Source organism: Dermacentor silvarum, chromosome 11 (assembly GCF_013339745.2).
Source record: "Dermacentor silvarum isolate Dsil-2018 chromosome 11, BIME_Dsil_1.4, whole genome shotgun sequence".
NCBI lineage: Eukaryota > Metazoa > Arthropoda > Arachnida > Ixodida > Ixodidae > Dermacentor > Dermacentor silvarum.
This window is the reverse complement of record NC_051164.1, coordinates 30,599,517-30,657,598: the sequence shown is the minus strand read 5'-3', so window position 1 is coordinate 30,657,598 and position 58,082 is coordinate 30,599,517. Positions and strand designations below refer to the sequence as shown.

Genomic DNA, 58,082 nt, shown 5'->3' with positions numbered 1-58,082 from the left:
TCCACTGCCTTTCAGATTCTTGTGGACCTACGTAGCTCGGGTACAGGGATTTCGGAAAGGTTGCCGGCCTCGTATTTCGGTGCCTTTCCGGTCATACAAGGTGATTCTTCTGCGGTCGGTACTTCTCTGCTCAATATGTGTTCAGTGAACGTTTGTGCATTAGGTTGACAGGACGTCGAACGACGCCATCCTCCGTTTCGAGAGTGACGAGACGGGCTCCACTCGTCGATTTCACCTCGCCGGGTTTCAATTTGTCTCCTACGCCGTAGTTGCGCACGTAGACGGCCTCTCCAGGGGCGAAGTACCAACTGGCGCAATCAACAGCTGGATTCATCTCGTGGATCCCGGAAGGAAAACGCATGTCCAGTCTAGTGCGCAGCCGGTAGCCTAGAAGCAGTTCGTACGGTGAAAACCCGGAAGCCTGTGGTGAATTTCTGTAGTTACAAAGAATTCTGGCCGGAGCAGTTGCTAGCTCTACTCTAGGCATTCTCTTCAATCCATCCTTGATAGTTCTCACGCCGCGTTCGGCTAGTTCATTGCTTTGAGGGTGGTAAGGCGGGGTATGAGCATGCTCGATTCCATTTTTCTGCACAAAGTGAGCAAAATCTGACCCGGTAAACGGCGTCCCATTGTCCGTAACTATGTTGCGGCGTTATCCAAACCGACTGAACAAAGTTCGCATAGAATCTACAGTAGCATTAGCTGTCGTGCGAGATACTGGAATGGCTTCTATCCAGTTGCTGAGTGCATTGACAATTACTAACACCATCTTGTTTTCGATACGCTCTGCGTAATCTGCATGCAACCGGGACCACTTGTCCCGAGAAATCGGCCAACTGACAGGGTTCCGTGCAGGGGGCATAGTCAAAGCTTGCACACAGTCTCGACAATCTAAAGCGATTCTATGAAGTGATCTAGACCGGGCCACCAAAAAGTAGACCTCGCCCTTGTCTTCATTGTAGACACACCCTGATGATACTCATGCAACATCTTCAACAGTTTCTCACGCGCGCACCCTTGGTATCACTACACGATAGCCCCAGAACAACAACCCCTTCTCCGCGGACAGCTCGTGTCGCCTTTTCCAATATTCCGCCGTTTCTCTGCTGTCCCCTTCAACGACGGAGGGCCATCCTTCAGTCACGTACCTGCATATCGCTCGCAAAACACCGTCGGTTGCTGTGAGTGCTTGAAGTTCTTTGCAGGATACCACTGGCTGGTCCCATTGGTCGATGACAAGCACCATTTCCGTCACATCTTCTGTTTCTTCTTCCGGCTGTTGCAACGATTGAGGCAAGCGGCTTAGAGCATCCGAGATCAACATCTGTTTGCCAGGCTTACAGATCAGCTTGTATTTGTACGCCCCGAGCAAAAGCGCCCATCGCTGAATTCGGGTGGCTGCCATGACAGAAGTTTGACGGTCCGGTCTTGGAAGACACAACAACGGACGGTGATCTGTCACGGGTGTGAACTCACGTCCCAAAAGGTAGTCACGGAACCTTGTCACTCCGAACACTAGCGCTAACACTTCTCGCTCAATTTGCGAGCACTTTCTTTCAGCTTGGGTGAGCGTTCTTCCAACTTTCTACGCTAGAGACTAGCATAGAAAGCTGGAATTAAATTTAAGTGCTGAGACGCTATTGTGCTATGAGTATTCGGGCAAAACAATTCTAGGCGCATGGTTGGAAACAAATTTTAGGGTTTATTTTAAATTAAATTGGCGTGGGTACAATGTACCCACATATATATCCAAGTTTGTCAAGCGAGTTGTTAATACGCGACTAAGTTTACTGACGATGGGACCATGAAGAGGTTACGGCAAAGGTAACGAACAGCTTTCTTCGCAGAATTGATTATATTGGTTACGGGATTCGACGAAGACAACTTTTGAAACTTTTGCAACTAACTTTTGCAAGGTGGACCCGCTTTTCAGGCACTTACATCGACAATTAGTAGTCGCCACGCCGATCGGCCATTGCCTCCGCCGCTACCGAGGCGGGCGGGAGTGCTAGGCCTAACGCGCCGATGACTACGACCGGAGGTTCCCCGGAACGCCTCGATGGCGCGTCTAGCGCCACGATGGATGTCATATACGCGTGGAAGGAGAAGATATGCAACAGGAGGACTTTACCAAAGACGCGGGATGGTGTGAAGTCCGCAGAAAAAACGTCAGAAAAACATCCGAAGGGAGTTCAGGCCCGACGAGAACCATGCCAAGAGAAGCAGCTGCGCTGACTCACGCGCCTGGGGACAGCAAGTGGAAAGGCGAGCGAACCACACGCAGAATTATCAAGGCAAGCAGACTACCTCATCTGCCGACAGAAGACTACAAGGTGATCGTGCGACCACGAGGAGGCCTCGATGTTTCGGAGCACAGGCAGGCACGCATATACTGATGCCTGAGAAACGCCGCTGGCGTCGGACGTGAAGCAGCAGAAGAAGACAGCATATGCATAAACTACAAGCAAACGCCGTCCGAAGAGCGAGCCAGGCGGTACGGAGCTATCAGGAAGATCCACGTGGGAGAGCAAGAACACGAAGCCAGCGAGCAAGAACACGAAGCCAGAGCCGCACCGGAAAACACGTCTAAAGTACTCATAAAAGGGATATCCGAAGAAGAAAGCTCAGAAGATATTATGGAGAGCCTAGTGACAGCAAGAAACTCAAGCATATTACACGCAAAGAGGATGGGCAACACAGACAATGTAATCGTGCTCTTCGACGGACTTCATGTGCCAAGATACGTGAATTACGGAGCACTCATCATCCGGTGCTCGCTCTACCGGAAGCAAATTGACATTTGCTACAAATGCGGGAGGCTGGAACAAAGAGCGGTCGTTTGCCCCAACCCAGACGAAAAAATATGCAGAGGATGTGGCGTGGCCAACCCAACGCAAGAACATCAGTGTGAAGCAAAATGTCAGCTATGCGGGGAAGGTCACATCACGGGAGACAGATGCTGGAAGGCAAAATAAAAGATACTGTTTTTGGTCCGGCGAAGGCGCTAGGCGCGACGAAGAAGAGAAGAAGCAGAGGCGGAAATACTCGACAGCATCAATGACTACAACAAGCGAGCTGGCGAAGCAACGGGCAAGAACACGTACGGATCGGAAGGACAACGAACCGAAGGCTCAACCCCAGGACTATGCGGAGGGAACAGTCGCGAACGGCCCGGTTCCAGAACCAGGTCGAGGACTCGGTCCAGAACCCGTTCGAGAAATCGATCGAGATCCAGGACAAGATCAAGATCGCGACCCACCCAAGGAGAGGCAGAAACCCGGGCACAGGTGAGCTGGGCACGCGCGGTCTCTGGCACTGCTGCTCGACCTACACGGGCGGAGTCCGCCTTAGAACCGGAAATAACGCAGATCAGACAGATGCTACAACAAATAACGCGGGAAAACGCGACGTTAAGGGAGGATATAAAAACGCTGAAAGAGGAAAACGCAAAACTTAAGCATCCAAAAAAGACAGAGATAACCCGTAACACGCCTACAGCTAGTACGGCGTCAACACCAAATCAAGCTCCGCTGACGCTCGTACCCACGCCGATGAGTGGAGAGACGCCGCCGCATAAGCGAATGGCACTGGAAAAAGGAGACGAGCACAGCGACTCTGCAGTCGGAGAAGTAAAAGGCATGTTCCAGGAAATGTTCGCAGGTCTTCAACACCAATTCATCCAGATGCACGCGGATCTACAACAGCAGATAACGCAGATACGAGTGGAAACGTCGCAGCGGTTCGACGTCATCGAGGGTAGAGTAGCGCAGCTGGAAAATGTGTCGAAAGACGCCCGACCCGCAGGAGCCAGGCCGGTGAAAGGCAAGCCGTACAGCAGACCACCTGCGGCTGAGTACAGCTGCACGGACTCGAGTAACCAACATGGCGCTGCATAACGAGTGCACGGTTTGGCAGTGGAATTGTCCTGGGTTTCGCCGTAAGAGGGGCAACCTGCAGCAATTCGTAAAAACCAAGCAAGCACCGGACGTAATCGCTCTCCAGGAAACTGGGGGGGACCGAAAAATTATCAGGATACAAATCATATAGCACTTCAGATGAAAAAGCAACAGTAACCACACTGATACACCGAAACATAGTGGCTGTAGAACACGACACCGGCGCACGAAACATAGACCACGTCCTACTCGAAATCATACCTTCCCGAAAAAAGGAGGAAAGCCTATTCGTGCTGAATGTATACAGCCCACCACGACAAAAAGTAAAGTTTGGCTCGCTTTTCCGCAAAGCGTTAAATGTGGCGGGCAGACAAGTGCTGATCATCGTGGGCGACTTTAATGCACCACACGCTGCCTGGGGTTATACCATCGAGAACGTTAACCCATACCCCAGCAATTGAAAACCGCCCAGATAAAATTAATACCCAAACCTGGCAAAAAGCCACACATAGAAAATTTGAGGCCAATCTCATTGACGTCCTGCATCGGAAAGCTAATGGAAAAAGTGGTTCTAACGTGTCTCGGCAAATACATGGACGATAATGGGCTATACCCACTCTCCATGATCGGCTTTAGACCAAAACTCTCGACGCAAGACGTCATGCTGCAATTAAAGAACCAAATCATAGACGCTGAAACACACACCCTGGATACAAAAGCCATCCTGGGTCTCGACTTACAGAAAGCGTTTGATAGCGTCACCCACGAGGCCATATTGAGCAACTTGCAAAACCTCGACATAGGCCAAAGAGCATACGACTACGTGAAAGATTTCCTTGCTAACCGTAAAGCCATAATCACAGTCGGGGACACGAAATCTGAAGAAATAGAATTAGGCAATAAGGGAACACCACAAGGCTCGGTGCTTTGCCCGTTCCTATTTAACGTGGCGATGCTCGGCCTGCCCACAGAACTGGAACGCATCGAAGGACTTCAGCACCCTATGGGTGACGGGCGGAAGCGATAGCCATATAGAAGAGATTTTACAGCAAGCAGTCAATACGGTAGAGCGATACGTAGAGAACAAGGGCCTAAAATGTTGTCCCCGAAAATCGGAGCTACTACTCTACAGACCTACAAGCAGAGGACGTAAGCGCAATCAAGAGCGGCCCAGCATCACAATATCGGTGGGGGGTCACCGAATTCCCCAGGTACAACACCTTAGAATACTGGGACTCCGAATATCTGAAAACGGTCATAACGGAGAAGTAATAAGAATACTGGATACCAGCACCCAGCAAACCATCAGGTTGATTCGAAGAATCGCCAACAAGAACTACGGTGTGAAGGAACACAACCTAGTGCGGCTCATCCAAGCGTTTGTCGTCAGCCGCATAGTGTATGTGACCCCATACCTCAAGTTACACGTGGCGGAAAAACAAAAGATAGAGTGCATCATCAAAAAGGCATATAAACAAGCCCTCGGCCTACCGATCACCACATCTAGCGAGAAGTTCGAAGCGTTAGGAATGCACAACACGCTAGACGAGCTCATTGAGGCTCATACAATCGCACAATACGAAAGACTGGCGCAAAGAAACACGGGAAGACAAATCCTACACAAGCTCGGTATCACGTACGCTGGACAAAGCGCGGATAAATACGAAATCCCGAGAGAAATCAGAGAGTGCATGATCATACCCCCATTACCCAGAAACATGCACCCCGATCATCACCTAGGTCGGAGGAATACAAGAGCGAAAGCACCGCATAAGAAGTTTCAAAACGATGCGAAGGTGGTCTATGTAGACGTGGCGGAATATGTAGACGGTCGACACATGGCAGTGGTGGCCTCAAATTAAGCGGGCCACTCGCTTGCCAGCGGCACCATTAAAACAGGAAAATCGGAAATCGCGGAAGAAGCGGCCATAGCGCTGGCCAGCGTCATACAACGGCCAGCGTCATAATCACTGATTCGAAAAGTGCGCCTCATAACTTCGCTAAGGGAAGTGTCTCGAAAGAGGCACTAAGGATCATGAGTACCTTTCGCGGGGAGCGTGACGTTCATGTCACATGGACGCCCGCCCACTCCTCCCGCCCGGGCAACGAAACCGCACACAGCCTAGCTCGAGAGTTAGCGAGCCGAGCAGTAACAACGCGGGGCCCGAGTGCGGAGAGAGACCGCATGGTCACTTACAATGAAATCACCAAACACTACAGATTAGGGAGGCCGCACTACCCTCCACCACACTCCTCATTAAATAAACAGCAGGCGACAGCATGGCGCCTACTACAAACAAGCACCTTCCCAAACTCGATCGCTTTTAATCATTTTTATCCAGAGCTCTACTCAGATAAATGCAAAGACTGCAATCAGCGGGCGGACCTCAGACACATAATCTGGGCTTGCCCCAACATAGTGGAGGGGCCAAACAACACATATACGAACGCGGAGCAGTGTGAGACCGCGCTGCTCAGCACAGACAGCGAGCACCAGCTGAAAGTCATCAGGCAAGCCGAAGATGCCACAAGGACCCAAGGGCTCCTGGCCGCCATCTAAGGGAGGCGAGATAAACTCTTCTTACACTTGCCGTTTTCAATAAAAGTTGTTTCTCTCTCTCGACGAAGACAGGTTTTTGGGGAGGGGCATGCCTAAGTAGTTGTATGATGGAGAAGTAGCTGTGAAGCCGGAGCGATGAGCAAGCACGTCCGCACGCGTGAAGGAGTCGGGCGCGGCCGGCGAGGTGAGGTTGCCGAAGCGAAGAGCTGCGTGGCCTCTCTCTTCGACAGTCAGCTCAATTCCTTAACGAAGTCCCGTCACAGTTGCAAGAATGCACCAGGACGTAGTGTAAAAAGGAAGCGCTGCATGGGACGCCAAGGCGTCTCCAGCAGACGCGAATGCTCCGAAACACACGTCCGATAACTTCAAACGCTCAAGCAGAACTCGCAGAAGTCGATGAGCATTCGCACCATCGGCGACTCTGCCGCCCTTCCTCTTTGTCGTGTATAATTCATCGAAGAAACGTTACAAACTTTTCACCGTCAATAGGAAGCCTTACAGCTACTTTCGCTTTTCCTATGAAAGGGTTGGAAATACATTTTGGTGCTTCATGTGAAAATCTGTCTAAATTCTTTTTCAAATAAAGGAATTATCGTATTGTACATTAGCAATTCAGTAAATATTGCAGAAGAAACATGTTCCAGGGTTGTTGCCGAAACGAAAGAAGTCTACATTGTTGCAGTTTCTTGTTGGCTCCATTGAAGCGCACAGTGTAGCTGGTTCTTTTTATTGAGCAGCATGCGGCTTCATGCTGAACTGAACACCTGACATCCTAATTTGTAGACTGTGTCTGGAATCTGGTAGGACTACCTTTTTTATTATATGGTATTTATCAGATGTTGACGCCTTTAATTGGCGCCGACTACTCCTTTTCATACAGAGATATCAAAGAAAGAAAATTAATTTACACGCATTAAAATTAAATGTCGACTCCAAATCACAATAACACAAAGCCTAGTCACATAAGTACACTAATACCGCACTAATACTGAAATTCAACTCCGAAACACAACACACAAAGTTCAGTCACAAAGGCGCACAAGTTAAACACAAAATCCAGTCACATAAGTACACTAATGCCACACTAAAACGGAGTCAACTCAGAAAAACGGCACACAAAGTTCAGTCACATAGGTGCACTAAAGTAAACACAAAGTCCGGTCACGTAACTGTACTAAAATCACGGCACATAAGATAGCATGGATTCAATTCAAATGAAGGTACATGAACCCAGGTGTTGAATTGACCAAATTCAGATAAAATACATACAGTGTGTTTGTCCCAGATAAACACTATTTTCAATAGTTTCCGAGAATATTGTTCGCTTCTAGAAATCTTTCGAGTGCCATTAACGCTCGTCTTTGCAACGAATATGTTGGCGAAGGACCTAAGATCTTCCTGAGGCTGAAGGGCCTGCGGTCTAACGTCCCTTAATCACGTGCTAAACGTTGTCTGTGTGTGTCGTGTCGCCGACATTCTAACAGAAGATGCTGCACATCCTTATCCGCGTGACCACAAGCACATTCCGGACTATCAGCTCTTGAAATTTTTTGTAGAATATGTTTTTGTACGCGGTACCGAGCCGTAGACGGTGAATGAGTGTTTCAAAGGCTGTGGTTGTATTCAATGTGGACGGGATTTTGAATTGAAGCGCAGGGTCAATGTGAAATGAATCTGAAGATTTAGAATTCTGATCGAACCATGTCGCTTTGCAACCACGGACTGAGATCTGTCTTAGTATGTGCCTCAATTGTCCTTGCGTTAGAGGGAGACCGTTTGTGGCGTTATTATTATGCGCTTGTCCAGCAGCCTTGTCTGCTGCAACATTCCCAGGGATACTGCAGTGGCCAGGTATTCATTGGAACACTATTGTGCGAGTTTTTTCACTTGCCTTTGTGAGTTCCTTTAGTGTCTCATAAACTAACACCATGTTTTTGGAATTGCTGACGCCACCACGAAGTGACGACAAAGCTGCTTGTAAGTCACAAAGGATGACCGATTGGTTCCCTTTTTGCGTTGAATTTATGTATCGCAACAAAGACATTATTGCAAAAAGCTCTGCTGTAGTTGATGATGTCGTGTGAGACAGTTTAAACATAGAGAAAGGAATTCAACAAGAGGGGACACCCCCATAGGGCCCAGCGGCCGAATTTACTGCAGCGTGCCAAGCGGTCGGCATCAATCACTTCCTGTTTCGGTTTTGGGCGCGCGTATTTTGAACGCAAGCTAGCATGCCGGCTGCGCCCCCCCCCCTCCTTTTTTTTCTCTCTTCGCGCAGAATCGGTTTATTATTTAGTAAAAATGATTGCGAACGATCTCGTAAATTCCCATCAAATCTGTGCCACGTGCAATTTCGTCTTCTTCTTCTTTCTGGGGTTTTACGTGCCCAAACCAGTTCTGATTATGAGGCAGGCCGTAGTGGAGGGCTCCGGTTTAATTTTGACCACCTGGGGTTCTTTAACGTGCACTACAACGCAAGCACACGGGCGTTTTTGCATTTCGCCTCCATCGAAATGCGGCCGCCAGGGCCGGGATTCGATCCCGCGACCTCGTGCTCAGCAGCGCAACGCCTTAGTTGACTGAGCCACCCCGGCGGGTCCGTGCAATTTCCCAAAGTAGACGCAACACCTTTTGTGGAAGGAGGAAATATTTATTTTGCTCTATATAAAAGCTCGTTCAGCGCTTTTTGTGCGTTCATCCAACGTTGTGACCCCAGCAGGTAAGCAGTAGTTTCTGTATGAAGCTCAACCGGACGGCACCAGCTGAAAAAAGGTAAATTACAAGTATGTTACATTTACAAGCACGTAACAGCATGTTACAAGCATGTGTCATTTTGGTATTTAGACATAGGAATACTGCGTGTAGAGGCGAAACGTGCGAAAGCGATGAATGGGCAGAATTACAAACAAAAAGAATTCGCTTTTACATACATGGCATAGAAAATGCCCGACTCATCCCAAACAATACCATTAAATATGAAAACATCTGATTTCCAAGCGTTCCCCCATTTCCGGGTATTATTTCCTGCACTTTGGCACCACAAGTACACGGGCGACTTCGCGTTTCCAAAACTTGGCCTCGGGCGACGCGACGGTACGCTACATGCATAGAGACGGACGCAACAGGCACTCAAGACAAATGCGTGGGTACAATGCCTATTTCAATACTTTAGAAGACGAAATTTTCGAATTACAAGTTTCTGATATGTTCGTCTTCGTTATCTTTCGCGCGTTCTGCCGGCGCCAGCAGCACACCCGATGTTATCACTCTTGGCAATCACCCATCGCGTTTTCAACAGGCGTGAGTACCGAATGAAGGTATATGTTGTTGCGGAGCCACAAAAAACGGCACAAACTTGTCCCTCTAATGGTATCTTCGACTGGTTGCATCCATCCCCCGAAGCAGAGTCGTGCAGATCCGGCGTTCCCCGAACTCAGAGCTAGAGGACAAGCGCGCAAGCCGAACGTGTGACTCGCTCTCGGAGGAGGAAATGGCAGATGCGAAACCACGTGACTACTGCTAACGTGCGACGTTTCGCCTATCCAAAGCTAAACCGGCGGATGCGCCGGTGGGGCGACCGTTCGTTGAGACGCCAGCATACTGTGGCCTAGGTTGCCTAGGCTACGGTGGACCGTCGCCAAGAACGGCGACGCTGTGCTGTGATGACATTGCTGGAAACGCTCGTCTCGACGACTGCTCCGACGACAGGGCGCGGAGCGCCTCAGAGCGCTCGAAGATCGAGGAGAGCGATCGAAAAAAACCAGCCGAACGCAAGGCGCGCACCCTCTTCCAACCAGCCGAAGACAAAGCCGCTCGCGAGAGCGGTCTAGAGCGCTCCGAAACAGCCAGCCGAAGATGCCATAAGATTCATTACACGCTAAACTAACTTATCACCACGGCCGAGCTGCTTATCGCTAACTGCGTCACAGCGCGCTGTGTGGCCAGCGTGCCTCAAAAGTACCCCAGAAAGTAACGAAATTACTTTTCAGTAATGTCTGGCGTCAGAGAAAGCGGCACGAACTTCTCCTAGCAAGATGCACTAGACTACGCACCACGGCCGAGTTAGTTCTCCCTAAGAGCGACATGGCGCCCTGTGCGGCCAGTGTGGCTCAAAAACCGAAATAAGTTACCATAATCCCCTAGGAAGCCTCGGAAACATGTCTCAGCACGATTCATTAACTCATATTAACTGCGCCAGGATGGCCGAGCTGTTTTTCGCTAACTGTGTCTTTAGTCTCGGTCCCGTGCCGTAAGCCTAATTGCGTCGTAGACTGTGAAACAAGATTTCTCACCTTGCCGTAGTCCAATAGTGCAGTGGTGTCTTGTCCCAGTGCAGAAGGAACGCAAGAATGCGCCGAGAGCCCAATAAACCAGGTTTCATGTATATATATATATATATATATATATATATATATATATATATATATATATATATAAAGGAGACAGACGGGTCGCCGCGCGCAAGCGCTCAAACGCGCGGCAGCCGTCCTCGCTGGCTTCGGTGGAGTGTCTGGCGGATGACGAATGTATCTGGCAGGTCATTGACCTGTGGCTAGGTAAGGCAAGGAAAATAAGTCGCAAAGCTTAAGTTCATTTACACGCAGAAACGTTTTAGTTTTCGCGGCAAAGAATTTAACAAATAATTAAGGAGGAACGCCACCGTTCCATTAAGGGTTGGTGGAACTGTAACGGTAACTCGTTACGCTTACGAAGGAACGGCAGAGGGAACGGCGTTCCTTCTGTAAACGTTCCACGGCATTGAATAGACGCACGCACGTACGCAGCACATCATGCAGGGCGGATGAGCGACCACATGAGGCGCAAATAACTATACCGCTTGCCGGTCACGTGGCTATGGTGCATTCTTTCGTGAACTCTCCGCTATATATTTTATGACTAGGCTTCAAGATTGTCACGTGACACTCCCTCCTGTAGACCATAAACATAAAGCCAGAGTTGGCTGCGGTGACCAAACCAGCGAGCGCAGATGTTTTCACGTCGTCCGCGCCCGAAGATTTCGTTCGGGCGCCAAACCCTTCCAGCCGAGGTACAGGATGAGCTGTCGCGGCACCTGCTGGTACCAATTGACTACCCGCTGTCACAGATGAAGAACTTCGAGGAACTGAAATAACTTTTCCTCAAGTACAGCGTGGAAGTACCCTCAAGCGCTTCGGTGGAACAGGCCTTCAGCATTGCCAACGAAGTGCTGACGAAGAAACGGGTTCGTCTGTCGGACACCAACATTGATATGCAACTCTTGCTGAGTTCAAACATGGGGCTCTCCTAAGTGGCGAATATGTATAGCGGACATTTTTCTTCCGCTCATACTGCAAATTGAATCAGAATTCATAAAATGCCTATGTATTGTTCATTTAGATGCGGTTTCTTGTGCAATAGAGTAAATATTTTGATGCATGTGAGCAACTTTCTAGAGAGAGAGAGAGAAAAAGGTAAAGGAAAGACAGGGAGGAGCAACTTTCTATTTGCACATCTGAAACGCAGTGTCCTGACTGCGCATTTGAAGACCGAAGTGGAAGGTGCCAAATGTGTTGCACTTCTAATAGACGAGCGCCAAAGTTGCAGTTAGACATGTCTGGAGTATATGCGGTGCTCCCTGAACAATTTCCTCGAGGAGCGTTTCTTTTGGATTCTTTTTATCTCCAGATAATCTGTTGTCAGCGATGTTCAAATTCGTATAATATACGTAGTTCAATGTGAGTTTTAAATTGCTTACTTTATTTCGCCTCAGGATGATCTGACACTATACTTTAATTTAAAAATCAAATGTAACCTTAATGTAACGACGCGTTCCAATGTTCGAAGTGTAACTGCAACGCGTTCTTTTCGCATGAAAGTAACTTGTTACGGAAACTCATTTCAATATTAGAAAGGAAGAGGAACGAGCCTTCGTTCCTGTTGTTGAGGAACGTGTACAACACTGCTTTTAACATTAGAAAACGGATAATGTCTTATCTTTGTGCCATGCCTTCACAGGTAGCGTCTAGATAAGAAATTTAAGGAATAAAGTCGTTGGTCCCCTATACGAACGCATTTTCTTAACGTGATTCAATACATCAGACGGGCTTCAATCTTTGTTATTCTTCATGCAGCTAAACAATAAGTTTCAGTTCTGGTTATCCACCAACCTCAAGCTTGGACGGTCCCGTCTAGGGCAACAATAAATGCCCAAAAGCATGACCACTGGATGAGTAGCATCGTTCCGCCGTGTACACTCTCCTATGGCCAAGTGTGTCACGTCCACAGAATGAAAGAAAAAAAGATAACATACTCTGCACGTGGAGAAAATAAGGTTGCACCTCGGTCACTGAACGCTCAACATTGGACAAAAGCTTGGCAAGCTTAGTCCAAAGCTTCGCGAGCGGTAAGCGAGCCTTTAACGAGATCACCTTGAACCTGTGACACCCAAAGTTAAGGAATCCTCAATTGAGCAAGCTTGTTTCAGAATGTTTACAGAGTAATGATCATCTGAGCGATAATTAGATGTAAACTTTATTCAACAACTCTGCCTTGTGAGTGTGATTCCACGGGGAACGACCTTCATTCTTCGCGGCCGGTGAAGGGTCCGTCTTCCTCATCCAAGAGAAGCCCGCCGTTGTCGACGTGGGTGGGGAGTGGCGTGGACGGCGGCGCCACCACGAGCGCCGCAATGCGCCCTCGTTCACCACTGGCGTGTGACTCGGCGCTCCTCCTTACGGCGCCAAGCCGGATCAAGTAATTCCACAGGGTCCACGACGCGTTCACGAAGGCGAAGCACTCGTCATCGGCCGATTGCAGTCCGTACCCGCTGAGGAAGTGCTCCAGGCGGTCTGGCTGCTCCTGCGGCATCGGTCGCAGTAAGGCCTCCTGGTGGAGAGAGGTAAAAAAAAAGGAAAACAAGCAGTGGAGATTTAGCGGTAAATGCGAGAGGAATCCGTTAGCATAATGTCGCAGCTCCTTGAGGTCCCGGATGGATGAATGAAACCACGTTCACTACATTGCAAAGTGTTGTTCGGGAGCGCATTCAATACACGTCGTTCTTCTCGGAGGAGCGATCGGCAATTGACGGTGGTCCGGCGCTGGCCGCCGCCAGTTGCAATATATATATATATATATATATATATATATATATATATATATATATATATATATAGTGCAAAAGAACGTCACCGGGGCTCGGCTGCTTGCGCGAGGAGCGAGGTGGAGGAAGCGGAGGTGGGCTGATCATAGAACAGCTGGCCCAGGAATGGGTGCTGTCTCTGCGTCTCCTTTCTTCCTTTACAATGGCGCCGTCGACAGCACGTTATCTGCACGTTATCTCATTAAAAGTTATGTCTGTATGCTTGTCTTGCTTTAACGCAACTCAGTTTGAGTATGAAGGCAAAAAAAGGTACAGGTGACAGGGTGAGCGCTAACTTGCAACTGGTTTTATTTCATGACCCTATCGCGCATTATATAGCCCGCACAAAGCGCACGTGACATAACAAGAAAAAAATAAGAAGCACGTCATTTCGTTCACTGAACCTGTGTTAACAATCTAAGAAATTCACGTTTCTTGCTTGATAAAGCTAAGGAGGGTGTGCTTACGCACATCTTCTCACATTTCAAAATGGCATCAGCCTCAATTTGTGTATAATCTTTTTTAAGCAGTCTGGGACATGGATAATTTAGTAACATGGGACATTTGTAATGCTTGCTGGCCATAAAGTATTTGGCACGATCGTACTTTCTAGGGAACATGTTTCACGTGGCTATGCTTTCTGCACGAGTACCCATAGGTTCCGCAAGAAGAACGTGCCATCTAGTCCTTGTTTACAATTTCTGCAAGCTTTATCGTCACGAGTCTAGCTATTCGCAATTTGGCCTACTTGTTTCACGTCTCCAAAGTTTTCCAATTGGTTTCTTCACTCCCAGCATGCATCTTTCTCGCACGTAGTTGGGCGAATGCGACCGACTCAAGCGTCCCCACACAAATCGCTACTCTAAATAAATGCTCGCGCCCTAGCGGCCGCACCGAGAACCAGCCGATCTAGGCAGGTTATCACATTACAGCGTGTGCTGCAACGTTGCCTCGTAGTTCTGAAATCGTCGTGATGCCGTCGCGCACGCACAAGCCCGAAAAAAATAATATAGTCGATAGAATTTGGCTATGTAGCCATTATGCTTGTGATCGCGACGTAAAGACAGCAGTTCGTCATTCCATCGTTTCCGAAAGCAGCAGACGACGCACAAGTCCTTTCACTTTTGCGAGGCACGCTACGCACAAAGACTTCTCGCTTACAGCGAAGCTGTTTATGGCTAGGATCCGGGATTTATGGCGTCCTTGCGGAAAAACTGTCCCCTAAAAAGTGAGGGTGAAAGAGTCAACAACACAAGCAAACGCCAATCGCCGCGAGCGTCGGAGCTCAGTTTAACCAATGTGTTAAAAGATGTGTCTCTGTGAATGTATGACGTAGTGCGTGACGTAGTGTGCCACTGGTAAGGCGAAGAAGAGGAAAGGGTAGGCGCCCCTCGGCACAATCGCGCTCGTGCCACTGCTCATCATTCCAGTGCAGAATTTCACTTCTCTTCGGTTGTTGTAATGGGGAGGCCGCGTTTACGGGGCTATGAGCCATTGCTTAGGGGGTATGTTCGTCTTACGTGACGGACAGATTTAAAAACAGAGGGGATGCGCGAATGTGTGTGCGTGCTTATTATCGTCACGATAAGCACCGATCAGGACAATAAATATGTTCGTGCCTTTGTTCGACATTACGTGTCACCTCTGTGTCGTCCGCTAAACAGCTTCACTGGTCGTCCACCTTCACAGAGTGGAATGGCTCATGATTTTTCTTAACCTCCGGCTGGCTTGAAAAACTCTATGCGGCTCACTTGGCAGGCTGGACGTTTGCATGGTCAGCGGAACGATTTCCGCGGTTTTGTTGATGAAATTCTTGAGACTGATCAGTCGGCAGCAATGTCACTAATACATCTCGATCCTATGCCGCAAACGAGAAACGTGAGCCCAGCACCACGCCAAAGAATCACCGTGAAACTAGATGTCGTGTACAATCTTTGTACATTTGGACCGTGTTGCCAGCACAAGTAACGAATTCTGGAGTGGCCAACAGCTTCTGACAGTTGTATACAATCAATGTACGGTTTTTTTTAAGCAAGTTATGGAGAATTACTGCGGCTAGTACATCTGCCGGCTCGATATACGTATATAGAGCATAGTTTATTGTTATCGGGTTTGACGGCACTACATTCTTGGTAACCAAATGTACATTGAAACCGCGCCCTCTGTTCGGCAGTTCGTCAGAAAGATAGCTCCATGGACTGCTGGCAAAACTTAGAATTTTGTTTGAAATGTTATCGAGGCTTATATACATTTTCGTTGTACTTCTTATATGTGGCGTAGAAGAGACTTTAAAACACCTTCCATGGGACTGTTCATAATGCGATCCTCAGAGGGTTGCTCTTGGGACTTCAGGGAAGTAAAGGGCATGCGTTTCACGGAAGAAGAATTCTTGGGAGATTTACTCCCAAGCCCCGCTTTCGAGATATGCAGCGTGAAACTCGCGGTAAAAATGCGCTGTTTTTCCACTCACTTTATAAAGACAACGCTATTTTATGCATCGACGCATGAATGCAACTAGAACAGGAATTCATTTTGTCATAAACCTTGAAAATTATCTCGACACTGGCTTAGTCCTGAGTAATTTACTGAGTAGCGTTATTTAGTGCTATTATGTAAATATTCAATAAAGAATTCTGATTTCTCGTACAAGCAACGGCTGCCTCATCGAATAATTCAGATCAAGTGTTGGAATACGGCCGTGTTGCAACAGGCAATTTTAAAAATTTGGTGATGCTAAAAACAAGAATCGTGGACATGCCACACTACTTCATTATCGCATGGGTGTTGGACAATCTGTACTGCGAATAGCATTCAGGCAGACCAAGGGGCGCAAGCGTAGTACTTGAGCTGCGTAAAGGTCGCGCATTAGTCCTCGCCATGTCGACATGCGACCATGTGCGTCTTGCAGAATTTAGCTAGCCTTTCGGAATCGCCAAGAAGTAGGTTTTCAGGCCAGGGATAATGTGGAACAAGTGCCTTTGCGTGCTTGAAAAATCGCATTGCTTGATTTGTTGTAATCGCGCTGCATTTCGAACCTCACAATCTGAGGGTAAACAAATATCAGTTGTAATCGGCTGTTGTTAAGCAAGCATAATAGTGAAGTAAAAGCCCACTACACAGTGCTGTAAAGTTCACTGTTCAGTCAACTGTTCTAAGGACACTACCGACAAACGTGAGGCGTTTCGGTAAGGCGTTTAGGTTTGCAGCAATACCTAGCGGAAATTCTCCGTCTTTTTCGTCTTACTTTAGCGATACGCTTGGAAAAAATATGGCAACACTGTTTGTACAGACTGAAATAACGGTCAGTATTGTTATTACGTGCGCGTTTCTATAGATGGCAGTGTACGGTAGCGGTATACCGCCAAAGCTTGTGACAAATCTTTTTAAAGTGTCGGGTACTCCGGTAAACGCAATTTCATTTGCGTGATACCAGGTTGCCGGATGCTGCTAGTGGCATCTAGCGATGCTTTGTCCAATCGCATCGTGTTCCTAGAGTGTTACTGCCGAAAAGAGAGGACATTTAAAATAACCACGTGTTCACGATTACGCCACTGCCGAAAATTTACACCTGCAGCGAAGTGAAATACTCTTGCTGACTGCAATAATAGCTCTGTGTTTATCTGTTAAAACCTTGCGTCACCAGATGGCAGCAGCCCGGTCGCTCACGCTTACTCCTCTGGTATTGAGGTAATCCGGAAACGTAATTTTATTTACGGGAATACCGGACACGTTGGAACTCTTCATTACCTCAGGCGTCTGTGATGGTCCGGGAATCGCCGGTGGCTGCTGGGATGGGGTCTGCACTCGGGTTGAAGCCGCGGTGGGAAGCGTTGTCTGGCTCGGAGATGTCATAGTCACGTACGACGGTGCCAGCGGTTCGTCGTGGCCGAACCCCACCAATCCGGGGACGTTATTGACGTACGCCCAGTACATGTCCTCTAGGTCCGCTCTGACGTCATCGAAGAGGTCGTTAAGGCCTGCGAAAAGGGCGCCACCAAATGACAAGACGGTTTTGCTGACCGCGCTTTTGCGTCGTGCACGCTGGTGATTTCGATATGCTCTGCCCCCTTCTGGCGAAGGACAAGAGTTGAGCGGTCGTTACTTTAAAGAGACAATAAAGCGGACTGTTAGGTTGTGTTAGTAAACTGCACTTGTGCAATAGAAATACGACCACTTTTATCACGAGAGAATGCTTGATAAGCAAAAAACGAAGAAAATGCATATCCCACGCTCTGTTGAAATCTATGTTAGGCGAAGCAGTTTGCAGGCAGCCATCTACACAGCATCGTTCACTATTTTGCAAAGCGTTACCAAATGAACCAACGTGTTCGTGTAAGGTGAAGAATTGTGCATGATACGACAGATGCAACGTGATAGTACACCAGGTGTCCCAACTATAATGCGATAAGATTTTAAATTATGAAAATGCCATGTAGGAGGACAGAACCAAGGTAATGTTGTTTGTTATTGCTTTGAGATATTCAAATAACTTTTTGCAGCTCGCCTAATTGCATAACTAGTCTAAAAAATTTACTTTTCAAACTTTTTAAAAAGTGTTCTTCTGAGCGTGAAAGAAGCCCGCGAATACACACAACATTGCCGGGCAACTGGGCCCCCGAGGCACTTTGCGTGTATTCGTGGCCTTATTTCACACTCGGAAAAAGGACACTTTTATGTCGCACGTATTGAGCAACATGGGAAGTTTTTCATGTGGCTCTACAATTTTGTCATTCACAGTTTTCATCAAATTATATTTGAGAAGTTGAATATTTAATTATTACTAATTATGTAATTAGGCGGAATGCAAAAATAATCTGAGTATCCCCAAGCGAAATCAAACAGCTTTACCTCGGTTCTGTCCAGCTGCGTGTGATTTTCATAACCTTGGTGCATGATAGTTGGGACACCCTGTATATCGTCTACGATAGACTGACGGTCACAGCAGGACGACTCATTTATCGTATACTCCGGCGGAAGAAACATTAGAGCCTGTTCCGTCAAGCCTTGACTGATCACAGAGGCGAAACACTGTCGCACAGCGTCTCGTAGCACTGCCTGCAATTTGCGGAGGATTGGGATGGTGGTCCGCTGTTGGCTGCTATGCCAGTGGTGGTTGTGGTGCGATGTGGCGCATGTAAATTACAGTGATAACGTAGACAAGGTTGACAATTATTCTGGCATTAGGTTCCCGCCTTTGCGGCTTAATTAAAACTGGCACGTGGTGCTGGTGCTCCCGTCTTTAAAGAAAACTGTCGTCTGCGAAGTGACGTTTGCGCCAACTGTCTCATAGACCTAGTTAGCGTTGGCAAGGACAAACCACGTATGTTGCCCATTGTGTAGATCATCTCGGGGTATTGCGACGGGGGCAATGATTCGAGGCTCACCCATTCGTCAACGAGCGTTTCGTTTCTTTTAATGAGGTGTCGAGAAAATGAGGCAGGACAGGATCCTATGTATTACCGTAAAGTGCCTTGCACGAGAAAAAAAATGCTTCGCTTTGAAGAGACGCAGTAACCAAACAGTGCTGATGACGCTCCCCTGAACTTCCCGCACCAACTCACCGTGACATTACGCATATACCCAACGAATACGCGGGTAAGGTAATTCGGAAAGGAAAGGAGCACCTCATTTTATAATAAATGATGAACTCGAACCAGCAGGTTTCGAAAGCTTCACCGAAATGGCTTGTCCGACAACCAAATGCTTTGAATTTCGCGACGTCCCCTTGACGTACTGGCTTAACACGGCGAGGCCTTTAAACATCGTTTTCTGAGTTAAACCGACTTTGCGACTGAACGAATCGATCGTTTTCAACGGATTATTGCTCTATAAATGACCACTTCGCCGTTGTTCTGTTTGTGCACCGATACCTATTGACTTTTGCGTTTACAAGAACGGGCTTTCTTTGAAATTTACGCCCAATTAAGGCAGGCGGCGAGTGGTAAATGAATACACAAGAACCTCTGAACCGACAAACGTGTTCCACGCACAATTTACCACTATCGCCTGATGAGGTTTTTGGCAAATATGGAACTCTAAGCACGCAGATCAAACAAATGTCATGTAATCACCGTTATTCGCGCTGTAGCTTAACAATTGTATCGTCGCTGTTGGCCTCTAATAAATTTAGTAAGAAACTGCAAGCGAGGATTCTCATCGGCAACTTACCTCCGGCATCCAGTGATATAAGCCAGTCCAGCAGCTCCTCCTCCTGTTGTTGTTGTTGTTGTTGCTGCTGCTGCTGCTGCTGTTGCCGTTGCAGCTCCTGCTGCTGCTCCTGGGACTCTTCAAGTGGTGCCTGCAGCATGTGGAGCAGCTGCTGCTGCTGCTCCTCTTCTTGCTGGCGTTGCACGAACGGCTCGCCCGACAGCGACTGCCGCGGCTTCTGGAAGCAATCCACAACGGCCTCCACCATCACTGCCGCTGTCGGCTGCGACGCCGTCGTCGCAGTCAGGGACGTGGTCGTGGTCGTTGAGCAAGGTGGTGCCGACGGCTGCGCATATTACGGCGGCTGCTGTTTCAATCATACAAAGACCTTGCAGTATCCGCCACTGCTCGAGCTCACATTGAGCCAAGAAAGAAGCAAGCATTCGGGCCGAGGGCACGTGCAGAGTTATTAGTCCTGCACCCTACGTACCGGTTGCTCTTTTCTTTCGCTCCTACGTGCCGTGGCCTAGCATATCCTGTTGACACGGGAGTGACATCTACCCTTACGACAATTACGACGCGCTGGTCATAGCCCTTCTGGTAGCCGCAACTACGACCGCACACAAGTACATCTTCGAAGTCGTTTTCCGGCCGAGAATCAACTAAGGACTAGAATTCTCTCTTCCTCATCTAGTCGCGACCATCGCCTGCTCGTCACAGTTTGTCCGTGATTCAATGTTTTTTTTTCTACACCTGAAAACTGTTGTGATACCTTTATGCCTATGTTGTATACCAACCCCTATCATCGTCTACAATCATGCAGGTTTTAAGCACACAGTGCTGAGGCATTGGTGGTGGTGTCGCCCACCGTGACACACCACCGAAAGCACGTACCGGTTGGAAGTACATGCCGTCCCTCACTCTAGGTGGCACAGCACAGGCGGTGTCACTTGGCGGCTGCAAGGCGTGCTTCTCCCTTTTCCCCGGCGCCGGCCAGCCGACCGGATTCATGCTCTCGGACGGAGGGCTGCCCACGGAGGCCAGGTCGTCCTCCGACTGCGCAGCCGACGTCACCGGCGCGGACTCGCTGCACGGGACGGTGGACAGTTTGCGCTTGTCGCTCGGTGACTGGGGTTCCGGTGGCGCGAAAAGGTCGTGCTCCAGTTGGAGGCGGAATGCCGACGGCATCAGCGCTGTGTTCGTCTTGCTCGGTGACTCGGTGTTTAGGTGTAGGCCCGAGCACAGCGTGGACGCGTCGCCGTCCCGCTGCTCACCTTCGTCGTCGGTCGGCAGAAACAGACGCGGCAGTCGTTGGGGCATCTGCCATTCGAGTGGCCTGCGATCAGACCCGATGAAACAGTACAGAGTTTCCCACTAAATTTTCCATCCTCCGAAGACCGAACACAATCAATCACATTTAGAGAGAACCTTTGAAAGTAAGTTTAACTTCAGAATCCTGAATGTGTGCTTGCTTGATCAGATTTCTCGGGCACATGCTCGCATCAGCGCCTCGGTATCTGTGGACGAAGAGTCCATTCGTCTAGTTCGACCAGGTAAAAGCGTCCTTTGTTTGTATGAAAGAAAAGGGGAACTCAGAGGCTCGATTTTAGTAATCATAACGCATTACCTCGAGCGCTAATCAACCGAGCGGGGCAAAACCAATCGTCTCATCAATCCCCACCCTTTTCCTTCGTGCCCCTGCCATCAAATTACAGCGACCGACTCGAGATCCAGCGACTGAACCGCAGGATTCATCCTCCCCATTACAAAAAGCTCAGCACTGAAGACGCAATAGCCCTCAGACTTTTTCAAACAAACACATTCACAAACCTACTCAGATACAGCAAAATGTACCCACAAACATATCGCAGCATCTGCCCCTGGAGCGGCGACACACGCCCTACAATCTTTCACTCCTCGTGGGGGTGCGGGGGAAACCTGAACATTTAAAGACGTCGAGCACGTCATTTGAGCGGTGGGAGATACAGCTGACCGGCGATACCATGGCGGGACAAGAAGCTCTCGTCCAGCGAATACGTCGAGCAGCCATAGCCAGTGGAGTCCTGGAATGAGGACACCACCCACTCGTCCTCATGATGAAGGACCTCGATGGCCTAAATAAACGTTTTCACTCTCTCTCAGTCTCTCTTAATAATAACCACATAAAGCCAACAGACAATGAAGCCAAGGAAAGCATCGGGAAATTAGGTGTGGTTGAAATTGGAATGTAGAAAGTAATGAAAAAAAAATGGAAATGCAAGTGGACGAAAAGATAATTTGTCGCCGGCGGGAGCCGAACCCGCAACCTCCGCATTACGCGTGCGTTGCACTACGAATTGTGTGTTGCGGGTTCGGCTCCCGCCAGCGACAAGTTATCTTTTCGTCCACTTTCACTTCCATTTTTTTTTCATTACTTTCTACATTCCAATTTCAACCACACTTAATTTCCCCGGTGCTTTCCCTGGCTTCATTGTCTGTTGGCTTTATATGTCTGGTTTGTTCTAACATATGTACTACTAACATATTTGTACATGTAACATGTTTGTAGAATATATTTCCACTAACATGTTCAGCAGCACGTGACGGTTGCTAGCCTTTATTTATTTTTATTCTCGCTTGCCAAATCATCTGGTGGCATGTTGTTTTAAACGTGCAGCGAGACTGTTGGTAAATCTTTGAAAAAAAGTCAATGTCGTTTTTATCTCCGCATAGTGGGGACACGAGGGAGAAACAGGCAGATAAAAAGGGCCACATGGTATTTGTGCCAATGGAAGGCAAGCACAAAAGCAAATGCGTAAAAATACTAGGAAGCGCTATCATGTACAACGACCTCAGCTAAGGGTTTTTACTAAGTAAACGTAACACTCGGCTTTGATACGTGTAGGGCTATTCTGTCCTATTAATGCTTTGGTCTTCCATGGCAATACAACGGTCCATAGCGAAACCGTTCAATCCCCCGAGGCGCATCGTAATACTTCATCGAGGATGGAGCCTCGGCCTGCGGCCAACGTGTCGACTGGAGGTCTTTAGCTCGTCGAGGCCCGAACGAACAGGCGTCCTCCTGTCGAAGTGCTGGCTCCGCCGGCTGAGGACTGCCCTCGTATTCAACTGCGTTTTCGCGAGCTCCCATCACCCTCGCAGCAAACGTCTCGTAGCCCGCATTGTCGCAGCCCAGGCCGCCCTCCGAACCACCGCTATTATTTTATGATCACGTATAGCACAGCTGGTATATTTCGCTTGCAGGAATTCGACACAGCCACGCAGGGACCGGGCAAATCAGGCGTGATCCGGGCGCCTTCTTCTTCTTCTTTTGTAGCGGTAGCTACATTACGCCAGGTTTTTGACCTCTTCGCCGTCGCCACACTTTGAGCCGTGGCCGCACTGTGACGTCACACCACGGGCCTCGATTCTCCGGCGACTCGCCTCGTAGCGGTCGTCGCGCAGCCACCGCTCCTGCCGTTGGGCGCTTGCTGCGCCCTTTTATGACGTCACACCCTGCGCTACGCAGCTGTGATAACCGGGAGTATAGAAGGGGAGAGCTCGCGTCGCTGCAGCCATAGTTGAGGCCGCAGTATGGACGGTGAGAAGTCGGCCAGCCTGAAGGAAGCCAGGGATCGCCATAGAAATGAAGTGAATAGACAGCGCGCTGAAGAGACTCAAGAGGAGCGTGGCGAACGATTGGCCAAACGCCGTGAAAGCAATGCCGCTAGACGGACTCGCTTAGTCTCTCCCCTTCTCCCCTCAGCAAAGTGCCTCAACCGCCTTGGACGTGGTGGCCATTGGATTGCCATGCCGCCCAGAACGAGGATTAACCATTATGACGGGCGATTTAAACAGGGACACGAAACGAGAGCCAGCGTTCATTCAAGGTCTGGAAGAACGATATCAACTTGAGGTGAATCAGTTGCAGCCCAGTACCACCACGCTGTGCGGAAGTAGTTTCGACCTGGTTTTTCAGCGGAACTTTGATGAGCCTCACTACGCCATTGACGATGTTGCCAAAAAAGCCCATTACCTTACGGATGATAAAAGCGTATTCATTGATGTGAAAAATTGCTTTACCCGTTGGTTGACCTCAACGTCTCTCCCTTCGTGGTCTAGTGGGAAACCACTAAGTTTAATAACCACAAGTCTAACTACAAGCGAAGGTTGGTGTTTTCCCTGCCACTGGCACGCTGTTCTTGTGGACCGCTTTGGCGGTCATAATCACTACTGGCGCCTATTTACAAAGCTCGTCGGCATCTACACCCTCCTGCTGCGGCGTCCAGCCTGAGTTCTAGTGCGGCCGTGCGCGTGCGAGTGCCCCCGCGGCACTCGCCGCCTCGGTACCGAGCATCGAAGCTGTCGTCCGCTGTGTCAAAGGTCCGGAACGTTACCGATGCAACTGCCATTCTTGCCAGGAGCGTCTCCATCTTGGGGACGAGTGAAAAGTGCGAAGAAAGTAACCTGAGGATGGATACCACCAGCACGGAGCACAGCAGCCCTGCAGTCACGGCGCACACTTCGGCCAAAAGGATGACGGAACCTAGTAGCCTTCCAGCGGATGGAAATGCAGCTCCAGCGGCGCCAAAAAGACTTCGCTCATCGCAAGGCCTACCCCCTCCACCGACACATACGCCTCCGGTGTCACCAACGACCTCGTGGTACAAAGTGGTTATCAAGCCTCGTGCGAGATACGACATGTCCACTCTGCCCAACCGTACCATTCAAGCGGCTCTGGATGCATGCCTCGAGAAGCCCAGATTTCAAGGTTTCGCCCTACACAAACCTACCAATACCGTCTCAGTGTGGGTGACTGCTATGGCACTAGTTTATAAGCTTCAAGAACTGCAACAGATCCAAGTCTCAGAAGAATTTGTCCTTCCAGTCCAGGCGTACCTCGCCAGTGGTACTGATTTAAGGCGCTATGTGGTTAATGGTGTTGACCATGACGAAGCACCTGAAAAGCTCCTGCAGGAACTATCATGTCCTACGCACAGGGTCGTCGCAGCTCGCTACCTAGGTAGCGGTCGTACGTGCCTAATCACGCTTCAGGGTCCTAATTCCCCACCTGAACGTATCCTGTACTACGGCTGCGTATTGCGCCCGCGCCCATTCAAACCCTCCGTTGTATACTGCTACTCCTGCTTTAAACAGGGACACATGAAGTCATCGTGCTCCTTTCCACCTAAGGACGACAACATGGAGCCTGACCCATCAGCATCCTTTCGTTGCGGCCTATGCCAAACAAATGATCATGACATCACTTCCCCGACATGCCCTACGAAGTTGAAAGCTACTAAGAAAGCTCGACAACGCCGCTCTCGGCAGCAACCAAGCACCCCTCAAGGTCCATCGATGAAACAAGTCCCTGTGTACAACCGTTACGCCGTTCTAGCATCGCTGGAAGAAGACGCTAGCCAGGTGACAACAGCAAGTACAGCGACAAGTGATGCGGCCAAACGTACATATAGCGCAGCCGTTAGAGCGTCCATTTCGCAACCACAACGGGAACGGGCGTCACAATCGATAGAAGAGACGCCGCCTCCCTTGGAGAATGAAGAATTCCAGATCGACGCTCGCCTCGCCACTCTCGAAATGGAAATCCAGCGTCTCAAGGAATGCCGTACACTGCTCCAGCTTCGTCATGACGGAGCGCGGGCATCACAATCGACGTCGATGCCCATTCCTGCTAACGTGGTTAACCCAGCATCTATGTCACAGTCTCTTTCACCCCAAGAACTCTTGCGCTTCGTTGCGCAGCAGCTCCAGCATCTCACCTCGGTTCTAGTGGCCAACCTCAACCTGTGATGGCTGCTACGTCTTCCAGTGCGCCAGAAGGCATTTTACAGTGGAACTGCCGCGGCATCGCCGGGAAGGTCGGAGAGCTGCGCCAGCGTCTCAGATATGGGAAACTGCGTGTTTGGGCTCTACTGCTTCAGGAAACTAACGCCCTGCCACCCATTTCAGGATATGTGGCATACTCATCGCCTTCAATGCTGGACCGTAGGAGTGCTACGCCTGATGTCCCTCCAGGAAAGGCTGCCGTTTATGTACGATCCACACTTTATCAGACCCGTGTTGATCTTTCACGGTGGTGCACTTTATGGCAAGAAGTCGTGGCCGTATTGGTTCGTCTCCAACGCACAGACGTTATCATCGTTTCATACTATGCACGCCCCTACAGTGGTCGTGCGACTCGGTTGTGCCTCGGCTGGTTGACGCACCTACGACAGAAACATCCTGGTTGCCCCATTATGGTAGCAGGGGATTTTAACGCGCCCCATACCACATGGGGTTACGCCATTTCCAGTGCGCGTGGTACGTGTGTGCTGGACACATTTGAGGACGCCCAATTCACACTGCTTAACAATGTGTCAGTGCCTACTCGTCGGCGGGACCACCCTCGCGCGCCGCCACACTCACCGGACCTGTCCTGGTGGCTAGGAAGGACGACCGTCTCGTGGTCATGTGAACCCGACTGCTGGGGAAGTGACCATCATCCGATTCACCTTGGTTTACCTTCGGGCGGAACAGGCCGCCTTCGCCGGATGTGCCGCGTCGTGGACTGGGATAGATATAGGGCGGTATCGGAAAGCACTGTATCCAGCTTCATGCAGGACCCGTCCCATTGTCTTAGTGCGGCACTAGTTCAAGCAACCCGTACTTCGTGGGTGGATGAATCGCGAACCACTCCAGATTTGCAACTTCTGCGTATCTGGGCGTCGCGCCGCCAAGCAGAACTTGCATCAGAACGTGACCCTTCATCAAATTCCCTCCGGTTGGAGGCCCAACGTCTTACTGCAGTAGCTCGGCGCCATGAACACCGCTTAGAACGTGGCCGCTGGATAGACTGATGCTCTTCCCTCGGCCCTTCGTCGTCCAATGCCTCTATTTGGCGCACCTTCCGTGTAATGGAACGCGGCCGGCGGCCTCCAGAACCTGCAGCCTGCGCGCTGTTAGCATCTGGCCAGACACCAGCAGTATTCGCCGAAACGGTCGCCCACACCTTTTTTCCTGCTTTGGACACAGCACCGCCTCCTTTCGTTGTTTAAAACAGCCTTCCCACGGACGCAGGCACGCCCCCTACGCTCGCCGACATCGAGGGTATACAAGCTGACTTCAATATGGCGGAATTTTTAGCGGCAATAGACCTTTAGAAGCCAGGCAAGGCACCAGGGCCGGATGGCATACCATATGAACTGTATAAAAACACGGAAGGCAAGGTTCTCGATGTGCTGTTGCGTGCCATAAACGAAGCTTGGGCTACAGGAGCCATTCCTGATTCTTGGCGTCATGCAGAAATGGTCCCTATTCCCAAACCCGGAAAGCCCCCGGACAATATCGCGTATATGTGCCCAATAGCGCTAACCTCAACGTTAGGCAAGCTGATGGAGCGTATGCTTGCGACACGTATTACATGGTGGCTCGAGCGATACTCTTGGTACCATCCTGGCCAAATTGGGTTCCGTCCTCATCTGGGCACCGAGGATGGCCTTGAGTACCCTTCTTCTATGGTTCTCATCGGAGGTCGCTCCCGAAGAATTTGCACTATTTTGGCAATGGACATCCGCAAAGCGTATGACCATGTGAGTCACGAAGCAATTGTTCGAATTCTCCATTGGCTTCATTTCCCCAGCCGTGTCTGCTCATTCGTCCAAGCCTTCCTGCATGCTCGCACTTTCTCCATTCGCCTGGCTGGCCACGCAGCAGGTCATTTTGTCGCACATCGGGGTGTCCCACAGGGATCTGTGCTCGCACCAGTCCTTTTCAACATCTCCCTCCTTCCTCTAGCTTGGAAGCTAGCGACGATACGTAACGCACAATACGTAATGTATGCAGACGACATCACCGTTTGGTCAGTTCATCCTGAAATCTGCCGCCAAGAACAAGCGCTTCAAGAGGCCCTGAACGTAACACACAACTGGTGTGCTCAGATAGGGCTTGAAATTTCCAAGGACAAGACAACGTACATGTCAGTAGCGAACAAGTATGGGCGCCGTCTACTGGCACTCCGGCCTCTTCTGTTAAATCTGGATCAGCAGCCGCTACACGAGGCTTCAACTCTCCGTGTACTCGGCCTTGAATGGATGCCTCCGGATCTGCGGGACCATGGGTCAAGAAGGCAAAGCAACAAACCGCAGAAACGATACAGTTGATACGTCGGATTGCGAAGAAATCTGGCGGAGCGCGCACTGACATGGCCCGCCTTCTTGTCCGTTCCGTACTGCAACCACGACTCGTCTACGGAGCCCAGTTTCAACACTTCACGAAAACAGAATGGGCTCGCCTTGAGGCCGTTAATCATGAAGCAATGCGTGCCATAACGGGACTGCCACGTCTAACTCCGCTGCCAACCTTACAGGCCGAGTCCCAACTCAACACTCTTGACGAACTGGTGCACCAGCGTCGATGTGCGCGTGCCCTTAAGCCATCGAAGCTATGCTCGGCTGCTGCACTTGCCCGGTACATGGGACATGAAATAGACAACCCAGCTTCTACGACACCCGATGTAGCTCCTTGGAACAGGGTACAATTAAGTGACAATAAGCCTCTTGGTCGTCTGCATAGCCCGGTTCCTCGCCAGGCGAACGCTCAAGTTTCCCGACTTCGTCGCACCGATGATAATCAAGGCGATTCGGCTCTCGTAGCATACACTGACGCCAGTGTTAATGGTACCACGATTCACACAGCTCTCGTGTGCCCATTGATACCAGAGGCAGGCCAGACGTGCTCGTATGTTGCCGATCCTGCACCGCCGGCTTATCTTGGCGAGCTTGCCGCCATACGGGATGTCTTGGCCGCGTTGCTCCCCTTTGTTCAAGCTGCTCGATACTCTCAGCTCATCATTCGCACGGACTCGACTCAAGCCATCCACGACATACGTAGGGTATCTCGGTCCTCTCTTCTCTCGGGTAGCATTCACCGTATTGCTGCCACTACGAATTTAGTGATACGCGTTCAGTGGGTGCCTCGAGCAGCCCTGCCGGGTCTACTTGAAGCAGATTTGGCAACCCACCCTGAGAACATAACGTACCCACTTCCACATTTTCCTGAAGACGCTTGCGGACAACTGCTCCGGGAAAAAGAAAACCTCCGACGTACCACACGAGCTCTTATACCTCCGTGTGGGTCAGACCTCCCTGGCGGGTTAACCCGCCGAGAGGAGGTTACGTTAAGGAGGCTGCGTGTCGGGGTCGCACTCACCCCGTCTGTGACCGCTCTCTGGGCACAACAGTACCACGGTCCCTATGATACATCGTGCCCATTTTGTGACACTACGATTCAAAATGTGACAGTGACACACCTATTATGGACGTGCTCAGGACTTCACCTAAGCCGTCTCCGCCACCTACGGGCAACAGGCCTTCGGCCTGGCCGCCCACCCGACCTTGAACGTTGGATTCATGGACCGTATCATCGTTCACTTCTGGATTTTTTACATGAATCAAGTCTGTTCGTGTATTTTTGATATGCTTTGTATTATGCCTAAGGGCAAGCTTTCGAATTAAAAAAAAAAAACTACAAGCGAAGCCTAAGCGCAGCCGAAGGTCTCCAGCTATCGCTACTCGACTAGGTTTAGCCACAGCTAAAGCACAGCCAATTTTTCATCTTCGTTTTTCTGGGGTTTCACGTGCCAAAACCAGTTCTTATTATGACGCACGCCGTAGTGGAGGGCCCGGATTATTTATAACCACCTGGGGTACTTTAACGTGCACTACAACGCAAGCACACGGGCGTTTTGCTTTTCGAGAGATAGACTATGACACCATGATCTGTAGGGCGTTCTGTCGCTGTTATTTGGCGACGTTAAGTTATTATTGACCTCACCGTTGCCCTCCATGTTCGTCTACCTGCAAATCTGGCTCAACCGATGCATACACTGTTCACAGAACTACGCATCATGTCAGAGCCAGAAAAAAGCAGCAAGAAATAAAATATTTTTCTTTCTCAATATCCGTCACTAATCCTTCTGAGTATGACACCGGTCGAACCGAAGGACCACAAAGGAATTAGTTGAGGACAGCGGAGAAGTCCTCCACCGGTCGGCAGTCGTTGCTGCCTGACTGTGTAAACCACACGTGGTTTTCGCTTTACTGAACGAAATTGCCAACACAGGGTCCAGACCACTGGTTACGTATACCCACAAAGACGCACACACATTCACACCCACCTGTTGCTGTAGTTGAGACCCCAGAAGAAACTCCTGGGCCGAAACGTCTCGTACAATCCGGACGTGGGGCGGAACTTCATGAACCATTTTTGGAACAGAGCGTGACGCACCGAGCTCTGCGAGAATATCGAGGTGCCGGTGAGCGAGAAAGACATAATGTCACACCGTTGCATTCACCTCGCTAGCGTCCCGGGCGATTTGCTCGCTCTGGGAGAGAGGTCAGACGCATTGCTACAGATCTCGCGTCACTCGGCGTCAGCTCCTTGCGCCTCTCTCGGCGAGGAGATCGAACGTCATCCTTGGAAAGTGCGTACTCGTGATTATGGGTTCGTCAGGATTTGCACCATCAGCGTTGCTGCCTAACCTCGTGAAATATAGCTCACACTTGGCATACGCACGTGAGGTACGCAGAAACGGGCCATATATATATATATATATATATATATATATATATCTGTACGCTCTACTTAGAATTTGGACCATTGATGGATAACCGGATAACCTGTTGTGTGTAATTGGCTCACGTAGCCTGGACGCTGAAAGTCAACGATGATAGATGAGAAATGACAGGCAAGGACAGGCATGAAGGGAACGCAAAGTTTAACGATCACCTACCTTGGATTCGCAAAACAGTACCCAAACTTCTTACATCATTCTTGACCATTTTTTTTCTTTTCACACTTCAAACATATAGCCTTTACGTCAACAATCTCCATCCTGGTAAATGTAATAATAAAATGTGCACCACCAGTCAAGACGTCAATTATCACATAGTCATAAGCCTTCTTTCCGCCATTCACTTATATTTCCACTTGCTCGCCAGCTTATTTGTACACATCAGTGCTCGTTGGCTTATCTGGCTCTAGGCCTTTCGTATTAACGTACCGACCCGTTTACAGCAGCGTACATCGCGGACGTGGCGGGCTGCAGAAAAGCGAAGGTGACGATCAAGCGATGCCTTTCGCAAAAAAAAAAAAAAAACGTGTGCAGCGTTCAGTGTGGCCGCGCATGCACCAGGAAGTGCTATGCGCCTGTGGAAACTTCTGTTATCGGCGACTAACACAGCTTTCCACGCATGGCGTATAGCACCGTGCAACTCTAATTACAATCTTTCAGAAGTTACTCCTATCTGCTGTAAGTGGCTCCCCACAACAGTGACTACAATGAAGTCGATTGTTGGTTACTTTACTAAGCACGATATCCATAATTGGAATGGAAATATGCGTTATTGGTTTCCGCACACTGCCGTGACTCGAGACCCATGCGGTGTATGGAATGAAGACAAGGGATACTGGAATACCACGAAACTGTTTTTTATGACATCGATGGCTTTAAGCTTTATCCATCATACATTAGGTCCAACGCAGGCTTTAGGTTTATGATAGGTTCCAAGTTGCGGAGGATTGCTTTACTGGAAACTATAGCAACCGAGTCGCTTACCTTCCAGCTGCTGATGCCATTCTTGTCCTGGATCCTGTAGTAAGGGTATCTGTTCCTGCAAGTGAGGCGTGTCACGTGATGCAATAACAAGAGAATGTAGAATAGGCTCGGCTTGCTTATTTGCTGCACAAATAATGAAGCTTACCAAGTTCGTGGGATTGGCCAAGAAGTGGGGTTTACTTGGGAGGTAATTGTTTTAAATATAAAAAAGACGCAACATTTGGAAATAGCGCAAACATTAAGTGACTAGTTACAGCAAGAGTGATGGTAGAGCATAAAACGTATTGCTTATAAAAAGACGAACCGCTAATTTATCACAACCAATTTTGGATAGAATGAGCGATTTCGACAAGGATGTGATTATTATTTCAGGAAACTAACATGGTTTGCTAGTCAGATAATCAGGATGAGACATAGTGATCTTTAGTTAGGGGATTTTGTTATTCTTACTTGGTCAGTCGGTGGTTACATAGAAAATGCGCTCTGGCCAAGTGTCCCTGCTGATGATATTTGTCGGCACGGCATCCCAATAGTACTAGAGCACTACTTGCTCGTACGTCAATATATTCGATGTAGTACACTGTATACACATAAGCTCGAGCGGTTAAGTTTTCCTATGTACCAGCACACACACACAAAAGAAAGTGAACCCCGTACAAAAAAGGATGGCTTGCTGGGCCAGTTCGCGTTCTATTCTTGAGGCAAGCAATGCAAACAGGATACTAATGTATAAAGGAAAGCAGACAGAGCTCTACGGAAGACAGACAGGCACTGGGTCCATTTTCTTTTCGGTGGGGTTATTTCGTCGCAATGCTTTACTCAAGCACATATCCCAGGACATGGTATCCAGGCGAAAACGTAGCCCTTTTTTCTCGGTAAACTCTATTCCTAAGTGCATACAATCAGAAGATTCTTAGTTTTGCGTTTTTGTCTTATTCGTCTGCAAATCAGATGACGGAGAAACAGAGCGAGAATGGGAAGATTGTTCGTTGGATGGCTTCTCCTGCAAGGCGGCTGACTCGGCTAGTGGTTAATTCACATCGAGCGCGAACAGCTCAACTCGAGTGTGAACAGCGTGCCCCTGTTGACCCCCGCGCTGTTAACGATCGATTATCCTGCAACTGCGCACAAGATGAGGCATTTGAGAAAAGGCAAGCGTTCAACTGGGAACGCAGCGACTCACTGCAGTGCGGCGTAGACGTGCGAGACTCGCAGCACCCGGTGTGGGCTCTCGTGTATGGCCTGCGCGACGAGCTGGACCAGCTTGACCGAGGGTCTGCGCACCACCGTGCCCACGGGCAGACGCGAGGACCAACGACCCGATTGAGCCTTGCACACGACGCGCTCCTCACCGTCTACGGCCACGCGCCGCCGGCGCCGGCGCACTGGGGTCGGTCGTGGAACGCGACCTCCTGCACACAAACAGACACACACACAGCGCGAGAGCGTTCCACACACTGGCGGAGAAAACCAAGTTGTGCGGCATCGTGTGACGCGGAATGTACATGGCCCGCAGATTGCTTGTGGCCTTCGCTTGCAGCCGCCATTTTCATTCCCATAATTGTGTTCATATTTATGTATACTTGAAGCAGTGATTATGTAGCGTTTATGAGACGGACGCCAGATAGGTTACTAAACGAACCGTACACTCACGTAGAGTTAATTTTGGTATGTGAGACAGCGATATAAGTGCACCGACAAAGGGTCGAGCGCCTTGTCACCTTTCTTGTGTCCGTACCGTACACGCTACCGTTATTGCTTTAGGTATGAACCGGCTGTCCCCAAAAACCAGCTCGGCTATAGACATTGTGCAGTGTACTTGGCAGTTGGTCGCTGCTCTGCCATCGAGGCCTGCTTACGGACTCACCACGGCGTCGATTCCGCGGTGAGGTGGGCGGCTTCTCGCAGCTGTCATACGCGTGGTCGCTGCACGAGGCTGCCGGCACGCTGCCCCGCTCCACGTAAACGGTGGTCGCCGGGTCCGGCAGAATTTTCGAGACATACATGTCGGCCTGCTGGTCGATGGTCCACTCGCTCTCCTGCGGTACAACATGGGGGGCAAGAAATCAACGCGTGGTCCATCACACTAAAAGGTGAGTGAGCAAATTTTGCACGCAATCACGCACAGACATGAATAACTGATAGCGGCATAGTACATCCTGATAGCTGATTCTGGTAGTAGAGTAGTTTAATGACGTTTTTGCATCTGTTCATACGTACAGTGCTGTCCAGTGTAAAATGACCAGCTCCATTGCAGTGAGTGCTAGCTCTAGCTGCAAATCACGGCTGTAGCTATGTCGATGAAAACGACAAGCTTGCAAGCCCAGAAGTATACCAGCGCTAGAAACCACATGTGATCAGCTGCAGAGCTGCGCGATTGTGCATTTGCTATAAAAAACGCAAAAAATCACGCGCTGTATAAATGTTCTCTTTAGGAGTGGACTACTTAGTGGCTTAGTAAGCACTCCGATGGCTTTTGCTTAGCATATATGCAACAAGCTACAATTTTTTATCGTAGTAACAGAGTATGAACTGCAGCATTCTAGAATCTCAAGGGTCGCTATCATGCCGAGGTGTAAAAGGGGAGCTAAGGAACTTTCACACCATGTTTTATTGCGATAGCAATTATATGGACACTCAAAGCGGATTTCTGCCGTCACTGTCGCCGTCGCCGTGAGGTTCCGTATGACGGCAACGGCGATGAAATCGTCGCCGCGCGCCGTAGGCTGCATGTGCGAGAGAAAGCGAGCGAGGGACGCGCGCTTTCACGGGCAGTGAACGCACGGCGGAGAGCAAGCGCGCGTTCTGCGCCGTGTTCCCTGAAGGGCTGCAGAATTAAGCGTCTCTTTCCTCTTTTACAATCACCATATATATATAGAGAGAGCAAACGCGACTTCTCCCGTCGCGCGAAAGGCCGTGGGGGGACGGGAGGGAGGGGAGGCGTTTAGCTGCGGCGCCAAGTACGTATTTATATTAAAAAAAGTTGTCGCAGTTTCACCTGAAAGGTGAAGCATCAATTGCGATAGCAAATTTGTAGAGAGCTATACGGAGTAATGATATTAGCTTTATCAGCTGTATAAACTTGGACATGCAGCAGCACCGGCAACGCGCAGAACTGTTGTCGACGCCGTCGGCGTTTTGCCCGCGTTCGCTCAAAATGCGTGCGGCGTTGGTGACTGTTGCCGGAGCCTGTGATATAAATAGGCACTTGGTGCCGCAGCTAAACGTCGCCTCCCTTCCCTCCCCCTTCCCCCCCTCCCCCACGGCGTCTCGCGCATCGGAAGAAGGCGCGTTTGCTCTACATATATGGTGATTGTAAAGGAGGAAAGAGACGCCTACTTCTGCAGCCCTTAAGGAAGCACGGCGCAGAACGCGCGTTTGTTCTCCGCCGTGCGTTCACTCCCCGTGAAAGAGCGCGTCCTTCGCGCCCTTTCACTCGCACATACAGCGTTCGGCAGCGCGCGGTCCAGCTGCCGTCATTGTGGGAGGTCTCACGAGCAGGGTGACAGCTGCCCCAACGCGGCCCACTGCCGCAACTGCGGTGGCCACCACCCCGCAAATACTCCTGCCTGCCCCAGGTGGCAGGAGGAACGCAGGGTGGCCACCATCTTGGCAACAGCGCCTGCTCCCCTCTCCCGCCGGGCAGTCCGCGCTGGTGTCCGGGAGGAGAACCTGCAGGCCAAGGCCACCTCAACGCCTGTGCAGGGCCTGTCTTATGCACAGGCACTGGCCGGCCTCCCACAGGCGCCCCAGCAGAAGGCAGCCCCCCCCGGACGGCCACCCACACCGGCCCCACGGAAGCAGCGACGCCAGCCGCCAGCCACCCCTGGGAGCGAGCCCACCACAGCCCCAGCATCACTGGCAATGCCTGGCCCGGACCCTCGGGACCAGATCATTGCCAGCCTGCAGCTCGCCCTGAAGGCCATCGGGGAGATGCTGCCTGCCGAGAGCCCCCTCCGAGCCATCTGCCTGCAGGCAGTGGCAGTCCCGACCACAGTCAACCAGCATGGCTGATCCCTCACCAGCCACAGCTGGGAAATGCCGTCGCCGCCCGAGTGTTCTCCAATGGAACACTAACTCACTGCGGCGGCGGCATGCAGAGCTGTGCGCGCACCTCCTGCGGTGTGATTTCGACGTCCTCGCACTGCAGGAGGTGTACACTGTGGCCGACGACCTGCGGCTGCCGGGATACACGGGCTACTCTGGCGCCACCACCTGCTCGACGCAGAGCTGCACGGACGCTCCCTGCCTGCAGGGTGCCCACAAGAAGGGGAAGCCGAGGACTGCCATCTACGTCCGCAGCAGTCTGGCCCACTCGGTGACCCCAGTCTCGGACGTCGTAGGCGGCGCCATGGAGTGCTGTGCTGTCACGGTACGCCTTGACAGACAGGACACGACTGTGGCGAGCGTCTACGTTCGTCCTGGACAACAGTGGGACCCCTCCAGCCTGGTGCGGCTTGCAGCACGCCTCGGCGGACATGCAGTCCTGTGCGGTGACTTCAACGCCCACCACACCGACTGGGGCAGCCGCAGGTGCACCCGCCGAGGCAGGGACCTCTGCAACGCCATCAGCCGAGCAGGCCTGGTGGTACTCAACAAAGGAGGACCCACGTACGTCCGCCGTGGGGTGAGCACAGCCATCGACCTCTCCCTCACCACCGAGCAGCGCTCCTATGACTGGGCTACAACTCCCGACACTTGGGGATCTGATCACTTCCCCATCTTGATCACCCCCGGGTGTGGGAGAAGGCCGAGGTCACGAACATACCACGTCACAGACTGGTCCCTGTTCAGGAAGCGCTGCAGTGAGTTGGAAGATGGCTGTGACCTCCTGAGTGCCATCATGGAGTGCGCCCAGGCAGCCACAGTCCAGTGCTCTGCTCTGCCCGATACTCCTGCCCCGGATCTGCTCCTGCTCAACCTCCGTGCGTCCAGGCGACGCGTGGAGCGCCGAGCAATCCGGACGGGCAATGCAGAGCACTGGACCGAATACAGGAGAGCGGATGCCCGCTGCAGACGACAGGCCAGGCGCAGAAGGAGCCAGAGCTGGGGGAGCCTCTGCGCCACCATCGAGAACCGCTCCAAGGGCCCCCTGGCCTGGCGCCTCCTAAAGTCCCTGACCGGCAGGAAGGTCAACCGCCATCCCCGTCCTCGCGGTGGCTATCTCGCTGGGCATCAGCGAGGCGGCCCTGGCGGAGTTGCTAGCGGACCACTTCGCCCCCCCGGCTGCCCTCGCTGCGGCCATCCTGCCGGTCGGACTTCCCCCTGCCAACCCGCCTACCTGCCTGCTGGAGCTGCATCCGGAGTGGGCGACCAGCCAGATCGCGGCCATCTGCCAGGACCCACTGACTCTCCACGAGCTGCAGATGGCCCTGAGGAGGGGCAAGCGTCGCAGTGCACCGGGAGCAGACGGAGTGACACTCCAGATGCTCCGCAACCTGGCCACCAGTGAGCAACGACGCCTGCTCGACTGCTACAACAACATCTGGTGGTCAGGACAGGTGCCGGAGGCCTGGCGCACAGCCATCGTGGCCCCCATTCTGAAGAGCAATAAGCCGGCTAACGAGCTGTCCTCATACCGACCGGTCTCTCTCACCTCCGCTGCCTGCAAGGTGATGGAGGCCATTGCTCTGGCACGGCTCGAATGGGTGGCCCGCGCCTGCGGGTTCCTCGCGGACCAGCAGACAGGCTTCCGGCGCCGAAGGTGCACTGCGGACTCCATCGCAGACGTCGTCTCCACCCTGGAGGACGCCAGGGCCAGCGGAGACCTCGCCATGCTCCTCCTCATCGACGTCAAGGGGGCGTTCGATGGCCTCCCACATGCGGTCGTCCAGCAGGCTCTGGACCTCCTGGGCATTGGCGGCAACCTGCGGCGGTTCCTGTCATCGTTCCTGAACGACCGCACCCTCAGGGTCCGCGTGGGCCATGCAAGGAGCACTCCCCGTCCGGTCGCAGCAGGCGTACCACAAGGGTCAGTGGTGAGCCCGTTTCTCTTCAACCTCGCCCTGGCCCGGTTGCCTGCTGCACTGCCGACCGACCCTCACTACAAGGTGGAGTGCTCCATCTACGCGGATGACATCGCCCTGTGGGTGCGGGGACCGCCACAGTCAAGCCGCCACGTGTGCCTGGCCCTCCAGAGAGCCCTGGACACAACGGCCGCCTACCTGGGAAGCATCGGACTCTCGGTTTCGACGGGGAAGACGGTGGCCCTCCTCGTCCACCCGAGAGCAGCGGCACGGCGCTCAGCTCCCCGGCTGCAGCTGGAAGGCGTGCGCATCCCATGGAGTACGACTGTGTCGTACCTTGGGCTGCGCATCGACCACCGGCTAACCTGGCTACCGGCAGTCGGGGCCATGCAGACCCAGACCATCAGGGTCCGCAAGGCCGTGTCGCAGCTCCTTGCCCATGGAGAGGGCTGCTCGGTGAAGTGGGCCCTGCGGCTCTACGAGGCGGCGGCCACATCACGCCTGCGGTACGCCCTCCCGCTGGTGGCGCTGCCGCCACGCCGCCTCGAAAAGTTGGAGCTGCAGCACCGGGCGGCCATCCGACTCTGCCTGGGCGTCCCCCGGAGCTCCCAGATTGCCGCTACCCTTGCGGAGGCTGGAGCATGGCCCCTGTCGCTCCTCTTCCTGCAGCAGGGGCTGAGGCACGTCGACCGCCTCCACCATGCTCCTGATGGCAGAGGCCTGCTGCGTCGCCTCCAGTCCCGGCCTTCCTCAAGGATGGGTCAGCTGTGCCGCCTCTACGAGGAGGTGGTTGGCAACCCACCGCCGAATGCGGTACAGCTGCCCCCACCGCAGAGGCCTCCTGTCCCCATCGCCACGGAGCTGCCCGGGATTTCGAAGAGGCGCTCACCCGCTTGCGCCCTGCAGCAGACGGCCGCCTGCCTCCTGGACGAGACCCTCGGAGACCACCTCCTGGTGTACGTCGACGGTTCGGTGGTACCGGACACCGGCTCTGCCACGGCGGCCTGCACGGCACCAGCCCTGCAGAAGAGCAGGCAGTGTCGACTGCCCAGACACGCCAGCTCGACTGCAGCGGAGGTGGCAGGCCTCCACCTGGCCGTCGACCTACTCTCTGAGGAGCTTCCTGGGGTACCAGCGGCCATCCTCTGCGACTCCAGGGCAGCCCTCCTCGGCCTGCAGAGGCCAGAAAGCGCCAGCCTTGGAGTCGCACTGCTGTCTACCCGGCTGACAGCGCTGCAGGACGCAGGCCACCCGGTGTCCCTGCACTGGATCCCCGCCCACGTAGGGATCCCGGGCAACGAGGCAGCCGACACCCTGGCGAAGGACGCCCACCACACCACTGTGCCCCTCAGTCGGGCCGTGACGGAGGGCGACTTCACAGGACTGAGGCTGCGGCGACACCTGGCGACCCACCACCCAGACAAACGGGTGGCACTGGGATGCCCCCCACGACCACTCCCCCAGCGAGGCCTGGCTCGCAGGGAGACCTCGCTCCTTCTCCGGCTCCGCATCGGCTGCAGCTGGACGGCAGCACGCAGCTACCGACTGGGACGAGCGACGTCCCCGGCCTGCAGCTCCTGCGGGGAGCCGGAGACGATCGAACATCTCCTGCTGGCCTGCCCGGCGTACCTCCAGCAGCGGGGCCCACTCCTGCAGGAGTTCCGCCGCCTGGGCCTCCCCTGTGGCAAGGAGGAAGATCTCCTCTTCCCCGGCCGACACCACCTTTCTGCACTTCGAGGCGTCGTGGAGTTCCTTGACTCGTCAGGGCTCTCCGCACGCCTCTAAGGACATTTCTACAAGCGGGAAGGCCTCACGGCCTCCCACTCCACCCCGGGCCTGACCGGCCTGGCACAACACCCCTGCAGACTCTGCAGCACACCAAGGCCTTCCATCTCGGCCTGATACGTGCCGCCTATGCCTGCCGGTTTTGCTTCGCCCAGCCATGGCGTCTCCACTCTATCCCTTCTTTCGCTCCCACTTACCCCTCCCCGTTGGCGCTGAGCCGTGCTCCCTCAAGGGCTGCAGAAGATAGCGCCAACCTTTCCCTTTCCCTCAAGAACCACTTACCTACCACCCTTGAGGGAGCACGGCTCAGCGCCAACGGGGAGGGGTAAGTGGGAGCGAAAGAAGGGATAGAGTGGAGTCGCCATGGCTGGGCGAAGCAAAACCGGCAGGCATAGGCGCCACGTATCAGGCCGGGATGGAAGGCCTTGGTGTGCCGCAGAGTCTGCAGGGGTGTTGTGCCAAGCCGGTCAGGCCCGGGGTGGGGTGGGAGGCCGTGAGGCCTTCCCGCTTGTAGAAATGTCCTTAGAGGCGTGCGGAGAGCCCTGACGAGTCAAGGAACTCCACGACGCCTCGAAGTGCAGAAAGGTGGTGTCGGCTGGGGAAGAGGAGATCTTCCTCCTTGCCAGAGGGGAGGCCCAGGCGGCGGAACTCCCGCAGGAGTGGGCCCCGCTGCTGGAGGTACGCCGGGCAGGCAAGCAGGAGATGTTCGATCGTCTCCGGCTCCCCGCAGGAGCTGCAGGCCGGGGACGTCGCTCGTCCCAGTCGGTAGCTGCGTGCTGCCGTCCAGCTGCCGTCCAGCTGCAGCCGATGCGGAACGCGTTCTGCGCTGCAGAAGTAGGCGTCTCTTTCCTCCTCTACAATCACCATATATGTAGAGCAAACGTGCCTTCTTCCGACGCACGAAAGGCCGTGGGGGGGAGGGGGAGGGAAGGGAGGCGACGTTTAGCTGCGGCACCAAGTGCCTATTTATATCAGAGGCTCCGGCAACGGTCACCAACGCCGCACGCATTTTGAGCGAACGCGGGCAAAACGCCGACAGCGTCGACAACAGTTCTGCGTGTTGCCGGTGCTGCTGCATGTCCAAGTTTATACAGCTGATAAAGCTGCTATCATTACTCCATATAGCTCTCTTCAAATTTGCTGTCGCAATTGATGCTTCGCCTTTCAGGTGAAACTGCGACAACTTTTTCTTGCTTTGGACACAGCAACGCCTCATTTCGTTGTTCAAAACAGCCTTCCCATGGACGCAGGCACGCCACTACGTGCGCCGACATCAAGGGTATACAAGCTGCCTTCACTATGGCGGAATTTTTAGCGGCAATAGACCTGTCGAAGCCAGGCAAGGCACCAGGACCGGATGGCATACCGTATGAACTGTATAAAAACACGGAAGGCAAGGTTCTCGATGTGCTGTTAGGTGCCTTAAACGAAGCTTGGGCTACAGGAGCCATTCCTGATTCTTGGGGTCATGCAGAAATGGTCCCTATTCCCAAACCCGGAAAGCCCCCGGACAATATCGCTTGTATATGCGCCCAATAGCGCTAACCTCAACATTAGGCAAGCTGATAGAGCGTATGCTCGCGACACGTATTACATGGTGGCTCGAGCGATACCCTGGTATCATCCTGGCCAAATTGGGTTCCGTCCTCATCTGGGCACCGAGGATGGCCTTGAGTACTTTTCTTCTATGGTTCTCATCGGAGGCCGCTCCCGAAGAATTCGCGCTATTCTGGCAATGGACATCCGCAAAGCGTATGACCATGAGTCATGAAGCAATTGTTCGAATTATCCATTGGCTTCAGTTCCCTAGCCGTGTCTGCTCATTCGTCCAAGCCTTCCTGCACGCTGGAACCTTCTCCATTCGCCTGGCTGGCCACGCAGCAGGTCAGTTTGTCGCACATCGGGGTGTCCCACAGGGATCTGTGCTCGCACCAGTCCTTTTCAACATCTCCCTCCTTCCTCTAGCTTGGAAGCTAGCGACGATACGTAACGCACAATACATAATGTATGCAGATGAAATCACTGTTTGGTCAGTTCATCCTGAAATCTGGCGCCAAGAACAAGCGCTTCAAGAGGCCCTGAACGTAACATACAACTGGTGTGCTCAGATAGGGCTTGAAATTTCCAAGGACAACACAGCGTACATGTGAGTAGCGAACAAGTATGGGCGCCGTCTACTGGTACTCCGGCCTCTTCTGTTAAATCTGGATCAGCAACCACTACACGAGGCTTCAACTCTCCGTGTATTCGGCCTTGAAATGGATGCCTCCGGATCTGCGGGACCATAGGTCAAGAAGGCAAAGCAACAAACCACAGAAACGATACAGTTGATACCTCGAATTGCGAAGTAATCTGGCGGAACGCGCACCGACATGGCTCGCCTTCTTGTTCGTTTCGTAGTGCAACCACGACTCGTCTACGGAGCCCAGTTTCAACACTTCACGAGAACAGAATGGTCTCGCCTTGAGGCCATTAGTCAGGAAGCAATGCGTGCCATAACGGGACTGCCACGTCTAACTCCGCTGCCAACCTTACAGGCTGAGTCCCAACTCAATACTCTTGACGAACTGGTGCACCAACGTCGGTGCGCGCGCGCCCGTAAGCCATCGAAGCTATGCTCCGCTGCTGCACTTGCCCTGTACATGGGACATAAAAATAGACAGTCCAGCTTCTACGACACCCGACGTAGCTCCGTGGAACAGGGTACAATTAATTGACGATAAGCCTCTTGGTCGTCTGCATAGCCCGGTTCCTCGCCAGGCGAACGCTCAAGTTTCCCGACTTCGTCGCACCGATGGCAATCGAGACGATTCGGCTCTCGTAGCATACACTGACGCCAGTGTTAATGGTACCACGATTCACACAGCTCTCGTGTTCCCATTGATACCAGAGGCAGGCCAGACGTGCTCGTATGTTGCCCATCCTGCACCGCCGGCTTATCTTGCCGAGCTTGCCGCCATACAGGACGGCTTGGCCGCGTTGCTCCCTTTTGTTCAAGCTGCTCGATATTCTCAGCTCATCATTCGCACGGACTCGACTCAAGCCATAAACGACATACGTAGGGTATCTCGGTCCTCTCTTCTCTCGGATAGCATTCACCGTATTGCTGCCACTACGAATTTAGTGATACGCGTTCAGTGGGTGCGCTCGAGCAGCCCTGCCGGGTCTACTTGAAGCAGATTTGGCAACCCACCCTGAGAAGATACCGTACCCACTTCCGCATTTTCCTGAAGACGCCTGCGGACAACAGCTCCGGGAAAAAGAAAACCTCCGACGTACCACACGAGCTCTTATACCTCCGTATGCGTCAGACCTCCCTGGTGGGTTAACCCGCCGAGAGGAGGTTACTTTACGGAGGCAGCGTGTCGGGGTCGCACTCACCCCGTCTGTGACCGCTCTCTGGGAAAAACAGTACCACGGTCCCTATGATACATCGTGACCATTTGGTAACACTACGATTCAAAATGTGACAGTGACACACCTATTATGGACGTGCCCAGGACTTCACCTAAGCCGTCTCCGCCACCTACGGGCAACAGACCTTCGGCCTGGCCGCCCACCCGACCTTGAACGTTGGATTCATGGACCGTATAATGGTTCACTTCTAGATTTTTTGCGTGAGTCAAGTCTGTTCATGTATTTTTGATATGCTTTGTATTATGCCTAAGGGCAAGCTTTCGAAATTAAAAAATGCTAATATTTGCTCTGCGTAGAGGCGAGAAGCGGCGGGAGCGTGTGTGTCTTGCCCGTCAAATTTAGTTGAAGTGGCGGCCGCTAGAGGGGTCGCTTACTGGAAAAAGGTTCATTCGTCAAATATTATAGCGTGGCGTAGCTTACTCTCTTAAAGAAGACTCACCCATATTTTTGAAGCTGTATATACTCTAGAGCACGGTTCTTGCACAAAAAAAAATCCCACTTGGCGACTATGAAGACGGTCAAAGGCCCATACGTTAATTTTGCATTAAACTTCGTCAAGAAGTGCCGTCTAGGCATCATCGACATTATCGCGACTTCATGACAGGTGACAATACGTTCTGACGTCGTGTAGCAATAAGGCTATGTATGATGTCATTGCTCATAAAGGAAATAAACGAGAGTTCACTGCACACATTCGTTTTGGCTGTGATCACGTGCGACAGTGCAGCAATCGCAGGAACGAAGCGAGGCAAGTTATCGGGGTGTGAAGACCCATTCACCTCTTTATTACTGAAACCAAAACTGGTTCAAAGAAACGACTATTGTAGCAAGTTATTTAGGAGACTCTGACGGCTTCCTCTCCTCTGTCCAAGCGCCCGCCGTCCAGCGCCTGGCCCAAGTTGTTGTTGTGGTAGCCTTTCCGTCTCTGTCTTCTCTTTCTCCATTCTTTGAGCTACCTTGTGCTTGCCTAATCATGGAAATCTTTACACTTTAGTAAAAGCGAAAACAAATAAATTACAAGTCGTAAGTTGGCGCAATAACATATAGACGAAAGTGAAACGAAAAGCTTTGGGCAGATATTGCGTTTTCTTTTTTCTCAATGTGCCGTTTTCTGTTTTGCATTCGCCTTAAGAGCGTTAGGTGCCACGTGGTGCATCCTAACATTTTACTCTCATCAAATATTTGTCATTCACGCCAACCGAGGTTTCTTGGGAATCATAACCCTTTCCTGAGCCATTTCTTTCCCGTCCGCGTCCGGTAGGTATTCAGGGAAAATGCCACTGGCGTTCGTTTTATTTTCGGACTTTAAAGGGTCGAAATACAAAAAAAAAAACATAATTTGGGTCCGGCACTATGTCTTTCCTCAGTGCAGAATGTTTGTTTTTATAATTTATTTGCATGAGCGGCAGCGACGTGACGCATTGTGGGTAGCGCGCCACGCTGGTGCGCACAGCCATTTGACCCGAAACTGCCGCCAACGCCGTGGTGAAGCCTTTGGTCTCTTAACAGCGAAGCTGTACATGGCTAGGTTCTGGCAGGTCGCGTCCGCGGACAAAACGACGCGTAGAACAACAATGTTCGGCGGCGGATTTATATCGGATTATGTATAAAGTGCCTTAGCACAGGTGTCGAAGCGGCTGATGGCCCATTGTTATACCCCTCGGCACCGCCGGTGCCTCTTTCACAAGTGTCGCGATACTCGGCAGTGGCACGTCCCACCAATCGTTGTGCCCCCTTGTCTCGTGACGTAGAGATCGTGCTAGCGCTGTTATCAGCAGTTTCCCTTTGGACTCGTGATGGGACAGACGCTCGTTTAACCACACCTTCCAGGATCCTGACGATGCCGTTCAGTTTGCTGTGGTTGTAGCCTCATAGCCTATGACGATGGGGTGGACTTGGCGCAACAAACGCACTACTTGGCCATCACGCCGGGTGAAAACGAGACGCTGGTGTCCTTGCTCTTTGACGAACATGCCGATGACGTTTCAATATATTGAATAATGATAACATATATATTCACTATAGCAATATCCACTATACCAGACCCACCATAGTCACAGCTTCGCTGGCTTCCATCTTCACAGTAGTGGAAGGGCTCCGAATTTTTTATGCATTTTTACCGTGGGCGTCGATGTCAACAAATGGTACAATGACTAGCCATCCTTCCGAATATACGACAAAGCTCAGTGGAGCGACCGGGGCCAATACGTAGACAAGGTAACACCATCCGCGCAGGCGACTGCGTTAAGAACACTAAGGTTGGTCCCGCCTCAGACATTTACAAATCCCTCGTTATGAGAACATGTTTTTTTCTACCAGGAATCAATTGAATATAAGAACCATCTTGAAATGCAGGGCAACGGGACGGCACAACAGAGAGGAAGATGAGCATAGCGCCTGTGTTCGTCTTCCTGTCTGTTGTGCCGTCCCGTTGCGCTGCATTTCAAGGTGGTTCTTATGTCAAAATACCACCTAGCCCAACATTCAACTCTTTTGAAATCAATTGAAGTCCCGGATAGCATTGAAAAGACACAGCTTCATCAGAAGCGGCTGGTTGCGTAATTGATGGATGAAGCAAGTATTGCCGGATGCAGAGAATCGTCGCCATTTACGTAAACAGGCATTTTTAGAATTCATGTTTTTTCTCTTAACAGATGTAGCTGGTGTTTCTTTCCTTTTTCGTTTTAATTCTGGCTATTCACTCCTGAAGCCTTAAACGTTGTTGAAAGTTTCAGGGCGCGTGCATTCAGCGCATACCACATGCGTCATGACGGAGCCCAGTCGGCGATGCAGTCATCAAACAGGTACGACGGGCGGCCTACAACAATAAAAAGTAATGTGGAGCCTCGTTTAGGGGCCGCGTTTCCACATTAAAGACTCCGTAGGGGCACACGCAAGCCAGTAGTCAGACTTCCCTTGACTTCGTCATCAATGTGCTGAATCTCCGCACACTTCCCCACCTCTAAAACCACAATGAGAAATGTACATGACCGCAATCGGCCGCGCTTGCACGAGACAAATAGTTATAGTAAAATCACCGATGGCTGACGTACTTGACAAGGAGTGGCGATAATTAATTTAAAATTTGAACTCTGAGGTATTGCTGGGCAAACCACGATCTGACTGAGGCACGCCGTATTGGGAGACTCCCAATAAACTTTCACTACCTGGAGTTCGTTAACGTGCACCTAAATTTAAGTACATGACCATTTTCACATTTCGAATGCCGAGTACGGGGAGATCCACTGGCATCGTTGCCCTACGAAATGTTCTCTGTTCGTATCGCCCTCGCGTATGTTTCTGCTGCTGCGACTTTAGCTTATTTTTCTTTACTGCGGAACGGCTGCTGCAATCCATGAGAGCGCATTACAAAATGTATTCCACTTGCAGCTGCGGCAGTCCGTGCTTCTCCTCGCAGCGGAATACACCAGAAAGGCACGCTATACCAGCAGTCAGTCGGGTTTTATCAATTCAGATTGCTGAGAAGCCATGTGCGGCCTCTAGCTGTTCTCACAGGCCTTTCTGGATGGACTGTGCTTGCCTTTCGATTGCAAGCCTGGAACGAATGTTGCGAACGCCAAAGGATTTTACGCCCATTATGGAACCAATAAATTATTCTTTTATGACCATTTCAAACGCTAGAAGCTTTCCGTAGGCGTCGGGAAGCTCATAATGTAGGTTAAAAAAAAACATACTGCCGAAAAACAGCAGTTGTGCAGAAACCCTTAACCATGGACTCATTCGACTGCGTAACTTACCGTAAGCCTCATGAGTTCTCAATGCCAAAATTGTATCTTTTATGCGCGGTAGGCTGCTGAATACGCTATTACGGGCCTAAGCTACTGTATTTAAGCAACAAATTTTCCTTCGTTGGTATTCCACGTTATTGCGAGGCAACGTCTGCCTCACAAGAAACTGTCCTAAGATGGAGACGTCGATTCAACTTGCTCAATTATTCGATTTCGCCAGCATAACATGTACGTAGGCCCCCTTACCAAAAAGCACAGCATTCAAAGTATAGCATTCAACTGAATCTATACGGACTTCCTTCAGAATTAGTCTCATGTATGCGACATTTGATTTGGAGGAACGGCAAGGAGAATTTGTTTGAGAGGAAACTACATAAAAAATATTGCATTTCGCTCATAACCTTATTCACCACGTTATTACCCTCTCGTAACTTTTGCATCCTATGTAGTGCCCGTCAACAACCTTTCTCTAGGCAGACATTCTCTCGGGTCGCGCTGAAGTCGACAGCATTACGCCGCTGGATGAGTTCCCGCATTTTTAATCTCCTGGCATGCGTATCACGGATAAACGCCGGACAAGCAAAATCCATTTTGCAGCCGTCAATCACGTATTATAGAGAGGCTGCCCTGCCCGGCCCCCCTCTACAGATCTGATCATACAGGTTCTAATACACGAACGAAAACGCTCAGAGTAATAGGAAAGAGCTTAAGTATAAAGAAAAGAACAGAACAGGATAAGAAGCCATGGCTAATGCAAATGAAAAGAGGAGTCTGCCTATGTGCCATTTTTTGCAGGTTGTTGGCCTGCGGCCCTTTCTTTACTCTCTACCTAGTACTTTCTTGTGGACGTCAATTTTTTCATCGTGTTTGAATGCGTGTACTAATCGAGGGTGCCGCCAAGGAGGAGCTCACAGACTCGGGCCATGGTGGGCTTCCCGACACCTGCCGGTGTGAGACACGGAGCAGTCATGGTCCCCGCCCCCCTCCCCCACCAGTTCAATGGCATCCCCTTGCCCTCTTCCCCTTCCACCCCCTTTTCACTTTGCACTGCAATGTCTTGAGATGCTGCCCGGCCAGCGGCTGCCATTGGCGTCTCTTGTCCGCCTGGCTTGTCATTAGACGAGCGGGGTGGCACGGCGGCGGGAGGGAAAACGGATTGCGCATGCTCGGCCGGGGCATTAGCGTGATGAATGAGGCTGCCTGCCGGGAGCGGGACGTAACCCAGCACTGCGCGCGTTCTCCTGCGTGCCACGCTAAGGCGAGCGTGAAGCATGAAGCCGCCCGACGACCTTCCTCGGAGGCTAGGTGCTAGCAGGAGGGGAGGGGTAGAGGAGGTCTGGGGCGCCGTAAGATGCGGCGACCCTGCAGCTGTGGGGGCGCGACACACAACGCGCGCGGAAACGCAACAAGGTAAACGTACTCACTCTCCCTGGCCTTATACCCTCATCTCTTTCCGTCATCGGGCCCCGTTTATCATCGCAACACCACCCAAGCACCCACGCATTTTCGTCAGCTAGCATCCAGGGCCCTGCACCCCTCAGGGAAGAAACAGTCTCAAGTTGACTAATGTCACACAGGGTATAGTTTCACAGATGCGCTGAAAACTTATGTATATAAATATATATATATATATATATATATATATATATATATATATTTGCGTGTGTGTGTGCGTGGAAATATTTGTCCAGCAATTCTGTATTCACCTGACGCAAATGTTTCCAGGTGGTTCGCTGAGAGCATAAATATAACACCTTCTTAGCCTCTATAACATGCTTGAAACCACGGGTATTTGAGTGCTTTTCCGTCACAGAGTTATGTGCTTTGCTTGCCTTATAGAAGTGAAGTGGCGTACATTTCCTTTCAATATATTTTCGACGTTAAGTTGTGCGTGAAAGCAAACTTTTAAATGCGAAGATTGGTGCGTCGCCTCTTTACGGGTCACCCAGTATATGCTCCCTCAATTTGTCAAGTCTGCTAAAAAGAAAGAAAAAATATAATGAAAGTGTTCAGGAACACTGGTCTTGTCTATAGCAGCTCAATGAAACAGGAATATATATATATATATATATATATATATATATATATGTATATATGTGTGTGTGTGTGTGTGTGTGTGTGTGTGTGTGTGTGTGTGTGTGTGTGTGTGTGTGTGTGTGTGTGTGTGTGTGTGTGTGTGTGTGTGTGTGTGTGTGTGTGTGTGTGTGTGTGTGTGTGTGTGTGTGTGTGTGTGTGTGTGTGTGTGTGTGTGTGTGTGTGTGTGTGTGTTTTCATTTGTCGATCACCTTTTACTCGCAGGTTCCCTTCAGAGCAGCGCACAAAATGAAGGCTCTGGTGGTCATCTGCCTTTTCATGGCGGCCTCGTTTGCTGATGCCCGCCCCAAGTGCCCAAGCGGACATACTCAAATTTACCCCTGCAAGTGCGCTAGAAGCGAAGACGTTGGACTTCATATCGTATGCGATGGCGTGAACTTGGCCATGATGTCACGGGGTTTGGGTAACGTGGAGCACCCTGTAGCTAATCTTACTATCACCGGATCGTCGTTCAAAAGGTTGTTCGGTGACGTCTTCAGCGGATTACAAGTTATAAACCTTACCGTAGCTCATGGATCACTTGCCTCGGTTGCCACGGATGTTATGGACCACTTCAACGAATCGCTAAAGTTGCTCAGCTTTGAAGACAATGCCCTGACTGAGATTCCCGTAGAACTGATTAACAAGTTTAGGAATCTGACGTCCTTAAATCTAGCGCATAACCGAATCGAGGTTATCCCTGCAAATGCGTTCGGTGCCTTGAACATCCTGTTCGAATTGCGTCTTGATCACAACCTCATTTTCAAAGTTCACCCCTCCGCACTCACAGGACTCAATAGGCTTGAAAGACTAGAGATGCACCATAATAAAATGGAGAAGATTGAACGAAACACTTTCCGATTTGCTCGAAAGATCAAATACTTAGACTTGTCCTACAACAATTTCACTGCGTTCCAAAAGATTGACTTCAACCAGCTTACAAATATGTGGTTTCTAAACATATCAAATAACCGAGTGAAGACATTTCCGCGAGGCATGTTCGTCGCCAATGCCATCCTTCGTGTTATCAACATGTCTTACAATGAACTTCCTGAAGTTGATGCCAACACTGTGAAAGGCGTAAGGTTCCTTCGAGACGTTTACTTCAGAGGAAACAGGATAACAAAAGTCCACAAGCAAGCATTCGTGTCCTCTAGACATATTCGCACTATTGATTTAGCCTATAACCTGATGGAAGATGTTGGATATGAGCAGTTCAAGGATTTTCAGTGGCTTGAGAAACTGGATCTGAGCTACAACAAGATTTCTAAAATTGCTAGCTCAGCCTTTTTGAAAATGTACCAAGTTCACATTGATTTGAGTCATAATAATATTAGTTTCATTGGAGACATGGCCTTCCAAGAGTTGTCTAATGTTACTTTGTTTGATCTCTCACATAACAACATTACTACCATTCCAAAAAATGCATTCTACTTATCTGACGTCACTGTTCTTCTCCTTAACCACAACAACATAACTGATTTTAATACGGTCCCGGTTGCTAACATTACTGGAATCAAGGTTCTTAACATGACTTTCAACAATATCAACGAGCTAAATCGAAAGGCATTCACGAAGAAGAGGTTGTACGAGCTCCACACCGTTGATTTCAGCTACAACAACATTACTGAAATCTCTGGATCAGTTTTTGAGAAGTTGGCTGGCGTGCGATTTATAAACCTCAGTCACAATGTAATAAAGAAGATTGGCTACAGCACTTTTGGGTCAATTCCAACGCTACTCGAACTGGATATCAGCCACAACAATATCAGTGACGTTAGCCACGGTGGCCTCTCGGCCATGGTCAGTGTTCGCCTGATAAAGGTCAACGACAACAAGATTAAGCGAATGTTCAATCTTCCTATAGCATTGAATGAACTTCATCTGCAAAACAACCAAATCGCGCATTTCGGCCCGGGAACATTCAGGTCGATGAATTCCTTGCTAAGGCTCTACCTAGATAGCAATAATCTCACTCGACTGGAAAGAGGATCCTTCTCTAATCTACTCACACTGCAAACGCTCTCTCTTTCCAACAACAGCATAGACAGGATACCTTGGGAAGCACTGCAGGATCTTAGTTCTCTTCAGTACTTATATCTGAATGACAATAAGATCAAATCGCTCCCGAAGAAAGCGTTAGGGCGCCTGCCTGTCGTGTTCGAGCTCCTGCTCCAGAACAATCAGATCAACAATGTCACGGAATACGCTTTTGAGGGCATGCTGCAGCTCATTCGTCTCAACTTGAGCTACAACAACATCTCCTTCATCCCGCCGGAGGCGTTTAAGGGACTCGTTTCGCTGCAGACTCTGGACCTCTCGCACAACTTGCTCAACAAGCTCGAAAACAAAACCCACGGCTTGCTGGACGATCTACTGTCGCTTTCCTCCATCAACGTCTCTCACAATGAGGTTGCTTTCGTGACGGAAAAGACATTTCCTCGATCCCCTTACATTCCGTACAAGCTTAAACATGTCGATCTCAGCCACAACTTCATTTCGGTTCTTACGAACAGCTTCGACGACGGCCTTGGAAAAGCGGAGTATATCGACTTGCGCCATAATCTCATCAATGAAGTTTACCCCAACGTTCTGAGAAACCTGAGCAGCCTAAAACATCTCGATATGTCGCACAATGATCTGAGACACATTGCCAATGGCGCTCTCGTGCTACCAGAGAACGTTAGCTGGGCAGATTTTAGCCATAATAAGATATTCTCCGTCGACCTGCGGGACTTCCTGGCGTCTCAGCAGCTGCGGCACCTTGACCTTCGGTTCAACAACGTGACAATGTTTGAAGAGGAATACATGGCGAGAATCAAGAATGGCCTCCGGCTTTATTATGAAGGTGAGAATTATTTACGATCGACCAGCTTCCTCACATTTGTTGGGTTAAATTGTTCCTGAAGAGAAACACTAAATTGGTTCAAACTGATAGTGTTTTGTTTTTCAAAACTCTTTCTTCGTAAATTTAGTGGTAACAGGTTGACTACCAGTAGAGAAAGTAAGCTTTATTTTTTAAGTGTCGTGCCGAAACCGCAGCTCGGGAACTTCAGTGTGGATTCACAGATTTACATATATTTTCTCTTTGGGATGCTGTGGTGCAGTTGAAATTCTTAAAACTTGATAAATCTATTCTTTTGCTCTTTCACAAGTCCATATTATAGTAAAAACTAACTAACTAAACCTAAGCAAACACCGTGAAAATGTCGGACGTCAAAGCGAGATAGTGCGGGAACTACAAGGTGGCGTCACTTCCAGTCATTAGTTCTTGCGCGTTTTCTGGCTTATCAAGTATCGTTCCTTAGTAACTGGCTTTTTGGCATCGCCGAAGTGTACCTTACTAATCTAGGTCAACTGAATTTCCTCTTACGTGTCCCTTTAAAGAATACATCTCATAGTCTCTTTCCCACTCTCTAAACCAAGCTGGTTGGCAGTAACTGTACTAAGCCTTAAACACACCTTGAGCAGGCACCATACTGAGAATCAAAACATACAAACTTGTAAAATATCGTAAAAAGGTTTGGGTAAACTTCGAACTATTTACGCTGTTGTTTGATTATCCTTTGTCTGCATTATACACGGTGTCCCAGCTATCAAGCACCAAGATTTAAAATATGCAAATGCCACGTAGCTGGACACAACCAAGGTAACGTTGTTTGCAGTCGCTTGGAGATACTCAGATTATTTTTTGCATTCGGTCTATTCACATAATCAGTCTTAACTAATTAATAAACTTCTCAAATGTTAAAATTAAAAGTGTCAATGAGAAAATTGTAGAGCAACATGAAAAACTCCCTATAAAGCTTTCAGTTGCTCAATACGTGCTACATAAAGCTGTGTTTCAGAGCGTGAAAGAAGACTGCGAATACATGCAAATTGGCGTGTGGCTGGCCGCTCGAGGCACTTTACCTGTGTTCCCGGGTTTCTTTCACGCTGGGAAAAACATTTTTATGTAGCATGTATTTAACAACACAAAGCTGTATTGGGAGTTTTTCAGGTTGGTCTATAATTTTCTCTTTGACGCTTTTCATATATTGATAATATTTGATAGGTTGATTATTAACTCAGGGGGAAGATGCCTTTAACCTGCAGTGGACATAAATACAGGCTGCTGATGATGATAATGCAATTAGGTGGAATTAAAAAATAATCTAAGTATATCCAAGCGACGGCAAACAACAATACCTTGGGTCTGTCCAGCTACGTGTCATTTGCATATTTTTTTAAATATTGGTGCATGATAGTTGGGACACCCTGTATATCCAATAGAATCATGCCAGTCAAAGAGAGATAAAGCCAAAATAACGTTTAGCCTAATTAATTTAAAAACAACAAACACTGCTCACAAAAGCATTGGGAATTGGAAGGTACGCTTGATGATCAGTGGCCAAGAAGGCGAATAACATAACAGCGCAACATGGGAGTGTGATAACCAGCCTTGCATGTTGTTTATCGTCATCTATAAACACCCAGTTTCTTTTTTTTAAAGAAATGCTTACCCCTTGACAATCCGTTCTTGTACTCGTCATTATACGCGCTAGTCATCATGAAAGCAGCACCAAAAAAAGTTTACGGCTCCGCTTTTGAAGCGTATAACAGCCCTTAGAAATTTGAGCATAATGTTCAACTAAGACTATAACAGACACAATGTTGTTGGTCTTTTAGTAAAACCTAATTTTCTTTGCGTACTCTCACTCATCGGGTGTCCAGGTTCCAAGAAAGAGTCATTTCAGTACGCATTTCACTTTAAGTTCTCATTTACGAAGAAATTGTGCGTCAGAGCATAGTCCTATGCATGCTTAGTGGCCCGAGAAAGGAAAATTATTGAAAGTCGACTACCACTTTACCGTGCGCCGCCATCACTACGTGGTTTTCTATGTGTTCGCAATCGTGTGGATGCTGACCAAAACCATTATGGTGAAATGTGAATTGCTTAATTGTATTGTTGAATTACCTCTGCAAAAGAATGGCACGGTCATTGGTAAAGTGATATCAGAGAAATATAAGATTCCAACGTCGTATGCCTAGAGGAGTCAAAATAGCAACAGGCGTAGTCACAGGATTGTGTCATGCAATCAGGATAAACTGGAATACGACCAAACCGTACATGTGTTCAGGCACGCTGGATCAATAAATGGCATAAACGTAGCGAACATTGAATTATCTGACCGGTACTTTACGAGACTGTCATATGATAGGTGCACCAACAAACGCATTTTAGCAGAGCAAGCGAGTAGAGATGGATTTACTGTCGTAGGTGTCACAAAGTGTCATTCATTTGCAGGAAACCCATTGAACTGCGACTGCCGCGTCAAGTACCTGCGCCAGTGGCTGGGTCACAACCCTCAAGCGACAGAGTGGAACGACGTTGTCTGCCACTCTCCTCACCACTTGCACAAGCGCCACCTTGCGGACGTCAGCCCCGATGTCCTTGAATGCCTTACCGACGAGGAGCGTGCAGTAAAGGGTGAGGAGGATGAGTCATTAGTCGACATCAAGTTCAGGCTCGTCGATTCACCATCCAAGAGAGCCATACGGTTCGCCTGGTACGTGGCCACGAAGGAGGACGTGTCTGGCTTCCGGGCTATAGTGAGTGACGTGTCCACCAGCAGCCTCACGAGCGAAACAGATATTCCTTATCGGTACAGGGAGTACACTATTGATGGCCTCGAGTCGTCGGTGGAATACAGGCTGTGTTTAGTCGCCCTGGACTCAACAGGAGAAGCCCGCGGTCTTCCTATGCGCCAGTGCAAGACAGTTACGCCGGTCGGTGCTGCATCGAGGACAGTGAACTCTGTGCCTGTGTTGATCGTTCTACTTGCTGCAGTCACCACTGTACTGTGTTCAGAGTTCTGGATCTCGAGCACATGAGCGCATGGTTTTCAGGAACATCGCGAGAGGCTTTAGGTCTCATCTTTGCTTCGTGCTTCCTGGGACGCCGTCAAGTGTGTGGTTCAGTACATGTGCAGCGAAAAACACTGCTAAACTTTGTGTTAAGGCCGGTGAGCATAAAAATCTCAAGGTGACTACATGGCTGACCACATTGTCGTGCGCAATATTTTATGCCCGAAACCTCACAGAAAGGTTACAGGACTAAATAAACACGCAAAACGTATCAACGTACACTACTGGAGCAACGAAAGTGGCATCGATAATCAAATACATAAAAGCGGTGTTGTGCAGCAAGAACAGATTACCCAGAACAGTTTACTGGCCATTCGAAAAATTTCCCAATTTTTTTGCAATGTTAACTTCCATGACACCTAATCAGAGATCACCGTGGTAAGTGCCTTGTACGTATGCTGGCGCCGTCTTCTTATTCTCGTCATATCTACCACCATTTCCATGCTGTGTTCAGGTTGATGAGTTTTGATATATATTATAAAGGCACCATTGTCCTTGTGCGTTACATTATCAACGTCATGTGATGGGTGCTCTCGCTAGAACTTATGCATCATGTTGGCAAGTGCTATAGTCGACAAATAGCACGTGTGCTTCAACGTGTGCCTCACTCCGAGTTGTGAAAATGAAAAAAAAAAAAAAGAAATGTACAGTTGTTGCCAGTTCAATAGTTTACTTGTGAGCATTTCGTATCAATTATAACCACGTCCACTCTATATACCGGGCTGATTATGGCTCTCATCTCTGTCCGCTTTGACACTAATGTTCACATATTACATGCCTATGTACACTGTGTGGAAAGGAAACCAGTGGGAACCATCGCCACAGTTTCGTCTAGACAAATGAGGAAAATTCACCTGTTACTTCCCTAAGTTTTCATCATTTAGCAAGACTCATTGTTAAGTTAGTTGGTCTTTTATTCTTATTCTCACTACGGTAACAATGCAAAGTGGCTAAGCCCCTAATGAGTTTATAAAACGGTTCTTTGTTTTGCTTCGAAAGCAAACGATGATCGCAAACAAAGCACCAGTGTCCGTTCGTCAAATTATTCATCGAGGCTTTTTTGGTTCATGTGCATGGCATGTGTGAAAGTTCACCTTGGGCAGAGAGAGGAAGGCGAAAATGACCGCCTAAGGGAGCACGGTGTAAGTGTGAAGTAAGAGAAGTGCGAACACTTGGTTGTGCACGATGCTGCATGTGAATGCAAGGCGTGACTTCGGGAGAAAAGATTTAAAGCAATAGCAAAAGCAGCAAGTCTCCGCTGTCCCTGGAGGCATGTTTATCAACAATCTGTCTGCATCAGTGAAGCGTCCGCAAACCTGCACAATACCGGGTATGGTTTTACAAATGGCGCTCTGTGACAAGTGCGAGAATTCTAGTTTTCTTCTTCCGTTTTTTTTCTTGTTTTTTTGCGCAGTGATGCGATGATGCATGCGCACAATATTGTACTTATATTGTTGGGTGGTCTAATAAGAATAAAAAGTTGATAATAGCACTCTCCCTTCTCTGTTTTTTTTTTTTTTGTGTCTGTCCGCTACATTGCGGTAAGAATTGTTAGAATTCTAGAGATTTATATGAACTTTTGTAACATACTTAAGGTCGGTCAGAGTGCAACCAGCAGTGTTGCCTCCACAATGACCAACACTTATAAAAGGCCCGTTTGACGGAAGAAGTCTGTAGTATTTCTCTACAGAGATGAAGCGCTGAACTGAGAAAGCGTTAAAGAACAAGCGGGAAAGCAATAATTATGCACGTATAATGCATTTCGGTCGCTTTGTAATTTATTATGTTTGGAATACCTCAAGGGCCCTCGACAAGAGGCATTAGATGAGAGGGTTGGCGGGATATCTAGAACACCAGTAGTTAGCATGACTTGAGTAATGCGTCTCTTCTTTAATGACAGTCCTTTTTTCTGGGGTTTTACGTGCCAAAACCAGTGCTGAGTATGAGGCACGCCATAGTGAAGGGCTCCGGATTAATTTTGAGCACCTGGAGTTCTTTAACGTGCACTATAACGTAAGCACACAGGCATTTTTGCATTTCGCCTCCATCGAAATGCAAAACGCCCGTGTGCGGCCGCCGCGGCCGGGATTCGATCCCGCGACCTCGTGCTCAGCGACGCAACGCCTTAGCTGAATGAGCCACCGTGGCGGCGAGACAGTCCAGAAACGGGAAACATTAATAATAGGAGCGGTATTTTATTTTTCAGGTATTCTAATACTTGGCTGTGCGTAGAAGAGAAAAAAAACTATTTTCGGTATGATGTCGTGAGGGGCAAGAGCTGGTACAAAGCTTTTGGATGACTGTCGCGTGAGATACAATGCGCTTTTCTGATGACTTTTAGATGTGGACTTAATGAATAAAAAAACTGGTGAAAGGCAGAGCTGCGCACATTTACGGCGAGAATCCAGGGTAGGAAGACGAAGTTGTTCTTTTAAGGCCGATCTGCTACATTGTATAAAAAGTCATGAAGTATGAATCGATTTGCTCGAGTCTAAACGAATTCAATTGTTTTACTTGATTAGCTTGGTGTGGGTCAAAAATACTAGGAACACACTACAATTACAGCGTAAGCTGTTACGGGCGCATTCCAATCGCCGTTTCGGTTGGCGATGGTATCCGCCGCCGGTGTCCGGTATCTGTAGCAGCTATCACAGGGAATGAGCAAAATAAGTACGCAGTTCCCGCCGGGATCTTAACCGGGCCCACTGAGTGGCAGTCAGCTACTCTAGCAGTGAGCCACGCCACGCTTGCTAGCATGGAGCGGAATAATGCCCTACAAACGTGTCCTAGCGCGTGAGGAGACACGTGCTGTGACATGCGCGCTGCGTAGCTTCGATACGTGCACATTTTGCATTGCAGTTGCATATTATTACAGCAGCTAGAACGCCATGTAGCAGATGGACAGGTAGCGGTAAGGCAGTTAAATAAGGTTTGAGGAAGAAAAAGGAAGTTTAAGATTACATTTTTTGGCAAACCAAGCGAAAAAAAAGATGTATACAAGAATGGTATAAAATATATATTGTGTACCTAATTAAATCAAGCTGGCTAGGTGACTATGTGCCCGTCGCGTTTCAAAGGGGATTCTAATAAATCGTCACCTTTAGCAGGACATCCTGCCACTTGTCAAATGATGCTGGCTAGGTGTATATGTGAGGACTGCGCTTCAAATGGGATGCCAATAGGTTATCATCATCATCGTACCGTGCCATTTGACACGCGATGTGACATGCGCGCCGCGTAGCGTCGATACATACATACTTTGCATTGGAGTTGCGTTATATTCCACCAGGTGTACCAACAATGTAGCAGTTGAATAAAGCAGTTGCATGCCGCATGTAGCTCGACCTTAAATTAAATTATGGGGTTTTACGTGCCAGAACCACGATCTGATTAGGAGGGACGTCGTAGTGGGGGACTCCGGAATAATTTCGACCACCTGGAGTTCTTAATGTGACCTAAATCTAAGTACACGGGTGTTTTCGCATTTAGCCCCCATCGAATTGCGGCCGCCGTGGCCGGGATTCGGTCCCGCGACCTCGTGCTCAGCAGCTCAACACCATAGCCACTGAGCAACCACGATGGGTGTAGCTCGACCCGGTTAACTCAAGCAGGCTAGATGATTATTTGTCTCCAACCCGTTTCAAAAGGGATGCCGATAAACCAACATCATCAACAGCAACGTACTGTGCCACGGGTGAAGGGATGTGACTTGTGCGCCACGTAGTCTGGATACCTGTGTTTAATATTCGGTACAGGTTATGGCGCCTCTTCGCAAGGTACGAACGCTGCTGAAGAAGCTTATCGTAGCTACGCGCGCCGCTGCAACCAGGCAACATCGGGCTCAGCACTGCTGTGCGGAGGCAGCACAACCC

At 50.1% G+C, this 58,082-nt stretch overlaps 3 protein-coding genes across 3 annotated transcripts; 1 reads left to right on the top strand and 2 right to left on the bottom strand.

The window, feature by feature from the left end:
* Positions 1-12,986: 12,986 nt before the first annotated feature.
* LOC125941251 (uncharacterized) lies at positions 12,987-17,539 on the bottom strand. Its single transcript, XM_049658212.1, has 2 exons — positions 17,321-17,539; positions 12,987-13,320 (listed from the first exon to the last, which is right to left on the bottom strand). The coding sequence occupies exons 1-2, from the start codon at positions 17,504-17,506 to the stop codon at positions 13,015-13,017; spliced, it is 492 nt and encodes a 163-aa protein (XP_049514169.1). The 5' UTR covers positions 17,507-17,539; the 3' UTR covers positions 12,987-13,014.
* Positions 17,540-18,570: 1,031 nt separating this feature from the next.
* Positions 18,571-33,319, bottom strand: LOC125941277 (negative elongation factor A-like). The gene is made up of 7 exons (XM_049658263.1): positions 33,181-33,319; positions 32,497-32,725; positions 31,314-31,368; positions 29,874-29,989; positions 20,615-21,056; positions 19,742-20,066; positions 18,571-18,581 (listed from the first exon to the last, which is right to left on the bottom strand). Exons 1-7 carry the CDS (start codon positions 33,317-33,319, stop codon positions 18,571-18,573), a joined length of 1,317 nt encoding a protein of 438 aa, XP_049514220.1.
* Positions 33,320-39,638: 6,319 nt separating this feature from the next.
* LOC119433009 (chaoptin) lies at positions 39,639-55,783 on the top strand (the record flags this gene model as incomplete). The annotated part of the gene is made up of 5 exons (XM_037700163.2): positions 39,639-39,649; positions 40,568-40,621; positions 40,867-40,948; positions 48,517-51,151; positions 53,591-55,783. Coding segments are annotated over 5 exons (3,369 nt in total), but the record flags the coding sequence as incomplete, so codon positions are not given.
* Positions 55,784-58,082: the final 2,299 nt, after the last annotated feature.

Bases quoted from the DNA above. Each gene is read 5' to 3' on its own strand.
- LOC125941251 (XM_049658212.1), bottom strand. From the start codon at position 17,506: ATGTACTGGGCGTACGTCAATAACGTCCCCGGATTGGTGGGGTTCGGC. The intron at 13,321-17,320 runs GTAATGAAGAGT...TCTCTCCACCAG, and splicing joins GACCATCACAGACGCCTGAG to GAGGCCTTACTGCGACCGAT.
- LOC125941277 (XM_049658263.1), bottom strand. From the start codon at position 33,319: ATGTATGTCTCGAAAATTCTGCCGGACCCGGCGACCACCGTTTACGTG. The intron at 32,726-33,180 runs GTGAGTCCGTAA...GTTTGTGTGCAG, and splicing joins ACCGCGGAATCGACGCCGTG to GAGGTCGCGTTCCACGACCG. The intron at 21,057-29,873 runs GTGGGTGTGAAT...GTCTGATCGCAG, and splicing joins GGTCTCAACTACAGCAACAG to GCCACTCGAATGGCAGATGC.